Here is a 72,089-nt window from a genome sequence, read left to right on the forward strand (position 1 = left end):
CAACACGCTGCATTTGAGAAAACACATGCAAATAGGAAAAACACCAGAAAATTAAGAAAACATTTTCATAAGTTTTACAACACGTGTTGCAAAATTTCACAACACAACCAAATACAGAAATGCACTGCAAACGTTCACGTATTCGGTTGTGTTGTGAACGTTTGCAGTGCGTTTCTGTATTTAGTTGTGTCTGTTCCCCCGCCTGGCCCTCCCATGAAAAATTATCTAGACCCGCCCCTGAATGTAACACATTACTTTCTTAAAACGTAACTAAGTAACGCAATTAGTTACTTTTTAAGGGAGTAACGCAATATTGTAATGTATTACATTCCAAAGTAACTTTCCATAACACTGATTTGTATTATTATTACACATGCATTACTATTGTAATACAAATGTATTAAATATTTCATAATAAGTCATTTTAAATTTTAGTAAAATTAAAATCCTTTAATGCTTGTGACTTATTTTATTCACCTGCAATATTTAAAACCTCAAGCTTTTATTTTTAAACTTATTTTCATTTATATATTTTCATTTATTTTACGAGTCCTGTGAAATACAAGTTGCAATAAAAGACTTGTAGAAGAGAGATACAATTGCACAGTTCATTTTCGTTTTTTTTTCTCACGTTTGCTGTTTTAACACTATTGGTTAAGTTTAGGGTAGGTGATGTGTTATTTTCAAATGCGAACCTATTAGCACCTGTTCAGTGCCACCTTCTTTTAGTGCCACTCACTTAATTTTACTCTAAAAGAAGACTATTTAGTTATTAATTAAAACACACATTGCATTGTATGTTAATTTGATTTCAAACCTGTATATCAACACTTTGGAAAATGAGCATTGAAACCGTTTAGAATATTCTGAATCAATATCAAATAAGCTCAGAACACAAACCACCCAAATTGCACCATTATTCCATTTTCATGTTTGTCCACAAAACTAGCATATCCGAGGGCAGCTGACCGCTCCTGTCAAGTCTGTGTTCCCAGATTCATGTGAAAATTGTCCTAAATCTTTCATTTCATGGTTCAAACAAAGCAAACAAAGTAAAGAATTAAGGACTGAATGGATGGGCACAACCAAAAAAGGGGCAGTGGGGTGTGCGTAGGGGGGTGGAGTTCATTGATGTAGCCCGTCTTTGTCCTGATGTGTCCAGAAACCAGATAAGATGACTAACCTGTTTATCGCTCTGATTGAAATTACACAAGCAGACACCATCCCCCCTACCGAGCCCTAAATGAACAGGTCTAAAGGACAGGGAGAGCGGTTAAACGGTACTGAGGGGGAGCCCATTATCTGTGAATGGGGGTGATTAATGTGCGAAAATGAGACTTGGCGGGATGCAACGAGAGGCCAGGGCTGCCTCTGACCCTCATTCACACCCAGGCATTCACCCAAGTGCTCCGCAGGAGAGGAGGATTGCAACAAACACACACACACACAATGGTGTCTTTTCTACATCTGATTTCAGTCTTCTGTGTGTGTGTGTGTGTGTGTGTGTGTGTGTGTGTGTGTGTGTGTGTGTGTGTGTGTGTGTGTGTGTGTGTGTGTGTGTGTGTGTGTGTGTGTGTGTGTGTGTGTGTGTGTGTGTGTGTGCGTGTTCTGAGTGTATAGTTTGTGTGGTTGTGTTTATTGTCCTAGTTAATAACTATTGTCCTAGTTATTTTGATTTGACAAGCAGGAATACGTCTACAAATTCCATTTGCTGCCGGTTTATTATAATAACCAAATAACATTGTCTCCTAAAATTGTTGAGATATTTGCTGAAACTCTAGAGGAAACCTGTTAGGAGAAACATCTACGAAGCAGGAAAGGAAAAGTCTGTATTTTAAGATAACATGACATGTACTATAGTAACAACAGTAAATCATGGTTATTTACAAGTAACTCACCCGAAACTAAACACTAATTATATAGTAAGTACACGTGGTTAATTAATATTATTCAGTACTAATATGTGTAATTACACTGTAATAACATCACCTTAAAATAAAGTGTAACCGAAAAGACTTAAGGAAAAGTCTCCATCTGCTCTCCATTTCATTGTTGTGAAAGTGAGTTATAGAGGAGATCTTTTGTTGTGAGAGAAGAGAAGAGAAGAGAAGAGAAGAGAAGAGAAAGAGAAGAGAAGAAAAGATGGAAGGTCTGTTTAACATTGTGCTTCACTAACTAGCTCTGCTCCAACACACAAAAATAGCACAATGCCACCTATTGGCTGGTCTATTCAAGCAACCAATTCCAGAGGGATATGTACAAATAAAAAAACACCTGCTTGGTGAACAGCTGCACATCTTAAAAAAAAATCAAATGACAACATTTAGCCTTAAAGCTGTTCCTCTTAGCTGCGAGCTATTACCCATGCATTAGTTAGCATGCTAATGTGAACTGTATGGTGTAGCGTTTGTGGTACTTTCAGTACGTGTAGGTTAAGGGCAGTGGCGGGCTGCTCAGTAACTGGCTGTATAAATAGCGAAGAAGAGGTTAATCGGTGGCAGAGAGGAGCAGGAGGAAGCACTCGCTAGGTCAAAGGTCAAATGATGAGCCAACACAAAGCCATTACAAAGACGGCACTCAGCTGGGCTCTGTTTGTGTAGGCAGTGCCAGGGTCAAACACACATAGAGAGAGTGAGTCACTGACACGAACGTACACAAACACGCACGCAAGGATGCACGTCCTCTTCTTTCTTGAGTTATGAAGCGATGACCAATTGTTTTTGGATGTGGGCTGACCAAGAGCTGTTATGAAAACAGTATCAGTGTGCATGCATTTGCATAATAGCAGGTTCATGAGCCCTTGGTTTCTGCGGTAACTGAATATTGATTGACAGGGAGCCTGAAAGAGGAGCAAGTGTGGAGGAGGAAGCCCTTGACATGCTCGGCAACAACCTCCTTCGAGCTATGTGCAAATGATCACACAGGAGCTGCTATACCGACCCTTAAGTCCTGTTGGTTTTGACCGCATACGGACATTGTTTGACACGCAGAAAAACACAGCGTTCTGGTCCAAAGTAATTATTTAGTTAATAGTTTTGCCGAGAATCGAACATGCTTACGCCTCTAAGCTACTTCCTACTTTCGGCCTACGTTTAGTATGGCTTAAGAAGTGAGTTTGTTCTTTAAAAGAGTAAAAGTTACAGTGCAGCAAAGTTCTCCCACTCTCAACGTGACCTCTGATTGTTGACTCTGGAGAGATGACTGACTAATCGCTAAATAATCAACAGCGTTGTCAGATTGGTTTCCTACTGAGTCTGTGGCAACATGTCAGACACAACAGGCTAGCTGGAGTTCTTGGCACTGCTTCCAAAGGGCCATTTCCCCCATATCCAGAGGGCTTTGAAACAGCAAAACCATGAGTCTTTGGACTCAAGCCCACGTCTGTGCAAGCTAATCCGCTAAATAAGGGACCCCATGCCAGGGACGAGGGACCGAACATGGAGCCACATGACACTGTGGCACAATGCGCACGCACAGCACACACAGCTAGAGACAGAAAAAGAAATAATGGGCGCTTACACGGAATTAGGAAGCAATGTGGTAAATGGATATTGGGAAATGTTAGCGGGAGGATACTTAGCAGTAATTAAAAGGGCATGTCAAAAAAATTAATTTAGTTGCAGCGTACTATTTATATTGCTAGAACATTCATACAGGCCTACTTAATGCACATGGAAAAAGAACAATCTCTTTCATATAAGCATATTCTTTAGGAGTTAGGAATGAATATTACGGATTTAATATTGATGTTCCAAGGAGTGGGATTTTGGACCAGTGAGATGTATTGGTGTGCGGGGCTACAGCCAAGTCCTGGAAGTAAAAAACTATTCATTTTCAAATGATAACTTATAAATCTTAACATTATTTCGTAACATTATAAAATTTTCCGTTTTTAACGGTTGAATTCCTGGTGAAAACTACCCATGCTTCTGAAAGGAAATCTCCACCAATCAGGGAACCACAGTTTTCACCAGTAATTCAACTGTTAGAAATTAGTCTTTAAAAAAATATGTTGAAATTATGTCACTGGTGGCTTCAACAAAAGCATACCCCATCGATTAATGTCATCATCAGCGATTACATCTTTAAGATTTATAAGTTATCATTAAAAATCAATTCCCCTATGGAGAAAATTAATTGATTTTTACTTCCAGGACTGTAGCCCTGCCCACCTATACATCTCATTGGTCCAAAATCTCACTCCTTGGAACATCAATATAAGAACTCTTTCACGAGTTCACACTAACATATAGAATAAAATATGCATATTTAGCGTGCAGTCCGAGGAAAGAGCTCAGAATGTGGCCTGAACTCAGAGCACCCCTCCCCCCCATATGAGCGTCCTCTCACGCTGATTGGGTCATCTGAATGTGTTCCTCCCAAACTTTGTTAATAAAACATAATTTAGTTCCTGCCTACTGACATGAGGCACTAAATGTGATATCATTTTTTTTACAGTACAGTGTCAGGAAAAAAAATGCCCGAAGGTACATTTTTGCAAAAAGGAATTCAATTGCTTATAGCACGTTTCATGGCACCTTTGAAATAAAATGTCTAGTGAGTTGTGTTAAATAGCGTTACATTTTCTCTGAAACAGTTAAATGTGACTGTGGCAATGTATTATACATTGCTTATTGTATGTATCACAAGAGTTCGGAAATTAAACGTCTGGTGAGTGGTGCTTAAAGGTTGAAGCTCTATCGTGTTTGAAATTAGTGTAGCTAAACTCTGCCCTAAACCTAACCTATAACAAACCTAACATAAGCAAACATGAGATAAGTTCTGCATCGCAAGTGCAACACTGTACCAGGTGAGGTACTGAGCCGAAAAGTCGTCCCCACTTTATATTAAGTGGCTTCAACTACTATGTACTGACATCAAAAAAATAACTACAATTTACTTATTGTGTTCATGTTGTATTGCAAAACACTTTTGCTGTTGTTGAGGTGGGATACAGGGAAGGTTAGGGACAAGTTTGGTGGTATGGCCAGGTTTAAGGATGTGTTAAGGTCTAAGGGAAGGGTCAACAGTGTAATTATAGATGTAATTACAGAAATTAATTACAGCTAATTACATGCAGGCATTTTTTAAATATAAGTACAATGTAAAAACTTGTATGTACACAATAAGTGCATTGTGTCAAATTATTCATTTAAATGTTAGTACATAGTAGTTAAAGACACTTAAAGGGATAGTTCACCCAAAAAGGAAAATTAGCCCATGATTTACTCACCCTCAAGTCATCCGAGGTGTATATGACATTCTTCTTTCAGACGAATAAAATCTGAGTTATATTAAAATGTTCTGGCTAATCCAAGCATTAAAATAGCAGTAATAGTTGCTCTGTTTTTGAAGTCAATAAAAAATGTATCTGTCCGTCAAATAACGTGCTCCACACGGCTCTGGGGTGTTAATAAAGGCCTTCTGAAGTGAATCGATGCGTTTGTGTAAGAAAAATATCCATATTTAAAAATATATTTCATTTTTTTCTATGGCTCTCCATCAGCCGTCCCCCCGCCATCACTTCCGGCGAATAAGGTCAAAATACATGCAAAATACCGGCGCGATCATAGATATATACATAGATTTCTCATTAGTGCCTGCGCGGATCGGTCAAATGAGGCATCTACGTATATATATCTTTGATCGCGCCAGTATTTTGACCTTATTCGCCGGAAGTTATGGCGCTGGGAATACTAAATGATATTCGTCTGATAAGAGGTAAAAAAATAACAGAAATACTGTTCGGTTCGCAGAAACCGATCGTTTCGTGTCCTAAGACATCAATGTGTCGCCACGAGCCGCAAAGTTTAATAAGGATTCGTATGTCTGTGTTTTTACTCTCATTGCTCTCATACTCTAAAATATCCCCATTGACATGCATTATACGACTATCACACTGCAACGGTTGGAGTTAAAAATCTTCATTTGTGTTCAACTGAAGAAACAAAGACACCTACATCTTGGATGCCCTGGGGGTAAGCAGATAAACATAAAAATTTAGTTTTTGGGTGAACTATACCTTTACTATAAAGTGGAACCGAAAAGTCCTTATGTGACACAAACTCTTATATATTTATTTTATATTTTCTAAGATGAGAGGCGGGAGTACGCATAAACCAGGTGCTTGCAGTTTTTATTCCAGAATGACACTATTTCAAACTCTATAGCGTTTTCGTAATAATCACGTTACATAGGAGAGCATAAGGAAACAGACAAAAACACAACACACACGTCCAAATGTATTAAAGTGTTTTGAGGTCATGTGTTGTGCAAGGAACCATGCAAAAATAAAGTATTCTTTTGAAAATTTGCCCCTGTAATCACAGTGTAAAAGTTGTTTTGCAGTTTTGAAGAAATGTAGACAGTCATATGTTTCTAATAAGCACGGGCTGAAAAAATTACATGTATTTGCTTTTTTATTAGGGGACACTGGTAGAATTTGAGCTAATATGTATAACAGTTTTAAATTAATTAAGAAAAATAAAAAAAACAACACAAATGAAAACATTTCTCCCTGTCATTACACACAGAAGGAAAAACACACTCTCAACAAAGCCTCCATAGCAAAGATGTGGTAGTGTGTGTGGCTCTAATTGTGTGTGTAATTGCAGTGCACAAACCCATCACAGAGACACAGAGAGAGTGACACTCGGTTTTAAGAGACAGCTAAGTGCCTCGTCTGCTAAAAACGTTTTTAATGTGTGTGCATATGTGTTTTTGTGTATGTGAAAGTGCAACGTGCGTGTGTGTACGTATAAATGATGCACCTGTGCTTTTTCCCATTCAGCCACTGGCACTTTTCCACACAGAAGACCGTGGCTGTTTGAAAAAAATACATCTCGGATCTTCTCAATTGTCACATCTCATATAATTTTTCCTGGAGAACAACAGCTAAGACTGGAGAGTGTGTTTCGTCTGTAAAAAGGATGCAGCCCCTCTTGTTGTCTCTGGTTCCTCACCTCCTCCATAGCCTGTGGTATCTCCTCCTGGATAGCCATTCACAGTTGCTTAGCGTGGTGAAGCTAAATAAATGTAACAGAGACAGGGCAATTAGGAGCTCAATTCAAGCTCCATTAACTTTATCTGGAGCCGCAGCCTTAACTGGCTGCTCATTATGTTTTACTGGAGAGACACCATCGGGTCATTCTCCACCGTTATACTTACATCTCAAATCAGAGAGAAATTGTGAGGCTTCTTATAGCTCTATTACTTCAATAATGACATAGTACGATTGCTGTAATCTTGGTGTTACAGAGAAGACCTGCCGAGAACTGCATGTTGTACCAATGTGTAGGTGCAGGTAAGGTGTTTTATGTGTATCAAGGACAACAGTGCATTTTTTTTTTCTGCTGGTTCTAGAGGTGTCGGTGGTGTATAGCCATTTAGGAGACCAGAGAGGGTGAATAGGACTCTCGACTGTCCATCTTTGGGCAACCATCAAATGGCTCTCAAAGATCAGGGCACAACACCCCACTAGAGTGAAATTGGAATACACTCATATGATCAGTCCAACAGTGTTTAGCAGGTAACTGCCCACTTATTGCACACGGATAGAGGGGAAAGTAAAACAGAGTGTCAGCAACTCTTGAAAGTCCTTGAAAGTTGGTGAAGCACTCTGGGTGGGAGACAGCTAGACAATGACTGCTCTCATACTGGGCATGATGCTCTGTCAGGGTCAAGACTTTTGTGGAGGGCAAAATAACAACATTTGTTTGTTTATATGTGTGTGTGAGAGTGAGTGCTGGTAGACACAACAGGGTGTCAAAATTGTTTCACACAACAACTCTCGACAATCTCAGAATGCATCACTAATACGTTCGCTTTAAGTGGGCTGTTAATGGAAACCAACAAATGTCCGCCAAATAACCCATTAGATTTTACCATAAGAGCAGGACCGATTGAGTGACGTTTCTATTGATAAGACAAATGTTAAGTGATTCTGCACATCAAAATATTTTTACTGAGTGATGTCTACCTTTAATAAAGGTATGAGGAAACCGGATTTCAATCATGCTAAATTCGGATAACATTTGATCAGGTATTATATAACTAAACTGTGGGAAATCCAAATGTCATAGCAATTCTAAACTATTTTGGTAAATTGGTAGCTAATTTGTATAATCTCATTTGTACATTTTCGTGTTTACACCTAAATGGTGCTTAGGTTTAGGAGTTTACAGGGCTGCCAACTCTCACGCATTCAGCGTGAGACTCACGCAATTGACACTTTTCACATGCTCTCACACCACACATCCATTTTCTCACACAGGGAAAACTCATGAAGCAAAGAGGACACTGACACCAACAGACAAGACAGAGCAGGTTACTTTTGATATGAAATAAAGTTGCAGCTTTCAGACTCTGTCAGTTTTATTATGAAATTCAAACAATAAATGCCGTTTTGGTACTCTTAAAGGGATATTTCACCCAAAAACGAAATGTTTATGTTTATCTGCTTACCCCCAGGGCATCCAAGATTTAGGTGTCTTTGTTTCTTCAGTAGACCAACCGTTGCAGTGTGATAGTCGTATAATGCATGTCAATGGGGATATTTTAGAGTATGAGAGCAATGAGAGTACATAGACATACGAATCCTTATGCGGCTCGTGGCGACACATTGATGTCTTAAGACACGGTTTCTGTAAGAAACTGAACAGTACGTTATTTTTTTACCTCTTATCAGACGAATGTCATCTAGTATTCCCAGCGCCATAACTTCCAGCGAATAAGGTCAAAATATTGCAGCGGTCAAAGATATATTTATATATATACGTAGATGCCTCATTCAACCGATCCGTGCAGGCACTAATGAGGAATCTATGTATATATCTATGATCGAGCGGGTATTTTGCATGTATTTTGACCTTATTCGCCGGAAGTGATGGCGGGGGGATGGCTGATGTAGAGCCATAGAAAAAAATTAAATAAATGTTTAAATATGGATATTTTTCTTACACAAACTATCCCTTTAAATGTGACGTGACAGATCGCTGTAGCGCCTCAGTTCAACACGTGAACCGATCATCTCTTAGGGCCCTATTTTAATGATCTGAGCACATGGTCTGAAGCGCATGGCGCAGGTGCACTTAGGGCGTGTCTGAATCCACTTTTGCTAGTTCAACGACGGGAAAAAATGGTCGGCATGCCCAGCTCATAGTCCAAAAGGGTTGTACCTAGTCTCTTAAATAGTCATGGGTGTGTTTTGGACATAACGTGCAATAAACCAATTAGAGTCTCATCTCCCATTCCCTTTAAAAGCCAGTTGTGCTTGCACCATGGCGGATTCGCTATTTTCATGGCAGAATTTGCGAGGGGAAAGACTGAACGCTTCTCCAGAGAGGAATCCTTTTATTTTTAATATTTAAAAATGTTTGTATGCTGCTGCGCGTCCTTGTGTGTGTAATAAGCAGAGTGTATGCGCATTGTGCACCCGCCTATAGGCGTACGTAACTAACGCGGCCTTTAAATAACACAAAAAATACTGCGCTATTGACTTTAGACCAGGTTTTTTTTTGGTGAATGGTACAGTCATTTTCAGTTGCCTCAAAATGCGCCTGAACACACCTCGTTTTCCGACCAGCACACCCAGGCGAACAGATGGGCGCGAGTGCATTTGCTATTTAAACAATGTGGCCCTGGACGTGAAAATTATAACTGCGTCGGGCTGAAACTAGCAAAAAAACATTGCGGGTGTATGATAGGGCCCTTACTCTACTCTTTACTAGTTAATAGTAAACAAACACGATTGAACATTAGAAGGTATGTCGAAAGAGACAGTACAACTTACCAAAATGTATATGTATATACCGAAATGTAACATTAGATTTACCTCAGGAAAGCCATTTAATGACCATAGCATGTTAGTTGGCTAGAGAATTTTGCTAAATGTGCACTATATTACATATTTTTACTTTTTTCATTAAAATATTATAAAGTTATTATAATAAAAAAAAACATTATATGAGTTGTTAATTTTAACCTTTAATAATAACACCTGCCGACAGGGCTCTTCATAGCATTAGATGAGAGAAAAATTACCATGTAGCTACTGTACCTAAAATGTATCCAAATGAATCGATATTGAATCAAGATCAGAATAAAATCGCAAGCTTACGAATTAAAATCGTGAAATTTGTGTCAAGCAGTAATAAAAACAGATGCCTACCAGCCACTGTAACATGTACACATGTAAACACAAATCACACTGTACGAATTCATTCACATCGCCACCTCTTAAAATAGTAAAATGTTCTCATAAAATCAGATTAGAGCAATAAACTGGTAAATAAGGTATTATGGTGTAAATAATGCATATTCCAACAGGATGCTGTTTCTTTCGCAATAATAGTTTGCAAAGCTGAAGAAGGGGGGGCACTGTTCTGTGATCAGCATTTTGAGGTGACATTCGTTAAATGTCAGCACCGACTCCATTCAAGCTTCACATCCTAGGCTGCCCTCAGGGTTGCCTGCTGAAAAATGGCATCTGAGAAGAGTGGGACACAGAGAAAGAGAGGACAGAAGAGCATTATGCACGTTTTATGTGCGCTTATAATAGGAAGTTAAAGAGGAAGACTGAGAGTGACAGACAGCAAGAGAGTTTTACAAAAGGGAGGAGAGATAACTCTGCTGATCCACTGCAGCCATGGAGCTTGAGGGGGCAGGCGGTTGCTATGGAAATGCCACTGGCTTTGCCCAAGGGCGATAAGTCTGTATGAATCAGAGGAAGGTTAAGAAGGAAAATAAATGGGGGGGGTGAAAGATAGGATGCAGATGAATGGCCATCTATTGTAAACCGCGACAAAGTGAAGCTACGCAAAAGGACATCACAGATGAACTGAATCAAATATGTGAGGATTCACTGCTGGCAACTAAATATGTGTACGGCTCATGTTAATTGAGGGCATTATAAAAAAAATCTGAATGAGCAACAGAGGAAAAACGTGCAGTGAAGGATGAAGAGGCTTTTGTTTGGATTTTCAATCTGTCTTTCTTAGCCACATCAAATTTCCACCTATTAGTCACATAATCTTTTGTCTGTGTTCCAAGTGTGTGTTTGCATAAAACTGACTGAATATAGAAGGAATCACAAGGAAAAAAGCTATCTATAATAGTGTGACGATCGCAAAAGAAGTTGCTGGAATAAACGAGACTCAGTGATATTATACATTTGTTGGGTGTTTCTTTTGGACTTGTGAACTGAAAATAAACTCTCATAAAACACACTTTTCTGACTCTCACTAGTTTATTTAATTTGTTAACAATGTCTAATAATGAACATACATACATTGCAGGGGAATTGTGGCATTTTTCTGAATCAATATACAGTATGTAATTTCAATCACTTCTCATTTGACCACTCAATCCACCACGCTGATGGAAATTACCTTTACATTTTCTTGTGTGTGAATAAAATGCTTGACTCCTTAGTCTTGTTTAGGCTAATTTATTTCACAGTCAAATCATATTTTCACACTTCTTTGCATATTGTAATTTGGCTAAATTTGTTTGACTGGAAAATATATTTAATTATTTGGATCATCATAGTATTAAAAATGTAAATTTGTGACAAAATGCTTACTGTGTTTCCTCATATGTAAGTCAAACATTGTTAATGTTCATATTTTAAGATGTTTTTTGTTCTTTTTAAAAAATTAACAATAAAATATTTTTGTTTTTAACATGACCTTTGTCAGGCTCATGCATAGTCTTTTTTTTTGGGGGGGGGGGGGGGTGCTCTTATAATTAAAAAAGTAAAGTTACATATTGTTGATAATATTTTAATTAATTCCACTTTTTAACACTATAAGGCTGTCACCAATTAAATGAAAGGTGTTATTTTAGGGTCCAATTCTCACTATTAACTAACTATTAACTATGACTTTTGCCTCAATAAACTCCTAATTACTGCTTATTAATAATTAGTAAGGTAGATGTTATGTTCAGGTATTGAGTAGGAATTGGATGAGATGTAGAATACAGTCATGCAGAATAATATGTGCTTTATAAGTACTAATAAACAGCCAATATCCAAGTAATATGCATGCTAATAAGAAACTAGATAATAGTGAGAAATGAACCCTAAACTAATTTTACACTGCAATTGCAATTGCCTAAGTAATGTTATGAGATTAATACTCTAAATGTAACATTTTCAATGTAGAAATGTAAAAATGTTGGGGGAAAATGAAAGTGTACTATTATATATGAAACTAAAACCAACAGTATGTGGCGGCAAGTCATGGTAAGTGAATCATTGAATCATTCATTCAACTGATTCGTTCAAATCAGCTGATTCATTCATGAAAGAAGCAAATGTCCACTGAGCCTGCATCTCAATGTGCATACTATTCATCCTAAATAGTATGTGACATTAGTGATATTCAATACAATTTAGGGTGGATATAGGGTGGATAGTAAGCACATTGGGAAGCAGGGACTTTATGAATGGGTAATTGAATCATTGACTCAAAAAATTAAGAATCATTCACTGGTAGACGCAACTTTTCTGCATTGTTTGGAACTTTTTTTGTTGGCCAAATACAGCAAAAACTGTCACACTTGTGTCTAAAAATGTTTACTTCATATAATCAATTTATTGTTAACTGAATTCACGAGTTCACACGTACATCAAATTAAATGGAGTAAAGATTATGCGTATTTGGCGTGCTGTCCGGGGGAGGGCTCAGGGCAGGGAATTTGGCCCGAACCCAGAGTATCCCCCCCATGATGAAGATAGTCTAGAACTAGACTGTATTTTATTATGGATTGTGTTGACGTCTAATGAGTTTATTAAATCAAAGTGAGGAGATGGGGTGGTGGAGGGATGCTAAAATAAAAACGGTCAACGAAAGAAGGTAAATATGCTGTATATATACACACACCTCTTATCGTTGATGAAATCGATTGGCTTGATATGCTCCACATGTGTTTAATTAGGTTTAATTATCTGAGGATAATTATCTATTATGCATGCCAGGCCAGTAGTTGGCAATGACACTACGCGCCTATAGACTGAACACGTAATACGCATGCGCATTACGTCACCGTTTTCACAAATTCGCGAAAATGGCTGCAGTATAGGTCTTAAACCCGCCCTCTCCATGTAATTGAATGGGATGCGAGCCAAACTAAAAAAATCCAATTACACTTCAAATATTTTTTTTCCAAAGATGGAAAAGAAATGACGTAGTTCTCATCACGCAGACATTTTCCCAATAAGTTTGATTTTAGTATGTCAATTTATGCTATAAAAACAGGGTGTAACGTCATGATTGACAGCTGTGCTTGTGACCTTGGGACCCCAGAATCACTTCTGCTTAGACTCAGGCTTCGACGGACGCAATCGGCAGTGACCGGTACTAGGATATTTTGCCTTTATTTTTCTACAGTGGAAGGAAGAGGAGACGTGCTGTCCATCTTTTTTTACAGAAAGACCAAAACGCATAAAAAGCTTTCTGTTTTTAGTTGAAAACGGTGTCAAGTAAACGACCCCTCAGTCAGGCTGGCTGTATTGAAGTTTAGGGAAAAAAAAAAAAATGGTTACCTGGCTGTCACCAATGAAGGAACTAATGCTGCTCGCCTGCTCTGTAGAGTGCTGTGGTGGTTGTGACAAGGAACGTCAAAGAGTGGGAGAAGCTTGAGCGGGCTCACAGAATTAGTAAGAGTACGTGCTGGGCATTCGCTGAGAATAGATTGAGAATTGAAAATTGATGCCACGGGCCAAATTGAAATGAAAACTAAAATATAAAATAAAAAATGCCTTGCAAAAAAGGGTATTTATCTAGTCAGAGGCCAAATGGGCAGGTGCTTGAGCACCACTCGGGGTCTATCTGTGCACGTGCCTAACCTTTGAATAACAAAAACTTTGTTAGTTATTTTAAAAAAATTAAAAACCCTAGGACATATAAGTGCCTGTAGTTGAAGAAACAAACAGTGATGTAGGTAGGGAGGTCAGTGAATTATCAAGTGTGACACTGGACAAACGTTACAGAGTCTGCGCAGGCCGCAGCCACACATAGTAGCTACACGAGAATGCATGGCCAGGTGGTTCCTGACAGCTGAGCCAGGATGAAGAGCGAGGGGTGCAAGGAGATAAAACAGAGAGATGGATAGAACCTCAAACGATTCGCTCAGTAGATGAAAGTGTAATTTATTACCGGCTACTCAAGGGAGACAGAATATCCTTCTCCTGCACTTTTCCTGTCATCTCGTGTCTGTTGGAGTGAGGGATGGGAATATGTGAGAAAGAAGCAGTTTCTGGGGTTTTCTGAAAGTCTGATGAGCTCTGCTATGTGAAAGCATCGCAAATTCGCATGGAGGTTAAAGATCATGGGTGGCCCCCGTGAGAGCTGCTAAAGCATCTAAGAATGCATGCATCTATCAAAAAACTGCTGTAGATGGAGGATGTTTCATCTGATTCATGCAGTCTAAACTTAGTCTAAACCCTGACATAAGATTCCTGTTTGAAACCACACTTTAATTGTTTGAAATGTAATATTTACAGCAAGTTTTAGGTGGTTTCCTTTTGAAAACAAGAACAAACACTATACTACCTACAGTGACAGATTTCTTTTTACGTCCATGAAAAATGCCTCTGTTTTAGAACCAGATGGTGGATGCCGCTTACAAGCTCAAAAATATCCATCACGCCTCTTAAAGACCTTCCCTGTCGCGTCTGCTGATATCCGCAGGTATCTTGAGGTGTAACTGGCTTGGCCAACCGCAGTCCCATTAATCTTCAACGTCAGTTTAGCGGTAAACTTCCAGAAATGACCTCCGCAGTGGGAGAGCTCGTTTAGCCACGGTGTTTCCGTGGTAGCCATCAATAAACAGTGGAGAGTCCCACCAGACAAACCAGCGTTGATGAATGAGAGCCTGTGCTTAATTGCTGGGTAAATTAAAAGCTCACCATAGTGACAGCGTACTGTTGCACCGATATTTAAAAACTCATTAAGCGTGTGGATGTTTCGTTTAGTTTAGAGTCCAGGAGAGCATTTCTGTCAGAATGTGACAGAGGACTGTTGCAAGAAATAGCACTGATAAATGTCACATGAGAGATTTCTGAGGTGTTGATCAGGTTGCTTTTACTCCTGAAGTGCTAATTATCAAGCTAAAAATTTAAATACACATGCACCCAAAATTAAATTTTACGTCCACCTACCTCTCCTTTTTTTCGTAAGCACAATTTTTTCTTCCCAATTGCGAAGTACATCTGAGTGAAACTGCTTATTGAAAAAAACAAAAATGTGGGACTTTATTTTGTCAATCAGGAATTAATTGAATGGTCGTGGTTTGCCTTTGCTGTGATGTCATGTGAGTGACAGGTTGATCCCGCCCTCACGCCATTAAACACATCATCAGAGAAGAGAAGTGATATTTTGATTAAAGATTACAGGATGAATGATGTGCATGGATGAATCATTTATAATAAATACTGCAATATTTGATTAAAAAAAAAAAAAAATTGATTTCATGACTCAAGCGAAAACAGACTTCCATAGTCATTAAATCTATGCACTGGTCTTTGAATGCATCAGTTTAAATGAGGGGAGGGTTTACATACAAACATTAATTTTAGGCCAAGTTTCAGAAGTTCATTACTCGTCTAATTTGAGTCTAATTGGAGGCAGATCAGTTTCGAGTGACTGATCAACTCCCTTGTGTGCGAGAACCTCTCGCAAGAAAAATATCTGAACATTTAAATCCTTTCACGCTGATTTGCCTTCTCTGTGGGCTGTTTTTAGAAACTTGTAATTTTGTATGAAATGAAAACTACAACAAATTAAATTTTTGCGTACCCATTTGATGCAATAGCAAAAGAACAAAACGATAGCATTTCTATGACTTTACAAAAAGGAAAAAATATCGAGAGATTGATTACATTGGTCAGAAGACAGAAACATTTGCTGTCATTCCCCAGTCGTTGTATTAGAAACACTCACACAGCAATTCTTTTTAAAGAGATCGCTCAAAAAAACAAAATGTTATGGGCAAATCACTACAAATTTCACACTGACTACTGTTTATTTGCACATACTGTCTGCATGTTTTAGTGGCTGATTCACTAAAAGAATTATGCAAATGAAGAAACAATATAAATGTGCTTATGACGTTTTTTTTGTGTTTTTTTTTTTTCATTTAGGAGCTTGAACACCCCTGCATAACCAGTCTTCGAAACCCTCTACTTTTGTATCCCACAGAAAAAGGATTTGGAACGACATGATGTTAAGTAAATGTTTTTATCTGTGGGAGTGAACTGTACATGTAATATTTCAGGTATTTTGCTCTGTTTGATGCCTTGTAAAAGGTCAAGATTACTATTTACCTCAAACAAAACTACCGTTATATAGTCCACCTTCCCCTATTTTAAGTTTGGTGATCTCACCTGATTACCGATGTGATACCTGAAACCCTTAATATCGAAAATATGCCCTCTAACTGAACGGAAACTAGGGCACAAAATAAATCGGCGACCAAGATGAAGAAAAGCACCAACCCTTTCGACCACATCTCAACACAGACTCCCATGAGGTTTCACCAATTAAGATAGCTCCCTGAGTAGGGGAGAGGTCTCCTGACATGCTGTCATGTAGATGGAGAGACTGAGTCATTACGGAGAGACGGTGTTCCTGGCTACAGACAGTGAGGATAGTGGCTTTAATTGGCAGAGCGTTTGTTTGGGAGTCCTGTCTGCTCGGCTTTCTTAAGGTTAGGACTGCTGGGATTTGCTCTTTATGCAAATGCCTCCCCAAATACTCAGTTGCAGCCGAGACTTGAGAACTATGTCGACTCTTCCATGACTCTGACATACCAACACGGGTTCCTCATATCGGTTTGAGCCAATTCGAGACTCTTAAGAGATGAACGCAATGGGATGTTGTTTTATCGACCAATGACAAGTGAGGGTTGATGCTTTGGCATTGGCACAGATTCTCAGCAAAGACCACAAGAACCAGACAAGTACTCTGCACAGACCCCTATGGCCAGCTTCGACTCCCCACCATCATACGCTTGCATGGTGTATCCTAATTTTTAAGCAGAAGGAACTGGATGAAATATTCTGAATCCACAATCCGACTTGTGATGCAGCCAGGAATCAAAACCACACCAAGTTGCTTCTTTTGGCCAGAGAAGAAACTGGCCCCCCGACTGAGCCTGGTTTCTCCCAATGTTTTTTTTTTCTCCATTCTGTCACCGATGGGAGTTCGGGTTCCTTGCCGCTGTCACCAGGGGCATCACTAGGATGATTTTAGTCAAAATTTCCACCCAGCCCCCCTAAAAAAGTGTGATTAACCCCGTAATATGTACAGTAATTTGTGATCGCCTCATTCCCCTTTAAAAATATTGAACTGACGGTAGGCTGCGGCTCATCCCCGTATTCAATCCGTAACCACGTCAAATGTAGAGGACAACGTGTGTGCATTTATTGATAGATTGTTATGGCATCTGTGTAGTTTGTCATAAATGCAGTTTACATAATGTGACATAAATCAAGCCGATTTCTCATCCACTTTAATATCTGAGCATATTTATGTATTTATTTAATGAAATTCATGAGACTTTGTGATCTTTCCAACTCTTGCTATACTTCATACTTCAGTGCAATAAAATTAAAAAAATTGGTTATAATATTAATTGTATAATAAACACAAAAGCAAAACAAGCAAAAAGAACTATAAATGGGAGGGAAAATGTCAAATGAGCTAATGAGTGGTCCTCTGCAGCCATCTACGGGTTATAGTGGTAATTTCATGTAATTTTCATGTTAAAATGTGTTTGTTTTCTACCAGATGACAGAAATCCTCCACTAAACCATGTTATTGACACCAGGCCCAGAAAACGCTCGATCTCAGAATATGTCGACCCTTGACGTCATCGTATGCTGAAACGCCGCCTCAACAGTAGAAGAAGAACGCCTGCTTCTGTACCCCCGCCCACCGACTCGTGGAGCTAAATGGATCGCTCTACCGAGCAATAAACATGCCGACGAGAGTAATATATTGCACTGTGCCTGGTTGGGGAAGAACACAGTCCCTGCATAAGCTTGGCATAAGCATGATTCGGGATCAGACTCGGACATGTAGCCTATGGGCCAGTGCTCACAAAGGCCAACGTCCCGGGGCTATGTGTTTTCACTCTCTTGACTTGAAGGTGTGTGTGTGTGTGTGTGTGTGTCCAGTGTGAGCTGGACGATGACATCATGATTTTCAGAGCTGCTTTATAGTTGCATTGAACTCATTTTCATATTTGATGATCGAACAGAACTGAATAAACACTAAACTGACCTCAACTGAAAAATTACACGATTTTCTTTTTAGAGCTGCTTTACAGCAGAATTGAACTCTGTTTGTATCATTGAATCATTATTTTCCTGTTTATCCTGGTAACGCTTTTTTGAAACATTCTGTATTGTATAAAGCGCTATGTAAATAAAGGTGACTTGACTTGACTTTGGCATATCCATGGAGCCACTAAATGCACTGCACTAAAGACCGATAACATTTCTGAATTGACCTGTGTTTCGCCTTGAAGAATTATAAGGTATATTAAAGCAGAGGTGGCCTTAATCGTTTGACCGTCTCTCTTTCTTTTTTTCGCCTTCTTTTTCAAAGCCTCAATGTTCTGAACTCAAATAAAGACACAAATATATTGGATCCGCCGTCTCTGCAGGATCCCCGGATCAGCGCTATCTGAATTCAACGTCAACATTTGCTTTAGGTTCATATGAAAGACAGAGAGAGGAAATAAAGAGGGGAAATACTGTATTTCCTTTCATTTCAGCACTAGCATGTGCTCTCTAAGCAGCCATAGACTACCTCAGAGAAATATTTGCTTTAGAATTACCCACAAAAAGAAATGTCTAAGCCCTTTGAACAGACTGGTGCAAAATCTCTCTGATCAAACAAGGGAAAGCGCCAACATGTCAGCAGATGCAACACAGGAAACACTGAGAATGGCAACCGTTAGCTCCACTTACAAGCACAGTTTGGATCAATGGTTTTTGATACCGTGGTTTCCGTATACCTGACAGACGGTCACCTACTCTCATAGCCTCAGGGTCTGAGTGATATTCACGGAGAAATCCTAGGGGGAATTACACCGGTTATACAATACAGATACAAGCAAATAGGATGATGCCGAAAATGAATAATGTCTGACGTGCATGTCTGATACACACACACACACAGGGGTGATATGAGGAACGCTCTTTGAATAAACATTTCCAATGAGGACATTGTGTTATTGTTTGTCAAATCGTAGACATTAGCTTAAGGCTAGTGAGATTGGTAAAGGATGTTGAGAAAACTGACATGGATTGGTCAAAGGTTCACTAGTTCCTCATATCAACTCAAAACAGACCAGCACCCCAGGCAGACAGGACATTTTGCTTCATTGCAGGCTAAAAAAAAAAGGAAAGAGGAAAAAAACAACAACGAAGAAGTGTACAAAGGCAACATCTGGTTTCATATTCAAAGGCTGTAAAGGAAATGGTGGGACTTCTGTTTTGATTTATGGAATTATTTGAGAGCTCTCTCTCTCTCTTTCTACCACTCATCCTGTCCACATTCACATTGTCACAAATATGAGAACAAACCTCGTCACAGAGACAGAATCAGGCTTGTCTCAGATGATTGATGTTGGGGTATGAATCGTAAGGAAGACACAAAGAAAGGAGACAAACATCGAGAACAACATCACTGATATTCTATTTTTGCCAGTCTTGTCTTTTTTATCTCTCTGAACCATGCTGTTATTAACATCTGCTAAATGATCCTACCATTGCTAAACAAAAGTTTGCCAAAAATCACACTGGCTTGAGACTGTAACTAATCCAAGGCCTCATATACCATTTTCTTTAAAATATCAAGGCTACTCACCTTTGTAGCTACTATCGTTCATATATCCACATTATTTTTCAAATAAGCTATTTGCTGTGATTGTGCGAGACTTATGATTCAGTAGTTGCGATATATAAGTAACACGAATAACAAAGTGCAGTTAACGGTTTGCGTAACAAACCAGTGCGTATATGATCTTGTAAATTAAAATAATATGTAAAAAAATACCAGTTTGCAATATCAGGCATGCTGGAAGCAGCTGACACCGGAAGCCTTGCACTTATTTAAGTTAAAAATGACTGTGCCAACTCTAAGATTAAATGGTTATCAGTTTACAAAAAAATATCAATCAAATAATAATTGTTGCTTACTTTAAAAAAAAAATTATTCAGATAAAATCAGATAATGCAATACAACACTTGAACATTTTGTCAATTTAATTGTATTACTTTCAATCCCTTTAAACTGTAAAATGGAAGTTAACTTAATTATTTTGTGTTGGGACTACTTGAATAATTTGTATTGACAACTGAATCTGGACAGTTGATTTCTAGTTCCCAGCACACCTTGCACGGTACTGGAATGTTAAAATTTTATATACATTTATATAATTAAAATATATGTTTTATATTACATTATTACACATCTCTGTGGAATACTTGATTCTGATTGATCAATCGTGCCATCCAGTGGTATGTTATCCCCTGATAACACCCGGTAACTGTCACTGATGTCTGCACTTTACGCTTACTGAGAAAATGTTTTCCTCGTGCAAGTTTTGCATTTGGTGAGCTAATAAAATATTAAAACTAAAATCAATATTTTGTGTACAGTTATTTAATTATGTCATCCAGGTATCGCAGATGCATTTTGCGACCATTGTTTTTTACACAGCAATGGATTAAAAGATAACAAACAGGTACGATTTTAAAACAGTTTCATCTCAAATCAATATCTCTTATCCCCATAATTATTAAGTGGTATGACTGTTCCGTATCCCTTAAATGTCTGTCTAGTTTGAACTTGCTGCACTGCTTTCTTCGCAGAAGCTTTGCGTTTAGAGCTAATAAAATATTTTGATCGACATTTCATGTCTAATTATTTAGCTTCCTTATGTGGCAAGTAGCCATGTAATATGTGCGTTGTGTCAGTGTTACAAACTAGTGTGTAGGTCAAACTCACGAAGGAGAACTTGGAACAGGAAATGTAATAGATAATAAACTCAGGAACACTCAAACACACCAGTATACGGAAACGTCAACTGACAAAGAACTGAAGACGAAATACACTGGGCTAACAAGGTGATGGACTAGACACAGGTGAATGACATTACTAATTAACAAGACACAGCTGGGACAAATGAACTAATGAGGGTAACCATGGGAACACAGGAGTGGTGGGAAAATGAACATGTGACAGAATCAAAAACACAACTGAAGCCAGACAGACATGTAACAGTCAGGGTCCTGATCGTCTTTATTCTGCGATAACACCCATTATTTAAATTTATACTACGGGGCTGTTGAATGCTTCAATCTAAGGTGTGCAATTAGTTTCAGGGAAATGCACGGCTAAAGTAGTTCCTGGCAGGTCTTGACCGCATTACATTTCCATATCACTTTGCCAAATTATTTAAGTTATTTCAAAGGTCCTTGCAGCCTACAACAGCAAAAGAACCAAAACCCACAACGACACTGACCAATCAAATAAATATATTAAGCAATAGGATAAAAAAAACAACAAATTATTTCCATATTTTTTTGCTACAAAATTACGTTTATGTACGGAAAGCACATACGCTCTCTCTGCTCTCCCACTCAAACGCACACACATACAGTGTGGACACACACACGTGCATAAACGTGTTTTTTTTAGCGCAGCTCTAACGATCTACATGACCTACATTATCTACATTAAAATGTACATGACATTTCTCACTAGCGAGGTAATAACGGCACTGTTCTTACAGTTTCGTATTAGAAGACGCTGCTGCCGAACACTTTTGAAAGAGATTCAGACTGAGGTAACGCTCTCTCTCTCTCTAATAACTCTAGCATTAATAACTGCATTAGTCTGCTATCAGTGGCTTAAGCCTCTGTTACTAGTTCTAAAATGACCATTTGGAATTAGCAACAGAGGCTTGGGTTTAGATGCGTAAGAAATTAGTCCTGCACACAAGAGAGTTTTAAGGACAAAACCTGACAAATGTCTTGAAATAAATCATCTGAACAATGTTTTGAGGTTTGGTAACTGTAGTATAAGTGGAATAATTGACTCTGCTTCGTGTCATGACCGCATTACCACCTCAGGTGTGCATTTTTTTTCGATGGCCCGTCTTCAGTTATTCCTTACCTACGTTTAATGACGTTTAAAATGATTCAAATTCTTACACAAGAAGCAGAAATTTGGGCAGTGGAAATATGGTTCATTTTATTTGGATGGACTTTTGAACATGAAAGGCACAAATTAAACCATGATTTTATTACTCGGCGATACAGTTTACTCCTTCCAGCTCTGGGAAAATGATTCTTGCAGCTTGTCGTGACAGGTTATATTGAGAGTACATAAATAAATGGAGTAGTAATTAAATGAGCAACCACTGCTAGTATTTACAAGGTCACAAAAACCTCGCAGACAAATTGCTGGCGGGCAAGAACTCAAGTTTAAACGTCTTCTTTGGAAGATTCTGCAGGAAAAGCAAGCAAATAATCCGCTACAAAAATATTTGACCAACCATTTGTAACACAACACCGCGAGCGAGAATGCATTGTGTATTAAAAATGACAGAAAAAATTATGTTTTGCCCCCCATGCACTGTATCTCTTCCTAATATTTAATATGTGCTGCATCAGGACTCGGTCAGTCAGATCAGAGAGACGCAGAGGGAAAACGTGGGCAGGAAATTCCACAGCAGCACACAGAGTGGGGAACACAACTGTGGCCCTGTACCCCAAAACCCACCAGCGGCCAACTCAAACAGCAGCTCCCCATGAGGAAATGACTGGCCAAACAGAAAACAGCAATGAATCTGCATGGCATGTATGTCAGGATTTCTCCATGCTGTTTCAAGACCTGCAATCTTGTGTGGCTTTACCACCTCACTCCAATAGGGGTGGACTAATGAAGAGGTATGCACTGGCATCAGCCGTATTTTCACATCTGCGTACAGCAATTAAAATGCAGCTGATCCAGTAATTTATTGCATGATATAACACCTCGATGTGGTCACGTATAAGTAGGTTTTAGTCCATCTGTGTCTCGGTTCTGGTTTTATTCCATCTGAAAGTCTAAAGCAATTTTCTGAGACGCACATCAGGCCTAGACCTTGATTAAATTCTTTTGTTAACAGTGATTCTACTTTAAGAGCATCAGACTTAATCTGTGTCCAAAAAGCTCATAGTCTGCTCTTGATAATGGTGCTGACTTCCAAACGATCTGATAAGATCACACAACTGTGAAAACAAAAAAATCCCTTTCCAGATGGGGGCAAAGGAAATGATCCTAAAATCAATGCGGGCCTTCCTCTTGTTGGGGTTTGTTTGAGTGTATTTACTTGTTTTCTGCTGAGCATCTGGTGAATTATTCTAACCATATGTGATGTGGATACTTGGAACCAATGTGAAGCCCATACCTGTATCCTAAATATTGATTATTATTATTATTATTATAATTAATAAATGCCAATTAGCTTTCATCTAATATCTTTCAACAATATGAATTATTGTTGAATATTAAACAAATGTTTCTAATTACTGTTATCATTGATTAAAAGAATACATTTAGTTTCACAGGACTGACTTTGACTTTGCCACTGAAAGCAAAAGTTCAGTTCCTAATTATAATAATAATAATAAAAAGACAGAACAGAATAATAGATGATGTTCTGAAAACAATTTGATTTTGTTTGCTCAATTTGACCAAATGAACTATCAGACAAAACGTCTCGGGTTACAACTGTAACCCTTGTTCCCCGAGAAGGGAACGAGACACTGCGTCGTCGAGTGACAACACTCTGGGAACGCCCACAGCGTAGCGCATCTGAAGTATGAATGATATCAAGCCAATCTGATTGGTGCTGCGTCATGACGTAGTAGATGACGGCATACCCGGAAGATACAAAGGGACGCTGATACATACACACAACAGCTATTGCGATGAAGCGAGCGCTCTGCCCGTGATAGGTGTGGCGATGAGACGCAGTGTCTCGTTCCCTTCTCGGGGAACAAGGGTTACAGTCGTAACCCGAGACGTTCCCCTTCGAGGGAACCCGTCCTAGTGTGAAGCTGGAACCCTGGCACACTTAGGACGCGAGCACTCTAGCACCAGGCGTCACCGGGAGATGCAGACTGTAAAATCTTATGAAGGTGTGCGGGGTGGCCCACCAGGGTGGTTTATCCCGCAAACCTCTTGAAGCGAGACGCCAGAAAGGAGGGCCACCGAGGAGGCCATGCTCCTGGTGGAATGGGCCCTCACGGCCATAGGTGAAGGCAAATTGCGCACCTTTATAAGCCGCGGCTATAGCCTGGACAATCCAATTACTGATCGTCTGAGTAGATGCAGGCAGCCCCTTCTTGGGTGAGCCAAAGCACACAAACAACTGGTCTGACCTTCTCCACTGGGAAGACTTCTACAGATAAATTCTTAGGGCTCTGACAGGGCAGAGCAGGTGAAGTATCCCCTCTTCTACCGTCAGGTGGGGAGGAGGATGGAAAGCCTGAAGAACCAAAGACCGCGCCACCTGAGATGGCACCTTTGGTACATAGCCCGGTCTAGGGTGTAAAATGGCCTTAACTCCGCCAGGGGCAAACTCCAGGAAAGTCGGCGTGACAGCCAAGGCTTGGAGATCCACTACTCTCCTAAGAGAGGTAATAGCGAGGAGAAAGGCCACCTTAATGGTCAGGTTCTTCGGCTCAGCCCACTCCAGTGGCTCGAAGGGGCCTGAGCCAACCCTTCAAGTACCACCGCCAGGTCCAAGGTTGGGACTCTGGAGCGAGCCGCAGGCCTCATCCTCCGAGCCCCACGGAGGAACTTTACAACCAGATGGTGCTTCCCCAAGGGTCCATCACCTACAGGTGTGTGGAAAGCCCCAAGGGCAGCCACATACACCTTCAGGGTGGACGGGGTAAGACTGGCGGAGAAGCGATCTTGGAGGAACTCCAGCACTGAAGCCACTGGGCAGTTAACTGGGTCCACCTCACGCTCTCTACACCAAGTGGAAAACACATTCCAATTAAGGCTGTACAGTCTCCTGGTGGAAGGAGCCCTGGAGCTGAGTAGGGTCTCGACCACATCTGCAGACAGGCCAGCCTCTAGGTACCGAGCCCCCTCAGGGGCCAGACCCAGAGGTTCCATAACTCCGGTGATATATTGTGCCCCCTGCCTGCGAGAGGGATCTGCCATGGAGGGCCATCTAGCAGTGCTACGATGTCCGAGAACCATACTCGAGTGGGCCACCGGGGTGCTACTAAGAGAAGGCTGATGCCCTCCCGGCGACCCGCTCCAGAACTTCCGGGAGCAGAGCGATCAGGGGAAATGCGTACAGACACAGCCTCGGCCACGTCTGCATCATGGCGTCCAGCCCTAACGGAGCTGGATGCCTAAGAGAAAACCACAGTGGACAGTGGGACGTCTCTCGAGACGCAAATAGGTCCACTTCCACTGGGCCGAATCTCTCGCACATGGCCTCCACCACCTCTGGGTGGAGTCGCCACTCCCCGGGCCTCAGCCCCTGCCTTGAAAGGACGTCTGCTCCCTGGTTTTGGTCCCCGGAGACGTACATCGCTCTGAGAGACGACAGTTTCCCCTGGGACCACAGGAGGATCTGATGCGCCAGTCTGTAAAGAGGGCGTGACCTCAGACCCCCCTGAGGATTGAGATACGCGACAACTGAGGTGTTGTCCGAGCGTATCAGGACATGGTGGCCGCGGAGGTCCGGGAAAAAGCTCCTCAGTGCTTTTTAGACCGCCAGCATTTACAGGCAGTTGATGTGCCAGGAAGAATGCTGGGTCTCCCACAGACCTCTCGCAAAGCGGCCGTCCATGACCACGCCCCAGCCAGTGAGGGAGGCATCTGTTGAAACGGCTTTCTGGCAACATGATGCTCCTAGCACTGGCCCTTGGGACAGGAACCAAGGTTTCCTCCATATGACGAGGGAACGAAGGCATTTGCACATTACCCTGATCATACGGAACGGATTTCCCCTCGGGGAAAACCCCTTGGCTCTCAGCCACCACTGTAGGGGTCTCATGTGCAGCAGGCCAAAAGGTATAACGTTGGACGCTGCTGCCATGAGCCCCAGCAGTCTCTGAAACTGCTTCACAGTGAGGCTGCGGCCTAGCTTCACTCTGGAGACCATCGCCAGTACGGATTCCACGCGCGCGGGAGACATTTGTGCCTGCATCGTCGTGGAGTCCCATACAACCCCCAGGAACGTCGTCCTCTGGGAGGGCGTCAACACGCTCTTCTTCATGTTGAGTTTCAGCCCAGAGTACCTGATGTGGGCCAGAACGACATCTCGATGCCGAACTGCCATCTCACACGACTTGGCTAGAATAAGCCAGTCGTCGATGTAATTGAGTATACGGATGCCCTGGAGTCTCAACGGAGCCAGTGCTGCATCCATACACTTGGTGAAGGTGCGAAGGGAGAGTGCCAGGCCGAAGGGAAGAACCCAATATTGGTACGCTTCGCCCCCGAAAGCGAACCTCAGGAACTTCCTGTGACATGGAAGGATGGAAATATGGAAGTATGCGTCCTTCAGATCTATCGTGACGAACCAGTCCTCGAACTGGATCTGACTCACGATGGATGGAATTATGAGCATCTTGAACCTGAATCTCCTAAGAGAACGATTCAAGAGCCTGAGATCTATTATCGGACGCAACCCTCCATCCTTCTTGGGAACTATGAAGTACCGGCTGTAGAACCCGGACACCCTGTCTGCCAGAGAGACACGTTCTATGGCCTGCTTGGCTAACAGGGCTTGTACCTCCTGTTCCATAACCAAAACCTGCTCTGGGCCGACCACAGTCCGGACCACCCCGCTGAACTTCGGGGGAGATAATCTACTAAGGAAACCAGCCTCTCGAGGCTGGCCTCGGGTGTCAACTAAGCCTAGTTCCCGACCCCCTGAAGCGGCTGACCGGCAGGGAGCAGTCGAGAACAATTTTCGGTGGGCGGACGCATTCGCTGCCCAGTCGCAGGTCTTTGTAGAGGCGACTGAGGCGGCGTGTGTGCATGGGAAACCAGTGAGGCCCGAAGCGGGAACACAGCACTGATTTCCCGAGAGCTCCGGGGGGAAAACAACCTCGTCACTCCACCCCGGGGGGGACAGCTCTCAGCGGTCCGGCTGCAGCTAGGACCTCTTGGCGGGAGCCTTCTTCGCCTGAAGGACGGTCCTCAGATCGACCTTCGGCTCAGGAGGCTTAACACGAGAGCGCCGCCTCCTTTGCCAGGCTCCCTCGGGAGGGGCGCGGGAGGCAACACTATCTTTTTGCACCTGCCGGTGCAAGGAGCTAGTAGACGGCCGAGGCTGCCCCTTTAAGGCAGCCTTCCCCGAGGAGCTGGACAGACGAGGGAGGTATTGCTGGAAAGCCGCCGACTGCTTTTCAACTCCTGAAACCTCTCGACGACGGTGTTTACCGCGCTGCCGAAAAGGCCAGAAGGTGAAATCGGGGAATTCAGGAGAAAATGTTTTTCTCTCTCTTTCATCCCCGACAGATTCAACCAGAGATGTCTCTCCACACACACCAAACCAGCCATAGAGCGGCCGATAGCGCGGGCCGTCTCTCTGGTGATGCGGAGAGACAAGTCGGTGGCTTTCCTGAGTTCCGTGACATCGTCCGGAGACGGACCCTCACCCTCGTCGAGCTCCTTGAGGAGGTCGGCCTGGTAGGCCTGCAGTACCGCCATGGTGGGCAGCACCGGGGCCTTAAGGGATGAGGCGGCCTCGGGAGAAAGATAGCTTGCGAGAGCTTCCTCCACCCGAGGCAGCGTCCCATAACCCTGCTCAGCCGCCCCCAGCACATTAGCAAAATCGAGCGCTGGGGGGTTGGAGAGCCTGGCTGAGTAGGGTTTAACCCCGGACTTGCACAACTCATTGTAGGCCCCGGCGTGGAGGTTGAGACCTGCGCCTGAAGAACTGTTCATCCAGCTTACTGGGCGGCTGGATTTCAGGTTCTTCCTTTGACAGCACGGGTCAAAACCTCCACTAACTCCTCTTGAGCGGGTGAGTGAAGCGATGGCTCAGGCTCCACATCACCCGCCTCGATGCTCAACACATCTGACTCCTCAGAGCCAGACAGCTGAAGCATCGGGTCCTCCGCCCCGCGGGAAAAAGCCCCTTTGCGGGCTTCCACACGAGGCGGGAGAACATCGGAATCCTCAGACGAGGAAAGGGAAAGTGCCTCAGCAGTCCCATGTCCCGTTGAGAGATCCCTTTGCGAGCCCCACGATCTCCGACGACCAGATCCATGGGGCTCGCGGGCTTGGCCGGTCTCATCGAACACAGCCAGCTGCGAGCGCAACACCCTGAGCGGCAGCTTATCACACTCGCTACAGGGAGCCGCCCTAGCGTGCTGCACACCCAAGCATTGCACACATAATTGGTGTGTGTCCGAGCCCGCAAGGAATCGCGGACACGGGTACACACCTCTCTAAGTGTTGCTCGCTAGCCATCTTTTTAGTTTTTTAGTTTTTGACTGATATATAGGACAAACAACACCAAATAGACAGACAATATTTCACACAGAGCGCTCAGCTGAAGAGCAAAAAGCTGTTGTGTATATGCATCAGCGTCCCTTTGTATCTTCCGGGTATGCCGTCATCTACTACGTCATGAAGCAGCACCAATCAGATTGGCTTGATTTCATTCATACTTCAGATGCGCTACGCTGTGGGCGTTCCCAGAGTGTTGTCACTCGACGACACAGTGCGAGTTCCCTCGAAGGGGAACTCACAAACATTTCACCCAATTGTTAAAGTTTAGTCCTTATTTTCTGACTTTCTTGATGACTCTCCTTTGTTAGATCACAAAAGGAGATATTTTGAAGACTGTGCTGGTTGCTCTTTTGATTGTGGATTTTGCATAAACCATAAAAGTATCATTAAAATTGACCATAAACAGGGTTATAAACTTCACAATTTAAATAGCTATTTACTGAAAATCATTACATACACTTTGCCCTTTCACAAGAAATGGTATGTGGTATCTGATTTGTGAACTAATCAATTTTGAGACAGATCTTTTAAAAAAGTTGATTCATTTTACAAAACTGGTTTAAATAATTTGTTTATGAAACAAACCAATCTGTTTCTCAAGTTTAACTCATTGACTCAATGATCCACAGCAGTTAACAAGCCACTGGAGGGGACATTAGTAATAAAATACATATTTTTTTCAGTCAAAGCTATCGTAATACTTTTAGAAGTCTTGGAAAATAGTGCACAAATCATATGACCTACCTCTATGATATTTCCATAGTGTTTATTTGATTCACTCTTTTTCAAGCTTAAAAGCTTCTGTCTCCATTGATTCTAATTTGATGGAAAAGAGCAGAATATCTCCTTTTGAGTTTAATATGAAAGAAAAGTCATGCATGTTAGGAATGACACATGCATAAGAAAATCTCTTTAGACCAACATTACATTTAATGGCAATACAAAACTTGTAATTTTCAGAAGAAATACAGCTCAAACAGTTTTTTCACAAAACAAAACAAAAAGGAAACCAAGCAGACACATGATCTATTGTAAAAGATACATCCTTTGACTACTTAGGGTCCTAGTGTATATTAAGACCTGCATTTTTTGAATGCCATCACATAGTGTATTGCGAATGAGGATTTTCTCAAAAGCTGCTATTCTTTACACATTACAACAACATTATCACATGGGGTTGAACTATGCAGGGACAGAGAAGAAAACCGCATAGCTCTTGAAAATGTCAGTCATGGCTATTATTCTCTATTGAGTGTTGAGATTTACATGACAACAAAAGGTAACATAATACCAGTTGGCAGAAGCTAGTCCCTCATTAGAGCGTCTCTCTCCCTGACTCACCAGAGCCTGATTCACAGCTCAAATCTCAACACAAAAATGAGCTTTAAACATCCATAAACCCACATGCCCATGAACACCACAGCATTATGATGCGTATATAAACAATTGAAGATAATCACACTATGCAAATGTGATATTCCCCATGGGGATGATACAAGTCCTCTGTAAAACCACCTGAGACAAAAGGGTTCTGGCAATACCTCAGATAACCAAGCAATACTGTAAAACGTCGCACATTTTTCCAGTAACACATGTGCTTTCCAAGAAGGGCAACAGACTGGGGTCACTTCAGGTCAATTCAATTGAATGCAGGATTCAAAATCAGAAAATATGAACTTGAAGTTACTACTAAAATAGCATATACCCAAGTTATTTTGCAACAATTTAGCATTTACTTATGAGTCCTCGCTTATGAAAATGATACACGGATAAAAGCCATATTTTAGAATGGTTTGGATATAAACTGTGTAGGCTGCACAAAACAATGCTGAAGTGTGTGGAAATGTTGCGCCGTGCATTGGCTTGGACTCTCTCTCTCATGTCGGAAATATCCGAGGATGAGAAGTAATAAATTTTTATCACCGGCACTCAGCAAATACTTGACCTGAACATCCAAATATTGGTTCAGTTGGTTTTACAATCAGTCACTCATCTATATCTGCCGTGTTTCATTTGGCATTTAATGGTACAAATAAAAAAAACAACCTAATTCAGTCAAATGCTTATGATAGGAATAATATCTCGAGTCCACAGGGATTATATGGAGGAATAATAACTAATTCAGACTAGTGAGAAACTGAATTGCGTCCTTAAATAGTCTCCTTGAATCAAGCCGTCTGAGGTGGAGATGTGCACCCTCTTCACGGGTAGAAAACAGGGGAGAAGAGAGTAAGCTGGCGACTAATGAGTCCGGACAGGCCGGTAACTCTCAGGAGAGTTGGGTTTCTCTGCTGCTATTGGGCTCTTTCAAATCATTCTACATTATCCTCCCACCTGAATAAACGTTCAGCGAAAACGTCTTTCCAGCTCACTGTCAGGGAAGGGTTCAATCAGCCTCCCATCAAACTATTACTGATCACAGTTCTCAGCAAAAGAGTGGCAGATTCTGTAGTACTGCAAATACGCAGGAAACGTCAAACGTAGCACGTGCACAGGACTCTTTTAGTGGATATTACCATTTAAAAACTGATTTGTTTGCATTATCATGACAACATTAATTATGTTCACAGAAATCAAAGCACGGTGATACTTATGTTACAGCTTCAAGAAAAAGAAAAACTCACAGAACTTCAGATTTTTTTTTACAAAAATTGCATAATGATACAATAGCATGTTACAGGGATAGTATAGTATCCTTAACTCTTTCCCCGCCAAGCACAACATTTTCCGGGTTTCCGTCTTTTCATATACGGTAGGGGGCGCTATGACACATCTTCTGAAAGAGTACTGAATCTCCTGATCAAAACACAGGCGAAGAAGACACAGAAACAAGCGATATCATATGTAATCATATGCATATGTAAAATAACGTGATCATCAAAATTAAACAGTATATGTATAATGTTACTGTTTGAAATGTCGACCCAGGACATATCTATACAACGACCCCTATACAACTGTGAAGCTTTGAGAGTGTTGATGGAATCGATCTATTCCATTTGTGTTTTGATCATCGTTCTGAATCCGATCCAGATGTAGTCTTTGTCAAAAACATGATTCTCAGCTTTTTGCTCAAAATGTTGCTTTTTGTATGAAACATACCCATATTCAAGTGTTGATAAAAAAAAAAGATTACATGAATAATAAAATATTCTGGGGGCCTTGACATTTTTGTGAAAATTATCAAAAACACTGGCGGTGGCTGGCTTTTTAAATGGCGGGGAAAGAGTTAAAAGGACAACTTTGCACCTTATTTGCCCCTAAAAGGTGCATTTCAATACCTTAAAGTGCCAATATTGTTATATTTTAATGGTTACTAATTTTGTTTTGGTTGTCTCCTGCAATAGGTTTAAATGCATCCAAGTTCAACAAAAATTACATTTTCTACATTTTCTACATTGCACATCACCTCATTTGTCTGAAAGCGGTTTGTTTGAAGATTCAGTCTCTCTAAATCCCTCCTTTCTGTGAGCCTACTCTGCTCTGATTGGTCAGATGGCCCAGTCTGCTGTGATTGCTGTTTACAGCACGTGTCGGTTAAACAATTAGCTTATTAACATAACTGAATTTCAAATTCCTCAGCACTTGATACACAGTGATATGAACATTATCCTAAAAATTCTGTCAGTATTTCCATATCAATTCCAGTGCGAGTCCTCATCCTTTTGTAGTGCATGCAATGTGAATTTGCAGCACTGAAAACTGCGTTTTTTCGACATGACAACAAAAAACTGAACTCGTCCAGGCCTCAGCTACAACTACAGTGTTTGAGGGCGGGTCAAAGTAGACGTTGTGCGCAGTCAATGAAAACCATAGGCTGGCATTATGCAAATGTGTTACATTGTTACGTAACAGGAAGTGAGGCTAATTGCTGACGACTCGTTTAAGTCAGTTCAGAATCGGTTCTTCCTTTTGAGAGACAATAACTAAATTCATCATGCACTTTGATCTTTAAAACTTTGCAGACCTTTTACATTCACAAACAGCTATTACAAATGAAAGGTAATATTCAAAAAAGCATAGGGGAATGGGCACTTTAAAGAAGTAGTATGTATACTTTAACCTCAGGGGGCCCTTTTTGTGCCCGACTAATTTTAATACTATTAACAAAAAGTAGTTAAAAACCATATACGTAACCATATATATATATACAGTGGGGAGAACAAGTTTTTGATACACTGCCGATTTTGCAGGTTTGCCTACTTACAAAGCATACAGAGGTCTGTAATTTTTATCATAGGTACACTTCAACTGTGAGAGACTGAAGATTAAAATCCTACAGCACACGCAAGGTCCCCCTGCTCAAGCCAGTGCATGTCCAGGCCCGTCTGAAGTTTGCCAATGACCATCTGGATGATCCAGAGGAGGAATGGGAGAAGGTCATGTGGTCTGATGAGACAAAAATAGAGCTTTTTGGTCTAAACTCCACTCGCCGTGTTTGGAGGAAGAAGAAGGATGAGTACAACCCCAAGAACACCATCCCAACCGTGAAGCATGGAGGTGGAAACATCATTCTTTGGGGATGCTTTTCTGCAAAGGGGACAGGACGACTGCACAGTATTGAGGGGAGGATGGATGGGGCCATGTATCGGGAGATCTTGGCCAACAACCTCCTTCCCTCACTGAGAGCATTGAAGATGGGTTGTGGCTGGGTCTTCCAGCATGACAAAAACCCGAAACACAAAGCCAGGGCAACTAGGAGTGGCTCCGTAAGAAGCATCTCAAGGTCCTGGAGTGGCCTGGCCAGTCTCCAGACCTGAACCCAATAGAAAATGCTGGGAGCTGAAAGTCCATATTGCCCAGCGACAGCACGGAAACCTGAAGGATCTGGAGAAGGTATGTATGGAGGAGTGGGCCAAAATCCCTGCTGCAGTGTGTGCAAACCTGGTCAAGAACTACAGGAAACGTATGATCTCTGTAATTGCAAACAAAGGTTTCTGTACCAAATATTACGTTCTGCTTTTATGATGTGTCAAATACTTATGTCATGCAATAAAATGCTAATTAACTACTTAAAAATCATACAATATGATTTTCGGGATTTTTGTTTTAGATTCCGTCACTCACAGTTGAAGAGTACCCATGATAAAAATTACAGACTTACAGACTTTGTAGTGGGCAAACCTGCAAAATCGGCAGTGTATCAAATACTTGTTCTCCCCACTGTATAATAAAATAACAGTGTCCATACCTGTTCTCACATGTACGCTTGTCTAAATAGCAAATACGACCTCTTCTTCAGAGGCTTAAATGGGCAAAGAGCTGCATATTTAAACACCCAAACAGAACGCACACACACGCACACGCACGCGCACAGACACAGACACACACACACACACACACACACACACACACACACACACACTGTAGTTTGTTGTACTTGTGGAACCTGTCAGCAGTTACAGATCTTGCTCTGAGCACTTCACCACTAATTGCCTCTGGTGCTAAATTTAGAGAGCGAGCGAGTGAGTGAGTGAGCAAGAGAGAGAGGGAATATGCAGTAAGATGGAAAGGAAGGAAGCTCGAGACAGGCAGAGAGAAGGCTAGAGATAGATAGAGTGAGATCTGGAGCTCCTTTGATCAGAAATACAGATTGTAGTAAGAAAGCACCCTCTCCTCCTCCTCTCGAGCTGGCAGGCAGTACGGCTCACTCACCAGCCCCTCTCACACACTCTCTCTCTCTTTCTTTCCCACCCTTTCTCACTCTTTCCGAGTCTCTAGAGAGTACCAGAACTATTCCATATGTCAGGCCTGTCAATCAGAGCAGAGCAGGGGATCCCACACTGCAATCCATCACCTATTCATGCGCCAAAGTCCGCGATTTATTTTGTCGCCATGGGTGGTTTTAAACCTCCCCTGGACATTCTGCCATGGTATCCAAATAATCTGAAAAATTAATGATGTTAATTGCTCTGTTTAATGATGTTGGATTGGCAGTATGTCAGAGCAATCAAAATCTACCCCAGCAATAGTGCAAGAGCAGCATATGGCTTGTTTCGGTGTGTATTTGATTTTTTGATGTTGTTGTTCCTGCTAAAAATCTGCCAATCATTTTGTATCATAACAGAAGGAAAATATTGTTATTTATGGGAACAAATTGAATGACCTTTTGTCGACTGCTTGATTAACATCCTACGCATGTGCATATGTTGTTCATGGTGAACATATTAATTGTGCGGGGAGGTGCATAGCTATAAATAAATAAAATATTATTTTACCATTGAGTATTTATGTCTATTGCATGCTGAAAATAACTGAAAAAAAAAAAAAAAAAAAAAAAACGTCTGCTATGACGACATCACTGAAATTGTTTACTAAAACACCTCCCATACCTCAATACCTCATTGTCAGGTCTTTGTATGCTCTGTTAGAATATTTTAAAAATTAAAAATGCAGCCAAAATGTTGTCAGCATTTTTACAACCATTTTAAAGATGCAAGAAAAAACCACAGGGAGTTAAAATCATTCATGCGGTTCAATAAAGCAAACATATCATAGGAAATTTTCTCTTTTAACACTTCAAAGAACAAGAAGGACGTGACAATTAGCAGTCATCTCCTCATCAGCTGTCAGAGGAGAAATTCAGCGCTCCACACACAACCCAGTTGAGAAGTCCAACACTTCAAAGCCTACTGAGGTGTTCAAATACTGCCTGTTTCTCTCTTTCTCATTCTCTCAGACATACTCTGTTTTTTTCTGTTACATCACAGAATTTCATCTCAAATAATGACAACAAAGATTTATGGTGTTAATAATATTTATACAAATCTAGGCTCTTAAACTATTATCAGCCTTCCATTGAAAAGGTTTGAGTTTTGGCAGTAAAACTTCTGCTATTATATGAAAGCATAAAAAAAGTTACTAAATTATTCACTAAAGATGTCAGAATCTTATTTCTGAATTCTGCTTTTCAGTGTTACACACTGTCAGAGTCCATTTAATGTTACATTCCTCCTCTCTTTAAAGGTCGACAGTTTACTCCCGTTAAGGGTACATTGAGAACGGTTGTAAAAAATAAATAAATTTTCCTGTACAGCACAAATACTGACAATAATAGATGCTTTTATCTGTCTACTAACAAAATGTCTGAGTGGTTGTAATGAAGTGCACGATGATAGAGAAATACTAGAACAATCTTTAATAATAACTATTCAGAATTACTCAGGAACACAAACATAAACAAACTATCAAAGAACTAAACTGAACAGTGAGTATATATGCAGTGGATAATCAGGAACTAAATAAGATACAGCTGATGATAATCACAGAAACAGGGACATAATCAGAAACCAAGGAAACATAAACTAAACAGAGCAGAGAAACAAGAACTAAAGAAAACTGAACAGTATATCAAAATAAGAGTCCATAACGGTAACCCAAAATCAATGTTGCAAAATTTAATTCATACACTTAAAAATAAAGGTACAGTGCGCATAAGTCGCCAGCTTTCTGCAGAGTCAATAGCAACAGACCTCCAAACTTCGTGTGGCCTTCAGATTAGCAGTGTCCAATGAGTGGGGTTTCCATGGCCTAGCAACTGCATCCAAGCCTTACATCACCAAGTGCAATGCAAAGCGTTGGATGCAGTGGTGTAAATCACGCCGCCACTGGACTCTAGAGCAGTGGAGACATGTTCTCTGGAGTGACGAATCACGCTTCTCTGTCTGCCAATCCGATGGACGAGTCTGGGTTTGGTGGTTGCCAGGAGAACGGTACTTGCCTGACTGCATTGTGCCAAGCGTAAAGTTTGGTGGAGGGGGGGTTGTGGTGTGCGGTTGTTTTTCAGGTGTTGGGCTTGGCCCCTTAACTTAAAGGGAACTCTTAAAGGGTTAGTTCGCCCAAAAATGAAAATTAGCCCATGCATTAACTCACCGTCAAGTCATCCTAGGTGTATATGGCATTCTTCTTTCAGACGAATAATCAGAAATCAGAGTTATAATAAAAAAAGTCCTGGCTAATCCAAGCATTATAATGGAAGTGAATTGTTGTCTCGTTTATGAAGTCCATAAAAGTGCATCTATCCATCATATAACTGCTCCACACAGTTAAAAAGGCTTTCTGAAGCGAAGTGGAGCATTTGTGTAAGAAAAATATCCATATTTAAAACTTTATAGACTGATGATGGATAGATGCCCTTTTATGGACTTCATAAACAAGACAACACTTCACTGCCATTAAAATGCTTGGATTAGCCAGGACTTTTTTCCAATAACTTCGATTTCCGATTATCCGTCTGAAAGATGATGTCATTTACAACTAGGATGACTTGAGGGTGAGTAAATCATGGGCTAATTTTCATTTTTGGGTGAACTATCCCTTTAATGTTTCAGGATACCAAGACATTTTGGACAATTTCATGCTCCCAACTTTGTGGGAACAGTTTGGGGATGGCCCCTTCCTGTTCAAACATGACAGCGCACCTGTCACAAAATAGTCCACTGGAGGCAAGGTTTCAGAACCCAAGTACAGTTTTATTTCCAAGATCCCAAAACATGAAACGACTTGACTTTGACTTTGACTTTGACTTTGACTTTGACACTATAACATAAACTTACCAACGGCAGGTTACAACATCAATACTACACAAAGACCTATACAAACATGAGGGCTTAAATACACTGAGACTAATGACAAGACAAGGGACACCTGTGAACAATGATGAGACAAAGAACCAATGACTTGACACAAGACATGAGGCAATGGGAATCACATGATAAGACCAGGAAGTGCATGGCAGTGAACAAAGCAAACTAAAAAATAAGACAGTGAACATGATAACCTAAAAACATGAAACATGAACATGAAACAACACCAAAACACCCTGTGACAGCACCAGTGCACAAAGCAAGATCCATAAAGACATGGGTGAGCGAGTTTGGTGTGAAGGAACTTGACTGGCCTGCACAGAGTCCTGACCTCAACCCGATAGATAACCTTTGGGGTGAATTAGAGCGGTGACTGTGAGCCAGGCCTTCTCGTCCAACATCAGTGCCTGATCTCACAAATGCACTTCTAGAAGAATGGTCAAAAATTCCCATAAACACACTCCTAAACCTTGTGGAAAGCCTTCCCAGAAGAGTTGAAGCTGTCATAGCTGCAAAGGGTGGGCCAACTCCATATTAAACCCTACGGATTAAGAATGGGATGTCAATGTGCATGTTAAGGCAGGCGTCCCAAAACTTTTGGCAATTATAGTGTATCTTACAGCCTACATTCACCATCAGTGCAGTCTACCCGCTGACCTTGTTTTAAGATTTTTTTAGCAACCTTTTGATGATTTTCTTAGCGACCTAGCATGCTAACAGCTACCATGTAAAAAAAAAAAAATAATAATTATTTGAAGAAAGAAAAATGCTGACAACAGGCACAGTTTGTTTTTATGAGCAGACAGGAGTAGGATATTCACATTAAAAGAGGAAAATTAAAACAAGTAAGAAAATGAAAAACTTACCGCCCCTCAAAATTTTTGCAGAAATGTACACTGTGGCTTTTAAATGTAGATTCAAGATTCAAGATTCAAGAGTTTTATTTGTCACATACACAGTTATATACACAATATACAACTGGCAGTGAAATGTAAACAGGTCCGCTCCATGGACAGTGCAAATAACAGTTACAAGAAATTAAAATAGAAATAGAATAAAATTAGAATAAAAAGTATTAACATAAGTAGAATTATAAATAAATCAAGTAAAAGATAAAAATAGGAAATAAGATAAAAATAAAAATATAAAAATTAAAATATAAAAATATAAAAAAATAAGTGGATATGATAAGTGAGCAACTGTAGACTTAGAAATAAGTGGTTAACATAAATATATATATATGTATATATAAAGAAGTATAATGTGCAAGGTTTATTACAGGTTGTTACGCAGTAACAATAGGAAAGTAAAGTGCAGTGCAATGGCAGTATGTGGATGTTAATGTTTAAACTGGATGTTTATGCGTGTGCGGGGTGAAGTGAAGTCACGTGACTGAGTTCAGGAGTCTGATGGCCTGGGGGAAGAAACTCCTCCTGAGTCTTTCAGTCTTTGCCATCAGGCTACGGAAGCGCTTACCAGATGGCAGCAGGGTGAAGTGAGAGTTTGCAGGGTGATTAATGTCTCTGATGATTTTAGTAGCTCTACCTCTGCAGCGTTTGGTGTAGATGTCCTGCAGAGACGGGAGAGCTGAGCCTGAGATGCGCTCGGATAAGCGCACCACTCTTTGCAGGGCTTTGGAATCGTGACTGGTGCTGTTCCCGTACCACGCTGTGATGCACTGAGTCAGGACACTTTCTATCGCCCCTCGATAGAAAGTTTTCAGGATGGCTGGTGAAACCCTGAATTTCCTCAGCTGGCGCAGGTGGTACAGTCTTTGCCTGGCTTTTTTCACCTGTGTCTGGATGTGTGTAGTCCAGGTCAGATCCTCGGAGATGTTCACACCCAGGTATTTGAAGCTGCTCACTCTCTCTACCGGTGTACCGCTGATCATGAGAGGGGAGTATGACCGATGCTGTCTCTTCCTGAAGTCCACAATCAGTTCTTTGGTCTTGTTAACATTCAGAGAGAGACAGTTGTCCTGGCACCATGATGTCAGTTGCTCCACTTCGTCCAAGTATGCCGTCTCATTGTTGTTGGAGATGAGACCCAGGACAACAGTATCATCAGCAAACTTGATGATAGAGGTGGAGCTATGTGTGGACAAACAGTCATGGGTGTAGAGAGAGTAGAGCAGGGGACTCAGCACACAGCCCTGTGGAGCTCCAACACTCAGGGTGATGGAGGTGGAGGTGAACTGGCCTACTCTCACCGCCTGGGGTCTGCCAGTGAGGAAATCTTCAATCCAGAGGCAGAGAGAAGAATTCAGGCCTAGATCCAGGAGTTTGTGTGTTAGCTTAATGGGAACTATGGTGTTAAAGGCTGAGCTATAGTCAATAAATAGCAGCCTGACATAGTTCCCACTTTTGCTGTCGATGTGAGTGAGGCAGGAGTGAAGGACGTGAGAGATGGCATCTTCAGTCGATCTATTGGGACGATAGGCAAACTGAAGAGGGTCCAAAGTGTCAGGAATGGAGGAGCAAATGTTGTTTTTAATGAGTCTCTCAAAGACCTTCATGACTAAAGATGTGAGAGCCACTGGACGATAGTCATTTAGGCAAGAGGGTTTACTGATCGTAGGTACAGGGATGATGGAGGATCGTTTGAAGGAGGTGGGGACAACAGATGTAGCAAGGGACTCGTTAAATATGGATGTAAAGAGCCCTGCGAGCTGATCAGCACAGGACCGCAGAACACGACCTGAAATACCATCCGGCCCAGCAGCTTTCCTGACATCCACACGTTTGAGTGCCCTCCGAACCTCGTCCTCCGAGACAGAGATCACGTGACCGTTGCTGCTCTGAGGGACTCTCTCTGACGCGTCACTCGCCGGAGTCGCGCTGCCGCGATTACCATCAAAGCGAGCGTAGAAAGAGTTTAACTCGTTCACCAGCAACGGATCAGCTCTCACCTCTGCAGAGGATTTAGTTCCAAAAGCACAGATGGACCTCAGTCCCTGCCACATCCGCCGGGAGTCGTTGAGTTGGAAATGAGATTCCACTCGGTCTTTATAGCGGAGTTTTGCGGCTTTAACGGCGCGCCGGAGGGCGTAACATGAAGCTTTGTACTCCCTCATATCCCCCGTTTGGAGACCGGCATTGTACGCGATAGTGCGCGTGTTAACTGCAGTGCGGATTGAACTGTCCACCCACGGTTTCTGATTAGGGAAGGACGTTATAGTTATTGTTTGTGTGGCTTGCTCTGTCAGTGTGTTGATAAAGCAGAGCGCCACTTCTGTGAACTCGCTGACGTCTTCAGAACTCGCGCGGAACATGTCCCAGTCGACGTCATCAAGAGCTGCCTGTAGCGTGATCTCTGAATGGGATGACCAGCGTTTGACTTCCCTCCTCACCGGGGGCCCTTGAACGAGCCTTTGTTTATATTCCGGTGTGAGGAAAATGGCGGCATGGTCCGATTTGCCAAAAGCTGGCTGTGAACGAGCTTTGTAGGCGTTCTTAAACGGAGAGTAGCAATGATCCAGTGTGTTTGCTCCTCGTGTGGGACAGGAGACATGCTGGTGAAAGTTTGGCAATACTTTCTTTAGGTTAGCTTTGTTAAAATCACCCGCGACGATGAAAGCAGCGTCGGGGTGTTTGTTTATGAAGCCGCTGGTCACATCATGGAGGGTAGATAGAGCCAGCCCCGTGTCTGCCTGTGGTGGAATATAAACGGCAGTGGCGATGACCGAGGAAAACTCCCTCGGCAGGTAGAAAGGCCGGCACATGAGAGTTAAATGTTCCAAGTGAGGCGAGCAGGATCGCGAAAGAATGGAGATGTTCCTAGGATCGCACCATTTCTTGTTTATCATGAAACACACTCCACCGCCTTTAGATTTCCCGGCCTCGGCTGTTCTGTCCATCCGAAAAACAGAGAAGTTCTCGGACGGCGTCACGGCTGTATCCGGGACCGCTGGCGTGAGCCATGTTTCGGACAGACAATAGATGTTGCAGTCTCTCATGTCCCGTTGAAAACTTATCCTGGCTCTAAGATCGTTTGTTTTTATGAGTTTGTTTTTATGAGCAGACAGGAGTAGGATATTCACATTAAAAGAGGAAAATTAAAACAAGTAAGAAAATGAAAATGAAAAACTTACCGCCCCTCAAAATTTTTGCAGAAATGTACACTGTGGCTTTTAAATGTAGAGAGGATGTTAACATGAATGTGTACGCGAATGATGACAGTTCTTATTGCATGAGGGAAATATTCACAGTGTTACAGCTGTACAGCTGTCCGTTCTTGTCTATGTGACGGTTGTGTTTTATTTTGCCTGCCTGCCTTGGATTATCTTCAGTGTAGATTATTAAAGACTTTTGAACCTGATTCCTTCATCTTCATGTGTTTGTATACAGCCAAGTTGTGGCAAACTGGTTCTTACTCAGAAAAAATATCCAAACCGTATGTCTTTCAGTTATTGCACATGGAATACCATAATAAAATATTCTGACAATAAACACTATATTACAAGAAAACAAGTAAAAAAATAAAATAAAAAAAAGCCCACCATGATCCAGCCTTGAGCTATACAATCAATCACAGCAAACGCAAAGTCACACAGAGGAAGCTGAGGACGGGACAGAACTGCCTCATACGGCTGTGGTTGATCTGGTCAGAACACATGCATGATTTACAAAATTAACAAAAATCATTGAAACACTGATACCGTACATCAGGACAATGATTCACAATCTGTCAGCTGTCAGAGATTTGTTTAGTTCTGTAAGGGCTGTAATTTGTATAATGCAAACACAGAAAATTTGACAGCTGAATTAAATGAAATGTGCAAGTGTTTTATAATATATAGAGGTGGTTACTGGATCTACATACAGGCAGACCTGAGAACAGCCACGTGCTGGACATCATATAGGTACAGAAGAGAAGCTCTGTGAAACTGTATTCACACTTTTTTATATTTCTTTTCACTGATCTGTATAAGAAAGACATACAGTACATACACCGATCAGGCATAACATTATTGCCAGGGTCAAGGGCGGCCAAGGCTCATTGATGCACGTGGGGAGCGAAGACTGACCTGTGTGGTCCGATCAAACTGACAAGCTAGCTCAGATTGCTCATGAAGTTAATGCTGGTTCTGATAGAAAGGTGTCAGAATACACAGTGCATCACAGATGGTTGCATATGGGGCTGCATAGCTGGCAGACCAGTCAGGGTGCCCATGCTGACCCCTGTCCAGTGTGCATGTGAGCTTTTTCTTTTACATTACGTGGATGGCCGGGTGCGTGTGCGTTGCTTACCTGGGGAACATATGGCACCAGGATGTACTTTGGGAAGAAGGCAAGACGGCTGGGAAGCCTTGGGTCCTGCCATCCATGTGGATGGACATGTACCACCTACCTAAGCATTGTTGCAGACCATACATCCTTTCATGGTAACGGTATTCCCTGGTGGCTGTGGCCTCTTTCAGAAGGATAATGCACCGTGCCATAAGGCAAAACTGGTTCAGGAATGGTTTGAGAAGCACGAGTTTGAGGTGTTGACTTGGCCTCTAAATTCCCCAGACCTCAATACAATCGAGCATCTGTGGGATGTGCTGAACAAACAAGTCCGATACATAGAGGCCCCACCTCGCAACTTACAGGACTTAAAGGATCTGCTGCTAACATCTTGGTGCCAGATACCACAGCACACCTTCAGGAGTCTAGTGGAGTCCATGCCTTGACAGGTAGGGGCTGTTTGACAGGTCATAATGTTATGCCTGATCGGTGTATATAAACAATATGGTGTATATAAACAACCATACATATTACATGTGTTCGTCCGCATGCATTCACACACTGTTCTTGCATGTCTCTCACACACACACACCTTTTATAAAATAGAAATACCCAACTCCATGACTATATAATAATTAATTACAATGTTCCTTTGACATTGACATACAATTAAAAGGCCTTTTCCTTTCTACTAATTAGACTTTGTTTCTGGTGAAGTGATTGGTCCCAAGGTCTTTTCGACCCCTAATTAAACACAGAGAAAAGTAATAACAGCAAAAAGGTCAGAAAAGCTCTGTTGAAACAATTAACAACTCAATGACTCATTTCAAAGGTAATCTGTACAAACTCATATGGACTACATATCACAAGAAAAATAAATCTTAATTACATATGTCAATGTGCAAAAAAATGTGCATTCTCATTATGATTCACTGTGACTGTTACAATACCACAGTTACAATTTTAGTATTAAAATCCTAATTCCTTCAGAACAGCCTGATAAAAAGAAAAAAAAAAGTTAAAGCTTAAATGCAAAGCTTATTCCTGGATGTGAACTAAAGCAGGGGTCATAAGGTCTCAAAGCAATAGCAGTGAGATTATTCACCGTATACCCCAGAGTTATATTAGTCCATACATACCATTCTCATCTCGTGCGTGCCATAACACGCACCCTCCACTAGCCTAGCTTAGCACAAAGACTCCATGAAAAAAATGAAAAGTTGCGATTTTCTAGACCGATATAGCTATACTATACTCTCATTCCTGCGTGATAAGAAAATCGAAAATCACAACTTTTCATTTTCCGTCGGTCTTAGTACACAATGTAACTATACACATCACAACATTTAAACGGAAAATGTTGGCGTTATTTTGTCACTTATGAGCGATAGGCTAGCTGGAGCCGTTTACCTCCAGTCTTTGTGCTAAGCTAGGCTAGCGGTTGATGCGTCAGTCAGATTTATGGACGCACGGAGATGAGAATGGTATGTGTAGACTTATCTAACTCTGGGGGATACGGCGAATAAGTTAAAGTCCCAAAAAGTCGTTGTGTTTAAATATTCCTAATATCGGGCCATCATGTGGATTTCTAATAGGTTTGAGCTTAAATGGATAGTTCACCCAAAAAATGTAAGCTCTGTCATCATTTACTCATTTACAAGTTGTTCCAAACATATATGAATTTCTTTTTTCTGCTGAGAAGGTATTTTGAAGAATATGGGTAACCAAACGGTTGATTGGCCCCATTGACTTCCATAGTATTTTTTTTCCATATTATGCAATAGTGTCTGCACTATTTCTCTCCAGAAGTTCTGACAGATAAAAATGTTCTTAATTCGCATGTATGCATATTGTGCTAATGGAAAAAATGTGCGTCACACACACTATACGCATACCCTAGCCTAGTGTATGTGTAAAAACCAGAGTATACTTTGGCCTTCAGAATTAAACAGGTTGTTTTTTGCTGCTGTGTCTTTAAAGGGGACATATCATGAAAATCTGACTTTTTCCCAAGAGGGTAATCCAGCACCCGGAAAGCGTACCTTCCATAGGAGCAGCCATTGCTAACCAAGCCATCCCCTGCTGTTAGCATCCCGTTGACTCCCATTCATTTTGGCGTCACTTTGACAGCGAATAACTTTCCATCTGAGGCGTTTAAAGACTCCATTTGTCCATTGTTTATTTCTAAAGAAACACGACAATGTATAAAAGGCTCCATTACCACTATCAACCCGTACAAGCCGATTTTGTAAAAAATAGGCTAACAATTGCGTCATAACCACGCGACTCTGTCGCATAGTAGATAAATTACCGTATAGACAGGAGGAGAAGCTCTCAGGAAATCTTTTACTTTCTATGAGACAATCGGGGGGACGCGGAGGCATAAAGTCCGATAAAGTCAAGGGAGAAGCATGTGGAGAAGACCATAGAGAGCCAAAGGCAACGGGACAAAATATTTCAACAACGTGATTCAGATTTCACTTTGCTCAACTACTAGAAGACTTACAACTGTCAGACAGGTTGCTCACGTCACATCTACGTCGTCAAGCTCAGTCTGAGGCTGCGCAGTACGCTCAGCCATCAGGAAGTGAGCGCTTCTAATTTACTTCACTTTTCCCTGTCGAAGCTTATGGGGTTGCTGTGTCCATTTCTTTTACTGTCTATGCTTTTTCCATGTTTAAATGCTATAATCGGGTCCCTGGTGCATCTACCAACCCAGAACACATGAAAAAGGACAACCCAGTAACTTTGTTTTGTTAAGCCTTTCTCTGCAAGCACGTGAAAAAACGAGCCACTAAGATTTCTCTCCCTTTCTGACGTAGGGAGGGGATCTTATTATAATATTACCGCCCTTAATCTGCCCGTTTCCACCCACGGCGCCGCTATTTTGTTTTCGCAAGCTGCAATGGTTAACAAGACCCTTTTGTGTATTTGAAAGTTTAAACACAACAAAAAATACGAAAGTTACTCACAAGACTTGACGTCTGACAGCCAGTTGTCTGTGTGCGTGTGCTTCAGATAAGTGGTTTCAAAAAACGATCCATTCGAAGTTAAGCTTTAAAACGCGTGGAAATAATAAACTTTAATGATGAAAGAAGAACTATGCTATCCTTGAGCATGATCGCAATATAGATGATAATCAAAACCAAGCAGATGTCTTGTTTGATGTCTTGAGAATCCGATTGAGGCTGGAACTATGTGGCGGCACGCAGCAGCTCATTTGCATTTAAAGGCACATGCATGAAAACAGCCTGTTCTTGAATGTAGTCAGAAATGGGTATACAACGTGGATTTATAAATGATCTGTTTCAAGCTTAAACTTCACAGACAAATTCTAGGGACACCTGAGACTTAAATTACATCTTGTTAAAATGGGCATAATAGGTCCCTTTTAAAAAAAATCCCTTTGCATGTGAAATAAGCAACATCTAAAGAATTAGGGTTTGGCTGGTTAGCTTTAGCCGTTAGCACACTGTTGGCAGATAAGCACAACGTTGAGGTAAGTTGTCTGGGTTTACAGTGTCTGATCAGTAAAACCAGACAGAAGCAGTCTGTTTGTGAGCTCTGAGCTCAGCTTGAGAGCTCTACCTCTTCCCTATCAGCATCTCTCTTACTGCTCTGACTTTACATGAAACCCTCTGGGGAACTGTGGGAAAAAGGCTCTCCCTCTCTTGTTTTGTTACTCTACTCTCTGGTCATACCACATCGCTCCCTCAGGATATAAAATCTCCCCTCTCCTATGTCTCTCCCTATAACATGTCCCGCTACCTGTTCCCAAACACACACAATGTGCAATAAAACCGCAAATTGTTCTGTTTCATGATGCCAATTATTGACCCAAGGTGGAGTTTGACACTCAGAACTTATACTATATGTCTTGTGTAGAGCCTTTATGCAGCCCAAAACCATCATTAGCAAGAGTTATTTTAGAAATGTTAATAAATATAGTTAATTTGCAACCAATATCTTCCATGTCCTTCTCTTCTATTCATTCCTCTGGCACTGTAAATGTCTTGACTTTTATTCTGTCTTTCTGACGCAAGCCTCTACGGAGCCTCTCGTTTATCTCTCCCTCCATCCTCTCTGCCTTCACAAAAGATCTTTTATTTCTCCATTGTGTTCTTTCGCTCGGCACATGGTACATGATTGCACGGGTAGGTGGCAATCCATCCACCCCAGAGAGGACGCTAAATTCTCTTCGGACCTTCCTTGCTGACAAAATGGCCCAATACTGTCTCATGCCTCCACGGATTTGGCCTCATTCATAAAACGAGCTCTGTACTTAACGGCTCACGCTTTATCACTACAGGTCGGTTGTACTGAGAAACAACACATAAGCAATTAAAATGAGGGTGGCCTTCTCTACCTGTCTCCGTGATGCTGCAGACCACCACCAGAACACACAAGGCTAAACTTGAACATTTCCAAACACTATTTGCAGTTGTGGATCCCTCTGGGTTTGTGCTTCACTCACAGGTTCACTACCAAAATGCTCTTTTCTCTTTCTCTTTCACACTCTCTCTCCTTTTTCTCTGAGGGATTAGGAATCCACAGCTGCAAGTGACACATTTTTCGCCCCTTTCCTTTTTTTGTTCAGCTCCATCGCTATTGAAATGTACTTCTGCTAGTGCATGGCTCTGTGGATTCACATTGTGTGTGGTGTTTTTTTCCAACACTCAGAAAGAAACCTCAAATGATTACCCAAATAGCAAGGTGACATTGATACAATGTGGAGTTTTGATCCAAACCATCATTTTAGTTGGCATTTCAATGTTTAAAGTATGTTTGATCAGCATTGAAATTTTGATGAAAGCCGACAGCACACATGGGCGGAGACAGTGATATTGAACTGACATTGATTTGTTGTTGTTGACCACAAGATCATGAAAGTATGACTGCTTCCGAAATTGGATACTCTCTTGAGTAGGTACTTATTTTGAATAAGTAATTACTTTGTGACTGCTAAAAAGTGTGTTCTAGTATGAGCCCAGCTAACAAAAAGTTAGAACGTTTTGTTAACATTCCCTTTAAGTAATGGAAACATTCCCTGTTCGCTGGGAGTCTGTGTAGTATGAATGTAATCTGGACATTTGCCATGTTGCCCTTATCATGTGACCTACCAGCATCAGTTGCTTCACTTCCATTCACAAAACCTCTCCAGTGGTCTCATGGGATAGTAAAGTGTCCATCGTAGTAAAGTGTCCATCATCTATTTTCAAATCAAATCAAAAATATTGTGTAAACGTACCCTTAAGAAACACCCATTTTGGTTCTGCATGTGCACTTCTCAGTAGTCTAATTGATGCTTTCTTATTAGAAAGAAAACACAGGTGCATCCTATATAGAAGTCTTGTTTGTTGAACCATGTTGTGACTGACTGTAATTAGATACATGCAGGGCTTGACATTAACACCCGCCAACCCGTCAAATGTGGGTGGATTTCAGCGGTGGCGTCAGTGTAACGCAGTCACTCCTACTAGCCACTTTGGCGGGTTGAATTGTATATATAATGTATATTTTTTTCAACTGTAGTCTTTTAAAAAGGCATGAAATTAAAAACTAAGTGCAATGTAGTGTTGTCAAAAATATAGATTTTTCAATACATCTGAAACACTTCCAATACTCATTTTCCGCAGAATAGAAACACGATACCAGCTGTGCTTTCTCACTCTCTCATCTCTCCGACAGCTCATCCCGCCTCCCCTCACTCGCTTCATTTGCTCCGGATGAATATTGTTGGTGTTACAGGTCTTGAATTTCAGCATGGGATTGCGTGTATTGCGCAAGATTTTGTGCTCACACCCAAAGTGAGTGCAAATAAAGCCGCTGTGGCAAGCAGCGAGGCGAGGGACCGTGAGAGCGGGCCGGTGGCGAGCTATTGATGTCCGGTTCGCGACGAATCGTTCTTTTGAACCGGTTCTTTTTAGTAAACCGGTCGAACCAGTTCACCAAATCAGACTGAATTGTTCTAAACGATTCGCGTCTCGAGTCAGCGCTGATCCATAAGTTACTAAAGTTACTAACTTTCTGACATGAGTGACAGTCCCTCTGACTAGAAATAAACTGATATCCTGAAGTATATGCTACTCTAGTAACTCCAACAGTTCACTGAACTGAGACATGTGCTGAGAGAACTGATGAGAACTCATGAGCAGCTGATACTGAGCATGCGCGTGTACTACGGAACGTACAGCAGTTCTCGAGTTAACAGTTCTCGAATCTGAACAAACCGTTTCTTTCGGACACGTTCGATACTGAGAACCGATGAGCTGAGCATGCGTTTACATACAACTGGATCATCAGTACATAATCGAGAACCGTTTCTTTCGGACACATTCGATGAGAAGCGATGAGCTGAGCATGCGTGTACAACCGGATCATCAGTACAGAATCGAGAACCGTTTCTGTCGGACACATTCGATACTGAGAACCGATGAGCTGATAATGCGTGTCATTTGTTCAGAGGAACGAATTACAGGTTTCATGTGTATAAAATTAATCATGTTTGAAACATGTTGAAACATGCTGTCTTATCATGTATTATTTTAAAGTTTGGAAACACAATGCATGGATTGTAAAACGGTCAAACTAAACATGTATTTGTTTTCAGAACCGATGAGCACCGATGAGCTGAGAGACTGAGCAAAGTGAGCATGCATGGCACCGTCTGAACCAAACTGTTTTTCTCTGACAATTGATGCTGTGCTGATAATATGAGCGCGGTTGAACCGAGGACTTGTGTAAATTTATGTTATGTCAATGTAAGTTTTTTTAATCCCTGTAAATATCCACGTTTGCACCACAGTGACTGTATTGAGTGCTTTTGCAAAACGTAAATGTAAGAACTTATCCAAGACGATGATGACGATACTTATTATTATTATTATTATACTAAGTTATGATTACAAATTAAATTATATGAATGTGTTTTAATGTATTTTCATCCGCCGGGATGATAGAAATGACGTCATTACGTGATGACGTAAAAGAACCGGTGAACCGATTTTTTGAACCGGATCATTGAAACGAACTGTCCGAAAGAACCGGTTCGCGGAAAATAACTGAACTTCCCATCACTAGTGGCGAGCAATAATGAGTGCCAGCTGCGCGCCACACCGGTCTCGTCTCACGGCAGAGTGACGGGAGCATAAAAGGAGGAGCGACAACAGTGCAAGACGAGAGAGGACCAGGCCTGGAATTTAAGTTGTGTTTTTTTTTATGTTTTGTTGTGTGTGTGCGGCAGTCGTCCGTGAGAGGCTGCGGCTTTTACTTTCATTTTTTTTATTTATTTGATTAAAGTCTTTTAAATGTTTGCCGGTTCCCGCCTCCTTCTTCCCTTACAAACTCTGTCACATTGGTGCCGAAACCCGGGAGGAAGGAGGGATATGCTGTCGAAGAGCCCTCGCTGCTGAGGGATCGCGGTGCTGAGGAGGTCGGGCAGCGCGGATGGATGAAGACCGCGAGGGGCTGCCCGAGGCGGTGGTGCTGGAGTGAGTGAAGATCAGGTGGGACGGAGAGCTCGCTGCCATGCCCCTGGGTCGAGGTGGGGTGGCTGCTGTCCGAGAGGGAGCGGAGGAGTCGCCGGTGCTTGCCCTGAGCTGGAGCCTGCTGCCATCCGCCATTTAGGGGAGGAACAGGGAGCGCGGGACTCGCTGCCGGCTCCCTCAGTAGGAGCCACCGCCGGCTGCCAGGGGGCGGAGGAGGTTCGAGCCGTCCACCAAGTGCCCAGTGCCATCGCATGGCACCACGATGAAGAGCCTCTCGGCTGAATGAGGACCGAGCGGCAGTGTGTCTGGGAAACGGATCAGATTTTTTTTTTCTCCCTCTGTTTTTCTCCTCTCTCCCCTCTCTCGTTCTCTCGCCTCTCTGTCCTTACCCCTAGGTACTGCGGCCGCCGTGATAAGTCTCGGGAGTGCCCCCCGACCTGCGAAGGGCGTTGGGGGTATGTGGCAAGCAGCGAAGCGAGGGACCATGAGAGCAGGCCGGTGGTGAGTGATAATGAGCGCCAGCTGCGCACCACACCGGTCTCGTCTCACGGCGGAGTGACGGGAGCATAAAAGGAGGAGCGACGACGGTGCGAGACGAAAGAGGACCAGGCCTGGAATTTAAGTTGTGTTTTGTTTATGTTTTGTTGTGTGTGTGCGGCAGTCCTCCGTGAGGGGCTGGCTTTTTTTCTTTCATTTTGTTTATTTATTTGATTAAAGTCTTTTAAATGTCTTTTCCCGCCTCCTTCTTCCCTTATCTACAAACTCTGCTTCAGCCGCCTCTCAATGCCTCGTACAAAATTGAGTCATTTTTCTCTGCTTATTATTGCTGCTTATAACTGCGCTTAAACAGTCAAATACACACAAAATAATGTCAAAATGCCAGTCTTGGCGAGTACTCCCATAAACTCACTCAGTTTGAGGAAGAAAACGCATCTGTAACTGTATAATGGATCTGTGTTTCAGGTCTTAAAGTGACAGCAGCCCTAATATACCGGCTGCCAAATTAGGAGATAATGTTAAACATATCTAACATATCCGTTTTCCCCATGGTAACAATGTCAAAATTGTGGCCAGTGAAAATGTTGAGTGGCTAGTAAAACCACTAGCCACAGTGGCTGGTGTGCAAAATCATGTCAAGCCATGTCATTCATTTAAAAGGTTAAAATGTTTGAATAAACCATACATTTATTTACAAAGTGCATCTTGCTTTAGTAATGTTCATTAGGAATTGTAAACAACATTTCTTGAAGTGCAAGAGACATGAACATTAATCATCCATAACTCAAATCTTGCAAAGCACCTTTCGTTCTTTCCTTTAGTGAAGGCAGATGAGGATGAGGTGTCCCATACTTAGAATTTGTGCACTGCATTTCACCCATCCAAGTGCACACACACAGCAGAGAGTAATGAACACACACCTGGAGCAGTGAAACATTAAAGAAACGAGAAGCACCCTCTTGAAACACATTCACAAAAACAACATCTTTTGTTTATGCGAACGAGACTAACATGGCTATTTTGTGATGTTTAAAGAGATCAGGGTCTCCTCTCCTCGTCATCTCACTAACACGCCAGTGGGCGGGGCCAAAGTTGCAATGAGGAAGTAGGCGTTGATTTTCTTCTGCAGAGGTGGTCTTTAGCTGCACTATTACGATAGTCACATTCCACAATCGTTCGCTGGGCAATAGAAAGTTTATTTTATAAACAAAAAGTTTAATACAAATTTTAATGATTTAATTTTAAAAATCTTTTTTTTTTTTTTTAACAATAAAAGCTGTTTTTGGACTAACAAGGAAGTTTTCAGTTCTGAAACTTACAAAATATTCTTATAGTATGATGACCTTTTATATGTCAAAAGCGCAAGGAAAATTTGATTTCTCAGTTCATGACCCCTTTAATTTCAATGTGGATTCAACAGACATGTATCATGGATTTTATTTATTTTTTCTCACATGACCGACACTGTGCAAACAGGGCCACAGTAGCCATACTTTACATTTACAGACTATTTGGGCTAAAAAGTTGTATCCAACACCTTGCACTATTTTCGCCAGTCTGTGGTGATGTACTGGAGGAAGACAGTCTGACCTTGGGAGGCTTACTATGAGCACACAGGGGGAGCGATTCTTTGATATGCACAATCAAAGACCTCCCACGTCCGCTGCTGTGAGGAAGGTTACTTTTGTAGTTGTTGTTGTTTTCTATAATACTCTGTACAAAGGCAGTTGACCATGACTTTCATACCAGCTTTCTGTTTGTGAAGGTCAGCAAGGAGGTTTTAATTACCTGGTAAAGGAAAAGTGAAACTCAACAGGGGTTTCGCTCAGAGGAAACGGGTGAAAACATCAAACATGCAACCTGTCCGCAAAGCACGCACTGTCTGTAAATGAACAACGGCTCATTCCACCTTTGTGTGAAAATTCAAATAGCCTCACTTTCATGTTCACGTAACCTCGTTCTAAGTGGTCACTTTAGGTGCATTTTTTCTAATACTAGGCATGACCCCTGCTTTGACCCCCAGAACAGCCTAAATTCTTAGTAAGGTTCTAGAAACATTCCTTACAGATTCTGGCCTACAGATTTTTACATGATAGCATCATTCAGTAACTGCAAGCTACATGATCATACTCTGAATCTATACTGTTTTCTCACATTCCAAGAGGTTTATAAACTTAAAGTACACCAAACATGATGACGCCCTTGTGAGGGACTTCCATTCTAAATAAGACAGCTATTTTTTGTATTGTATAAAAACTATTGTATACTGTGTGAGAAACAGATTGTGTGATATTATAAAGAAATGCTTTTCTTTTGGTAATACATGAACAACATCTTCAGTGTAAATATTGATAATAATATAAAAATTAGTATTAATAATATATTTGGTGTTATAATATAATACAAATATAATATTAGTTTTTCTTCTTTCCATTAAAAGCTAGTGATGTCAACAGAATAAAATGTTTCAATTAATCTCATTATTTCTGGCCAGCCTCCAGAAAGCAGAAAAAAGTAATATTATCATATTGGTGAATGCAAATGTTTTAAAAAAAAGGATGTTAACATTTCAATATCTTAAGCGCACACATTCATTTCGAGTAGTCTAATAATAGGTTGATAAAGGCCTTCCGAATTTAATTGATGGGTTTTTGTAAGAAAAATACCCATATTTAACGCTTTTTTGGTCTTCAAATTTTGGGCTGCCATTCACTGCCATTATAAAGCTTGGGAGAGCCAGGATATTTTTAATATAACTCTGATTGTATTCGTCTGAAAGAAGAAAGTCATACACCTAGGATGGCTTGAACTATCCCTTTAAGGGATGTCGAATATGGTCATTCAGAATAAGGCATTAATATGTGCTTTATAAGTACTAATAAACAGCCAATATCCTAGTAATGTGCATTAATAAGCAACTAGTTAATAATGAGAATTGGACCATAAACATAAGTGTTATCAAAAGGTTGTTTTTTTTTCCTCTTAAATATTTTGCAGACTATAACCTATTGTCTCTGTATTTTCTCTCTCTGGCTATGCACTTTATTTTGCAACCTGGAAGTAAGCTATTTTCTGTGGATGTGTGAGACTTATTGATTCATTAGTCACTATAAGTAAGTAACTAGAAGAATATCACTGCATTAAATGTTAAAACTATTTGCGCTACACACCAGTGCCTTTATAATTCCAATAAATTAAAATAATATGGTAAGAAATAATTTACAATATCTAGCAGCAAAACAAGCTGTTTTGTACTGCTCAAAATAACCGGAAACCAGACATATTCAATTTACTAATGCCCGCACCCACTCTTAAGTGAAAAATAAGGTGGATAAGTTAATGCATATGGTCAGCAACAATTCTCAGGGAGACTGTGGCATTCAAACAATCTTAGTTGGAATAAAAAAGGCCTAGTGTGTGCTTTCAAATATTCCTGACACTTTTAAACCATCACCACCAACCTGGGGTGTGTTTCCCAGACAACGACGTAACTCACTGCTTAACTAGTACGATGCATCGTTGAAGAAATCAACTAGCTAGTCACGACTGTTTCCCGAAACCGTATTGTCGCATATTTGTCGTTCAACCACGTTGGTTAATGATGTCACGCAGGTGGTGGAGTAATAACTGCTTTTAATGAATCGGATTAAGTTTGAATTAATGCTAGATTTTTTTTTGCTATAAATTATGAACATGTCATCTGAGGACATATTCAAAATTGCATTTCCAGATTCAATCATTGGCTCGTCCTTACGTACTAGAACACGTACGCACATGCGCACTCTTCAAAAACAGTGCTTTAAATCTCTTGACGAACTAAAAGACATAAATTACATTTGTATGTATTCTAAATAAAGTATATAGATTGTACTGAATATCAGCTTGCTTATTTTGCTCAAGATAAGGATTTATTAAGTCCACATATTATGCAACAAGAAACAATGCTTCTAACCACAGGTCGAGAGCTGTCTTTCCAACCACGCAACTTTGCGATGCTGTTTGCGAACGTTCGTTGGAACTATGGTTTCAGGATACACCGTCTCGTTGAACTATGTTGATAACGACGGAACTTGCGACCATAGTTGGCTAACAACGTTTCCGGGAAACGCACCCAAGATTGGTGCCCAGTGTAGCTTCAATTTCCTGCTCTTAGCTGACCGAGTGGAACCTGGTGTAGATTTCTGTGGCTGTGGCCCATTCAATTCAAGATTTGATGCTTTGCATGTTCACTGTTCAGAGATGAGCATGACACAGTTGTAACGTGTGATTATTTCATTAAACCGCTGCGTTTCTGTTAGCTTAAACAGTCTGCCCATTCACCTCTGACCCCTCTCATTAACAAACCGTTTTCACCCACAAAACTGCAGCATTGCATGTTTTTTGTTTTTCGCACCATAACTCTAGAGACGGTTGTGTGCAAAAATCCCAGGAGATCAGCAGTTTCTCAGATACTCAAATCTCCCCGTCTGGCACCTACAATACAGTCATTCCACAGCCCCCATTTAGATGTTTGGTTTGAACAAAATCTGAACCTCTATGTCCGAAAGCTGGCATGCAGTGAACAGAGGTAAAGCATGTTCAAAAGCAAATGTCTATTAAGACGCACATGGTTGATCTTTGATGGTAACATAAATATATTTGCTGCCTTCATATCCCACAATCTTATTCATGTTTGGTTGCTGGTTGAAAAATTTTTTAAACGACAATTAAAAAAAAAAAAATGTATATCTCCATGCATTTCTATCAAGATTTTAGTCTAAATGTATACAATTTATTTGTATTGATTGTTTTAGATCATTAGGATGATGTCATTGTGTCATTGGCAGCAATATAGGTTTAGGTTTCAGATGCATCCCTTGTCTAGATTTTATACATTGAGCTACTGTCTGTGATTGGCTGACAATTTAATTGGCTGACAATTTAAGAAAATGTTCAGACTTAATAAAGTTGTACATTGTTAGAAAAGATTTTGATCAATTTCCAATTGTGATCAAACATATAAATTGGATCAGTGAGTGTGTGGCAAAAATAATATTTTTCAACACTTTCCCAATGACATCATCTGCCAAAAACACAGATTCGCTCAGAGAAAAGCAAAGGCTGAAGTCACTGTTCATGGGGAACTGCGCTCGCTGCCTGTCAGCGATGCCTACATACAAAAGGAAACCTTCACACACTCACACAAATGTATTAGATAAGAAAGTCAATGAATTCTCAAATTCTACTGTGTAACAGTGATCGGTAATCTTTAAAGGGATAGTTCCACCAAAACTAAACATTCTGCCTTCATTTACTGACTCCTTTATGACTGTGCTGGTTGCTCTTTTCCAGCAAATGCATATTGCAAGAAGCACCATATGAATGCAAAAGCACCATAAAAGTATCATAAAAGTGGTCCACATGGCTTGTGCGTTTACAGTGCGCTCAGGACCACACGGGCCAGCCTTCACTCCCCACGTGCATCAGTGAGCCATGACCCTGTCGCCGGTTCACCACTGTTCCTTCCTTGGACCACGTTTGATAGATACTGACCACTGCAGACTGGGAACACCCCACAAGAGCCACAAGTTGTCTAGCCATCACAATTTGGCCCTTGTCAAACTCGCTCAAATCCTTACGCTTGCCCATTTTTCCTGCTTCTAACACATCAACTTTGAGGGCAAAATGTTCACTTGCTGCCTAATATATCCCACCCACTAACAGGTGCCGTGATGAAGACACAATCAGTGATATTCACTTCACCTGGTTCCTATCCCAGCCAAGGATATGGGGGAACTCTGGCGTCAGGCCAAATTCCAAGCTCTGAGCCCTCCCTTGGGACAACCGGCCAAATACGCATACTCTTTACTCTATCAGATTATTTGTAAGTGTTAACTCGTGAAGTATGGCTTTTCTTATGTAGTAAACTTGCTCGTTAATTCACCTAGTAACAAAACCTGATTTCACTAAGTACAACATGTTCCTGGATCGACATCTTTGTTGATCCTGGGACAAAATTCCAATCAACCAGTCAGATTTGAGTTTAGGCTTACAACAAGGTTTAGGTGCTTCTACATCGGTGTTATTCACCTATCATTTCCCATGTGATTTTAGGGACAAGTTGTGGGGAGGTTTAGTTTTAGGGGTAGGGATATGGTTAGGATTTTTCAGATAGGAATGTTGTTCCAGAATCAAGAAAATATGTGGACCCAGGAACGCATCTAACTCTGGACATGCCACTTAGTACAATGTTGCACTTGCGATATGGAGCGCTCGAGGACGAGTTCCGTGAAACACGATTTATGACACTCAATAAAAGAGCTCAAAGACTTGTAGAAGCTAAAATGGCATAGTTGTTTCAGCAAATGCCCTTTTTTTCCTCACCATTTTTGTTTACACTATCAGTTTGGTTTAATGTAGGTGGTACGTTATTTTCAAACACGATAGAACATTAACTTTTTAGTGCCATGTCACTGGAGATTTCCCAATTGCCACGATACGTGCAGCATAACAGCCAATGTGAAATTTTTTTGTCACATTCATGTTCATTTGTTTGAGAGAAAACTAAATGCTCTCTGAACATTTCACATTTAACGTGTCGCCAAATGTGCAAGAATGCAGCATAATATCATTTTGCAGAAATGTTGTCACAGTTATGTTTTTTTTTTTTTCAATGAGGCTGAGTTGTAAATTGTGGCTCTGGACCACAAAACCAGTCATAAGGGACAATTTTTTTTTAAAATTGAGATTTTTACATCATGAATAAATAAGCTTTCCATTGATGTATTGTTTGTTAGGATAGGAGAGGATTTGGCCGAGATACAACTATTTGAAAATCTGGAATCTGAGGGTGCAAAAAAATCTAAATATTGAGAATATCGCCAAATCGAAAATAATTTTTTTTTTATATTTTTAGGGTAGAAAATTTACAAAATATCTTCATGGAACATGATCTTTACTTAATATCCTAATGATTTTTGGCATAAAAGAAAGATTTGATAATTTTGACCCATACAATGTATTGCTGGCTATGGCCACAAATATACCCGTGAGACTTATGACTGGTTTTGTGGTCTAGGATCACAACTGTGGTTTGATCCTAAGCTATCATATAACTGAAGATCGGGAATTGGTCACATACTACATTTGTAATAATGTTATGGTGCTTTTTCAACCATTTTGAAGCTGGAAAACCCATTAAATGTCACTGCATGGAGAAGAGGGGATAGCACAGTTTTCTTAATTTCTCATTTTGCATTCCAAGGATGAAAGAAAGTCATAAGGTTTGAAACAACATGAGGGCGAGTAAAAACTTTCAGCCAGTTAGTTAGCCAGTCTCTGTTTCTCTCTGGAGCAGGTGTGGGTATTCTTTATGAGTTTAATTTCTGATTTCTCTTCCCCTTCAAATGACTTCCAGCCTTGCATCAGACAGATCTATCGACAGGAGAATGCTGAATATACACTCACAGCAAGTCAGAATGATTTGCAAGAGTCTTTGGTGAGCATGAACAGCCTCGTCTGTTTAAAGAGGGTCTCGACTAGACTTGAGACATGAGGGGGAGGGGTTACAGTGACAGACAACTGCAAAACTGCTACAACAATAACATGCAAACTCGAGCCAAACAGACAGGCCTGTGCGGCAGGATGATTTTTTAAACACATAAACATATACACTTGCTCTGCGTGTTCATGAATTCAGAGGCTTACTGGGTTGTGCAAGAACATTCTGTATTCATGAGACAGAGGAAGTGAATGCAGATAAGGGTGCTGGGGGAGTATTTCTCCTTACAGGATTGTTCTTTGTCTCAGCGCCCCCTACTGGCAGCTGCGGTATTTCCCTTCTCAAAGTCTTCAGACACCTCTGATTTAGATTAGACGTTTCTCTATCTTCTCTCTCACAAAAGCGGTGCACAATGCAAAATGTACAGCATTTGGAACGAGGAACAACGTGTCTTTGGGTTCAGCAGAAGTTCAGAAGAGACGTGCGGCGGCAAATGCTAAACTCACAAATTCTGATCTGATCTCATCACAAGAGTCATGCAGATCCCAGTGACTGCGACAAAGTATTTTGATGAATTCATTGTGCTTTTCTGATAGAATCCACCAAGAAAGCAATTAGAGGTTAAACTGCGCTGGGATGATCTGGGACGGCGCTCCAGCACCTTCGATACATAAACAAACTAAATATTCCATTCCATTTGCCTTTATGCACCAACCAGTCCATTGTTTTTTTTCTCCAGTACACACTTTCTGGCTCCATTTAGCCAATGTACTCCCTCAAAAAAAAGTTATACTATTAAGCATTATGCTTAATAATCCATAGCGGACCCTGGTAGAGGTGACATATTGACCTAGCAGCACAGTTCTAAAGAGAAGTGAGGAGACAAGTACTCTCCAAGTCACTCTCTGGACCTAAAATAAAAAAACTAAGTATACAACGAATTGTTTCTGAAGTTCATCCACTGATGTACAGAGCCAATTTTGCATTGTTGTAAAGGTCACCGATATGGCTTATTTCTTTGACCCTACATCTATTCATTTATTTAAAAATGCGGTTACACTTTGTTTTTGAACGTTCATTTTAGACATTCTACTAACTATATGTAAGTAACTTTGCAACATGTCAACTAACTTTCATTAGAGCACTAGTAGACTGTTAGGTTAGGGTTAAGTTTTAGGGTTCAGGCGAGCAGAATAAGTTGATATGTAGTTGCAAAGTTACTTATAGTCAGTAGAATGTCTGCTGGGGAGCATCAAATTAAAGTGTTAGCAGATATTGGACAGTCTAGTTGCTGACATGTAGTTGAAAAGTTATTTATCATCAGTAGAATGCCTAAATTGGACCATTGAAATAAAGTGTTGCCAAAATTGCATAAAAAATTCATACATACAGTATAGTGATTTGAATACATTCGTTGAATACATACCACATGGCGTTACTCCCCAAAAACCTAACAATATTTATAAATATATCATTAATAATAATTCAGAATATATTGTTAAAAGAATACAATTATTGTTGTACATTGTTAAATGACCTTAAAATAATGATTAATGAAGATGTGTAGCCTACACTTATCTTCATTGTGTGTATGGAAAACGTACTTTTAACATGATGGGGGGGGGTTCTCTTAAAGATGCTATAATCGTTTTCAAAACTAACATAAATACAAATTTCTGAGAACTTTCAAACTAGATCATTCCTTTAAAAAACACATTTCGGACAGGCTTCTATATGTCATTGACCCAAAGGCGAGTGGGTTTTGAACCTGAGATCCCTCTTGTCATACAAAGTTTCAAAACAAAGTTTCAGTTGTATGTGTATATATAATAATCATTTATTTTATAAAAATGTTTCCTTATAAATATAATATCACAGCATGGTGTCAACATTGGTAGTTATGATTTTTTTGTTTTTATCTTGCCTAGGGCACCAGAACCACCAGCACAATCCTATTTAACCCGTGAAAGTGATGATATAACCTCTGAAATAACCATTATAAATATTTCATAATTTTTTGGCAAATCAGAAAATTATTATATGAGGGAAAAAAAGGCTTGAATGTAGAAAAACACTTAAAGCGAGAATCATTCCAGAGGGGAATCAGAACTTTTTTTTCCCTTTTTGACACAGGAGAGAAAACATAAGCGTTGCTGCAAAGCTTTACAAAATCACACGCACACTCAAAAAACACATGAAGAAGCTGTATCCGTACCCCCGCTATTCCTCCTCCAAAGTTGGTGTGGGAGAGAGAGAGGACTGAGGAGGGCTGAATAGAGGCTCGGTTACAGACCTGTGGGCCAGAGTGAGTGCAGAGCATTGATCCAGAGCTGGAGAGGCCCAACACAATAGATGGATTACAAATGCCAGGACTGGAGCCCCTCCCCTACACACCGATGTGCCCGAACAATAGGAAAGACACGCACATACACACACACACACACACACAGGCAAATTAGAGCGAGAGAAGCACACAGAGAAAGCAGCATATTGACAAGGAGAGAGAGGAAGAGAGCGAGCAACAAACTGACTGTTCAGGTCAGATTCGAAAACACACATTCCTGTTTATGTCTCCCCTGGTTCAGAGAGCTATTCATTAGTCCTTTCTGTAAATCAATCTACTGCTTTTTAAAACAGTGTCAATTTAAGCGTGACGCCTGTCAGCTTGACGTCGCTCTGTGGATATTTAACTTGAAGCCCAATTAATCATCATGATTAATTCCTGCACAAACCAGCTGCAACTGTTCAGTAAAGCAACTTCTCCCCCTCACACTGCAGAGAGCACAGGAGGAGAGAGAGACTACACCAAGACTCTTTTGTAATTACTGCTCCCTGGAGAGGGAGGAAAGAGAGGGAGGAAGAGAGAGAGAGAGAGAGAGAGAGAGAGAGAGAGAGAGAGAGAGAGAGAGAGAGAGAGAGAGAGAGAGAGAGAGAGAGAGAGAGAGAGAGAGAGAGAGATTTAAGATTTAAACTGTGTCAAACCAATAGTCATGTGTCTGTGTTTTCTCATATTTTCTCTCTACTGTGAGTGTCTATCTGAGGGAGACGATCTATTTGTCTCTATGTGGTCACCGTGATTTTGCCAAGCAAGACATATTTTGTTGATCTTGGAACAACAATCCTGTCCGAAAATGTAGTCCTAACCTTGTACCTACCCATAAGTTATCCCTAAAATCAGAGGGAAATGATAGGTGAATAACACTGATGTAGAAGCACCCTGGTTGAAAGTCTAAACTTGACATAAGCTGTAAACTTGTTCCCTCAAATCTGATTGGTTGACTGGAATGCTGTTCCAGGATCAGCAAAGATATTGATACAGGAACATGTTGTACTTGGTGAAATCACTGCATGTGCGTGAGTGTGACAACTACAAGTGATTAACATGAAACAATAAAAACAGATGGACGACAAATGTGCTTTTGAAATAATAAAAAGGCCAACAATTCATTAAAAAAAAGTCTAAATTTGGACAAGGATCAACCAACATGGTGCATGTAATGGAATAAGTGTATGTCAGTTAATCCATCCAAGATGGTAGTGATTTGCACGTTATTTCTGTCTGATACAATTTTGACCTAGTACGAGGGGTTTGTTTGTCTTTTATTTAACTTCTAATTTACATTCATATTCCTAGTGGTAGACACAGAACGTGTGATGTACTAAATTCATCTTCCAACACTGGGAAAAATAGACAGTATTATTTTGGGGGAGGGTCTAAACTTCCTTATAAAAGCATGAACTACCTCAAATAATATATATTTTTTTTAAATGGGGAGTCTTAAAATATACACTGCCATTTAAAAGTTTAGGGTTTAGGGTTGGTAAGATTTTGCTTTTGAAATCTCTTATGCATACCGAGGCTGCTTAAACAAAAGTTTACAAAAAAATGTGTTTTCTATTTTAATATATTTAAAAATATATATAAATATATATATTCCTGTGATGACAAAGCTGATTTTTTTTTAGTATCACAGTGTCACATGATCCATCAGAAATCATTTTTAATATACTGAATTGATGCCCAAGAAACATTTCTTATTATTAGCAATGTTAAAGCTATGTAACTTTTCCGTCCGGTAGAGGTCGCCTGTTCAAAACAAAGGCGTAGTTTGATGAAGCCACGTTTGAGCGCAGAATCTTGGGACTTGTGGTCTTTACCTCAAAGCTGGAGGAAAAGAGTCAGGATAGGTCTCGGGCAGAAATCATGTTCATGGATGCGATTATTAACATTACTGTAGTCTGAAGCAGAGCAGGACAGAGTGTAGTGGGGCTGAGGAACCGCTGAAGCGATTGAAGAGCGGGACTGTTAATTTGGCATAGTCGCCGGTGGGACTTTTATTATGACATGGTCGCCAGCGCCACTTCCTCTTTTCCAGTCATGAGTATGAGGTAACGCAACTCTGTTTATCATATTAGATATTTCTGAGTGTGTTGAAAAGGAAGTTATGACGTTCTCTCGGCGGCTGCTATGACACTTGTTCACACTGCAGTGAGAGCACAGCGTTTCTGCTAAATAAAACCGGAAACCGAGGGTAACGCAGATATGACGCAATCCACAGGCAACTCCCTCACACGCATAGCTCACACGTTCCGGTTCCTTGGTTAAAATAGCAATTTCTCACGATTTACAAATAGTTGGAAACATTTGGGATATTCGTACTCAACTGAACAAAATATATAACACTGGCCTAGTGGTTTTTGGATATTTTACTGCAAAAATCTTACATAGTTCACCTTTCAAAACAGTTGCACTGCTTAATATTTCGGTGGAAACCGTGATAAATATCGATTCTTTGGTGAATAGAAAGTTCTAAAGAACAGTATTTATTTGAAATAGAAATTCATTCTAAATGTCTTTTACTATGACTTCGATAGTAATTTGCATACTTGAATTTAATTTGTTTATTAAATGACTGATTGATATGTATAATACCATGCAAAAAAAAAATAATAATAAATTGCTAAATAGCTCCTGAATAGAAATCGTATTCCCATAACCAGTAGTCTTCTAGAGCTTCTAGAGTTTTGTTAAGATCATCATTTTACAGAATATTAACAAACTATTAACACTGTAATTTTTTATCACTTCATTATACATTATAGATTTTCATATTACAAATATATCACAAAAATTTGAGTCGAGTTGCATGAGATGGACCATGACAGATTGCACCTTTGAAATGTCCTATAGAAATGAATTTAATAAAAATAGACCCCCTTGAAAGTCATTTAATTCGTTCACTGTATATATCAGAACTGTATCAGATATTATGCGCATATGTCCAAATGTGCTAGCCTGGCTCCGCCCTCCTACGTACTTCCACTCAATTTTAATTTTCCTTCAGTACTCCATCTGGGACTGCGGTATATTCTTAGGTTTTCTCCGAACAAATTTTTACCGGTCCAATCAGTGAACAGAGGAATTGGCTGAGAACGATGATGTTGATGTCGTGCGCTAGTTTGAGTTGTAGTTCAGTAATGGCGGCGCAGAAAAGATGCGAGTTTCGCTTGGGGCCGGCAGGTATTGCCATCATTTACAGGGGCTAGTCAAGTGATTTTATTGCCGTCCGTCTCCCACCACCCGCGTAAAAATCCCCGGCCGAATTACCTACTGTTTTAGAGAAACACCAAGGTCGTGTGGTAATTGAATTGCTGTCCGAATCCACATCTCTGAGTTTTCAAGAATATAACACTTCAAAATTCACTGTTTATATCCTTTTTGACCACTGCAGAGCACCGTGCGGTTGCGCTTCGCTGTAATTTGGATGCATTTCTAGACTTGTATTTCTTTAAATGCTGGCAAGTATTTACAAGAGCAATATATTTCATCACCGCTCAAAACATAAAAAGAAGAAAATCACGTAAACATTTGAATTGGGCCGTTATTCACGGCAGCATTTATTCTTATCATACCAAGCATATGACATTTTATTTACAGCATACAATCATGTTACGGACCACGTGAGCAACGCGTTCCCGATCACAAAACTCTCCCTTTCACTGTGAGTAAATCACAATCCGAATGCACGAGTTTTCGGTTTTATCATTGAGGTGGCGTGCACAATCTGCACAGTTATTTTTACGGACTTCCATGTGAGAAACAGAGGCGAATGGCACATGACATACGTCACGACCAAAAGTTAGCGATTGGTTATGGCAGATCCAGAGTGCAGATCCAAGCAGATCCAATAGTTTTAAACTTCAGAGTACCCGCCTTAGATTCTCATCTCAGTACTGAGGAATTCAAGAATGATGACCCATCTGATCTACAGTATACTCTGATCACATTTACACTTCTTAAGTGTCCATCTTGTTATAAGATTTCAACCAGTGCAGTCATCCCATCATCACAGTGCCAGAGAGAGAGAGAGAGAGAGAGAGAGAAGAGAGAGAGAGCAAGAGAGAGAGAGAGCAAGAGAGAGAGAGACTGCTAATACACTCAGTACAGAGTCAGCAGACGTTGTAAACTGCATGAATGAAGAGTGTGTTATTCCATCATTTGATGGATGACGTCTTGTATAGGGTGTGGATAGACTACATGTGTAAAAGATGCAGAAAACAATACCCAATCGATCATGCAGTCACTCGCATCTTAAACCCAAACTGTGAAGCAGGCTGAGCTGCAGCACACGCATTTTATCAAAAGCACCAGGTCATCATTGTGCCATAACTTATTTCCAGGGTGTTCTTTCTGCCTTAGTGCATCACTGTCAGATTTACTGGATCTCCATTACTTCTCCCACTCCACTCTCACTAAGATGTCCATGTGACACAGGACCAAGCAGTGCCAAGCAGTTCCTCAACCTTTTAACCATCTGGGACCCCTTGATGCTTGAGAATATCTGATAAATGTCTCTGAATGTCTCTCGGATTTGCTATTAAGACATTCCGTTTATGCTTGCTATAGCCTTGAGTATATTTCTGCTCTTCTGTTTCCATAATGATAGACAATCCAGACTTCGAAAGTAGAGGTGATAGCAGAATAAATTTAATAAAATTGCAGCGATTACAGCTAGGTTGAATAAGACAAGAAGCACAGTAATGTACAATATTTAAAAAAAAAAATAGTTATAGGCTATAGAAGGAAAATTGTCAGGTATACCTTTTTGAATGGATTTGATTAAATCAGACAGGCTGTAAAATATCAGAAGCTAAGAAAACACAAAACTATAAGGCAACTGGCAACAGGATGTTTCTTGTGCTTACTTTACTTATGGAAAAATGTGTTGTATCAACTTAACAATTAAAGTTGATCTGTGCTTCCAGCGAACATAATAAAATAAGTTCCATAAACTCAAAAGTAATCAACCTATATACTATATACTACCTATATCATTTAAAAAGTTAAAGTTAAGTCAAGTTAAAATGACTATCGATATTGCACATTATCGATATAAAACGTTCTAGTTTTGGGAGACTTTTTCTGCTAAATTATTTACGTATGCTTAAAGTCACTATGTTCATCATTATTAATAGGCTATTATTAATTTAAATAAATGTGTCCTTATAATCTTTAAATCAAAATAACTTCCCCTCTCTCGTGCAGGGAAATCTCTTCTCTGTGGCGCGTTTACTGCTGCGAGGGCGGGATCATCCTGTAACTCACACGACATAACAAAATAGCAAACCACAACCATCCAATCAACTCCCAACAGACAAACTTAAATCCTAAATTTTTACTTGTTTGAGAAGCCATTTCACTAAGATATACATCATAATTAGAAAGAAGAGGTTATCAGAACTTCCATTTCATGTCGACTTTAAGATTTAGTTACCTTTATGCAGCAAAAGGGAAAATGGGTGATCAAACTCAAGCTCATTGGCCTGTTAGTTTGACCCTCCTCTGGGGTGACCAATTGCAAATTGCTCTGTTGCAGGACAGTATATGTGATTTTGCGCGACAATGCGGGACACGTGTGCGAGATAAATTTAGTACTATCATACTATGTAAATATTGATTTACATTAGTTGGAAAGCCTGTTTGCATCACGTTGGATGATAACGTTTTAAATCACCAATAAGCTTTGTTAAAGGCACAATATGTAAGATTTTTGGATTAAAATATCCAAAAACCACTATAACAATGTTTTACATTTTGTTGACTTGTGTACTTACATTATCCCAAATGTTTCCAAGAATGTTTAAAGGTCCCATGGCATGAAATTTTCATTTTATGAGGTATTTCAACATTAATATGAGTTCCCCTAGCCTGAATATTGTCCCCAAGTTGATATAAATGTTAATGTTGAGTTCTGGCTGTCTTTCTCTGCCTTTGAGAAAATGACAGGCCAGACTAGCCAATCCTGAAGTCTCCTGGTTTGACGTCCAAGCAGGAATGGTTACTTCCCTTTCCTCCACCCAGAGAATCTGGCACGCCCATGCAAGCGCTCGAGTCAGATCATTGCTTGTGAACGAGTGAATGCTGGCAGTTTCTCAGTGTTTGGATGTACAAATGAAAACAGAAGTCTTTTTTAGTTCCTTCTGATCTGTGATCAGTGATTTCTTATGTGTAGCTAATTATTTATTATTCGTGCACACACTGCGGCTTCTCTCTCTCCCGACAGAACGGTGTTTTCGTGTTTTCTATCTTGTGAGTAAGTGTTTTTGTACGTCCTCGTCGCGTCTATCTGTTCTTAAATGTGCATACAGTCGGGAGTTTCTACTCAACATCGGCAGAGCCACATCTTTAGAGATAAACCTCACGCACGCCGAAGCTCGGCCTTCAACATCCCCGACCCCGAGTAATGCATCAGGCCCACAGCGGAGGCACCAAAGGCGGCGTGAGATTAAGCAGAAGGGGGGTAAGCGGCTAGCCAGCTTTCCCCACAGTAAACTGGATTACATTCGATTACTGCTGTTGTGTCTTTGTTTGCGCTGTGTAAGTTACTCAATGCGCGTCACTGACGCTTTTCATATGATTGGAACATATCTAGAAATAATGCTTTAATCAAGCTTACTAACTCGTTCATCTCGCTGTAATGGTACATTGCATGTGTTACAAAGTTGGTAATAATGATGAAGACGGACTCGGCGTGACTGGGACTCGTGTTTATTCAGAACTCTCAGATACAAACACAATAAACTCGCGCTGACAGACAGCGCTCTCACAACTCAGTAGTTACTATAAATAACTTTGTTAGCAATCGCTCCGTCTCCGTGATGTCCGGTTCGTGAACGAATCATTCTTTTGAATCGGTTCTTTTTAGTGAACCGAACCAGTTCACCAAATCGGACTGAATCGTTCTAAACGGTTCGCGTCTCGAGTCAGCGCTGATCCATAATTTACTAAAGTTAATAACTTTCTGACATCAGTGACAGCCCCTCAGACTAGAAATAAACTAATAACCTGAAGTATATTCTAGTAACTACAACAGTTCACCCTGAACTGAGACATGCTGAGAGAACTGATGAGAAGTGAACTCGGGTCCATCCGTCTCTCTGGCAGCAGCTCGTGCGTCGTAGACCTCATTAAACCACGCCCCCTCCAATCATTTCAAATGCAAAGATATCAGCCAATCACAACAGTGGGCGTTTTTACTGAAGTCTCACAGCAGACACGCCTCTTGAAACAGGGCAGTCAGCCACAGGGCAAACAGCAGTATAGACAAAATGCCTTTTATTTCTAAATTATGACATTTTATGATGTAAAAATCATACTAACAATATAAGTACACCTCAGGAAACACTATAAAATAATAGAAAAATGCCATGCCATGGGACCTTTAAATCCAGAGAAATAAGCAATTTTAACCAGAACACGGACTGTGCGTCATCTATCAACGACATCATACCCGCGTTACCCTTGATATTCCTCGATTTTATTTTGTAGAAACCATGGAAACACCAAAGACGCTTTGATATATATTATGTGTTTTATTAGACAGGCGAGACGTTTGGAGACGTTTGGAGACGTTCATAGACAGAAAAAGAATCATTGTTATATAACTCAACACAGTTAGTCTTATTGTTTAAATCTTGTTTTCTTGATTTACAGTGAGTACCATGTTTTGCCATGCCTAATATCGATCTAGCTTACTGCAGTGTGCATTAAGTGTCTCATAGTAGCCGCCGAGCGAATGTAGCATTATAACATAACTTTCAACACACTCAAATGTTTCTAATATGATAAAACAGTGCTGTGTTACCCCACATACACATGACTGGAAGAAGCGGAAGAGGTCGTCTGTGGCATAACAAAAGCGCTTGTCTCTCATTAGCAACAGTGTTAATTTTGACAGCAAATTTTGATTTAGTTTTAGTCATAGTCTTTTGACTAAAATGCCATTTAGTTTTAGTCATATTTTAGTCACCTGAATTGTTTTTAGTCGACTAGATATCATAAGATTTTAGATTTAGTCTCCTAAACTCTAATGAGTTTAGTTAAATTGTAATACATTAAGCATTTAAGCATTACATAACCGACTGTCACTTGAACTGACATTTTGACATCATTTTGTTTTTGACATTAAAAATACATGAAGGAGAGCTCAATTCACTTTTTTGTCTGTTTTTTAAAAACAGCTCTATAGTTTTTATAGTTTTTATAACTTTGTATTTCTGTTTTAGTCAGTAAGCCATATCAGGTTAAGCTAAAGCTTCAAATAAGTTTGTTTATTTATTTATTTTAATTTCAGTTAACATTTATTTAATTTCAAGTAATTAAGTTTTTTTATGGTTTTAGTTAACTATTAATACCCTGATACTTTATTGAATATGTATCAAATACTAGTCTTTCCTCCTGACTATAAATGAAATGGGAATGAAATTAAATACAGTTTATTGTGTAACCAAAAACGAATATTTAATTAGATTAGATTAGATTAGATTCAACTTTATTGTCATTACACAAGTACAAGTACAAGGCAACGAAATGCAGTTTAGGTCTAACCAGAAGTGCAATAGCAGCAAGTGCAGGATATACAATGGATGCGTAAGTGCAGGACATGGATATGTACTGAATATGTATAAATATGTATAAATAGAGAGACGTTAATACTATAAACAGAACTGAATTTACAGGTGAATATGTACAGTGAATAAATATACAGATGGCTATTACTATAAACAGAATTTACAGGTGAATATGTACTATGAATACAATATACAGATGGCTATTACTATAAACAGAATTTTACAGATAGAGGTATACAATAATATGTTAGGCTAATATGAGGAATAGCAGTGGATTAGGGTAGTGCAATAATTATGGACAGAGCTATCCGGAAAAAAAAGTGTAAAGTGCAGTGGAAAGTGGTTGCATATTACATTTAGAAGTACAGTGCAAAAATGCAAATGTAAACATTGGTACTATAAATACAGTCAGCAGTGCAAATGAGCATAATCCAGTTAAGATATGGCAGTGCAAGATGCATATGTAAACTGTTGTTACTGTGATAAACAGTCGGTAGTGCAAATAACAAAGTGAAGGAAGATGTGAGGTAGGAGAGTTATCAGTTTATGAGGGAAGTGGATCAACGGGGGTTTGAGTTCAGTAAAGAGACAGCTCTGGGGAAAAAACTGTTCTTTAGTCTGCTGGTCCTGGTCCGGTGGATCCTGAAACGCCTGCCGGAGGGCAGGAGAGAAAACAGTCTGTGGGCTGGGTGAGAGGAGTCCTTGAGGATGCTGTGAGCTCGATGCAGACAGCGTTTCCTCTGGATGTGTTCGATGGCAGGCAGTGGAGTCCCTGTGATGCGCTGGGCAGTTTTCACCACCCGCTGCAGTGCCTTGCGCTCCGCAACAGAGCAGCTCCCATACCACACTGCCACACAGTTGGTCAGGATGCTTTCTATTGCGCAGCGATAGAAGTGTACCAGGATAGCTGAGGAGAGCTGATTCTTCCTCAGTGTCCTCAGGAAGAAGAGGCGCTGGTGAGCCTTCTTGACCAGGCTGGAGGTGTTGGTCGTCCACGACATGTCCGCCGAGATGTGGGTCCCCAGGAACTTGAAACTGGAGACACGCTCAACAGCCATTCCATTGATGTGGATGGTGTCGTGTGTGCCTCTTGACTCTTTCCTGAAGTCCACGATGAGCTCCTTCGTTTTGGTGGTGTTGAGGAGCAGGTTATTATCAGCGCACCATGTGGCCAGGTGCTGGATCTCTTCCCTGTAGGCAGTCTCATCGTTGTTGCTGATGAGCCCGATCACCGTAGTGTCGTCCGCAAACTTGACGATAGAATTAGATCCATACACAGGCTTGCAGTCGGCGGTGAAGAGGGAGTAGAGAAACGGGCTTAGCACACAGCCCTGTGGTACACCAGTGTTGAGTGTGATGGATGTGGAGCAGGTGAATCCTGAACGAACATTCTGGGGTCTGTCAGTTAGGAAGTCCAAAATCCAGTTACACATTGAAGTGTTGATGCCCAGGTCTCCAAGTTTGGCTATTAACTTGGATGGGATGACAGTGTTGAATGCGGAGCTGAAGTCAACAAACAGCATGCGTGCATACGTGTTCTTATGGTCCAGATGGGTGAGCACAGAGTGCAGTGCCATGGAAACGGCATCCTCTGTGCTCCTATTGCTGCGGTAGGCAAACTGGTGTGAGTCCAATGTGGATGGTAGAGAGTCTTTTAGGTGTTCCAGGACCAGCCGCTCAAAGCACTTCATGACGATGGGTGTGAGTGCTACAGGGCGGTAGTCATTAGGGCACCTCGGGTTAGAGTGTTTTGGCACTGGCACAATGGAAGTGCGTTTAAAGCATGAAGGTACAGCTGCTTGGGCAAGAGACAGGTTGAAAATGTCTGTAAAAACCCCAGCGAGCTGCTCCGCACATGCCCTGAGCACACGTCCAGGGATGTTGTCTGGTCCAGCAGCCTTGTGCGCGCTGATCTGGCTCAGTGCCTTGCAGACATCTGTGGAGGAGAGTGTGATTGGTGGGTGGTCAGCTGAGGGTTTGAGCTTGGTGGCAGTTTCTCTGTTGTCTCTTTCAAAACGAGCATAAAAGTAATTTAGCTCGTTCAGGAAGTTGACATCCGTGGCTGCGGGGGTGGAGTGGGTGGGTTTGTAGTCACTGATAGCCTGAATGCCCTGCCACATGCGTCGAGGGTCAGAGTTGGAAAAGTGACCCTCTATCTTTAGCTTGTAGCAGTGCTTGGCCTTTTTGATGCCCCTCTTCAGGTTTGCCCTGGACGTACTGTAGGCTTGTGCATCTCCTGATCTGAAGGCAGCGTTGCGTGACTTCAGCAGGAGTCGCACTTCCCTGTTCATCCAAGGCTTCTGATTAGGGTATGTGGTGATCTGTTTCTGGGTTGTAACACTGTCAATGGTGGTATTGATATGATCCAATACAGAGGAAGTGAATGAGTCAATGTCCGTGTGAGCGCCACTGGTGGCTTGAGAAGCAAACATACTCCAGTCTGTGTTTAGAAACCTTTCCTGGAGTGTGGAGTCTGCCCCCGCAGGCCACACCTTGATGGTCTTTACTGATGGCTTCACACGGTTGATGAGGGGAGAATATTTGGGTGATAGAAACAAAGAGAGGTGGTCTGACTGTCCCAGGTGGGGGAGGGGTGTCGCAACGTAAGCTCCAGCCATGTTTGTATATACATGGTCTAAGGTTTTGTTTCCTCTGGTGTGGCAGGAAACATGCTGGTGAAACTTGGGTAGCACTGACTTTAGGTTTGAATGATTAAAGTCTTTGCGTGACTTTTAATGATAAACAAGCTCCAAATACACCGGGACTCTTATTTTGAAATGTCTGCGACTCTGTTGCAGTTGCAGCTGCTCATTCAAGTTCAGATGAGATAAAATATGCATTGTTACAACCGTCTAAAACATATTACTATATAAACATCGTAAAGTAAACATTGTCGTTATTCATCAGCATTAGTTCATGAACAATTGACTGGCATAAATGTGCGGTAATGTTCATTGATTGTGAGCCGCTCTGGAGCGCTCTGGGGATGCGGGGGTGAGCCTGTAGAAGCGCAACAGCTCCGTGTTTTCCAGCGGTTAGATCAGTTCAAATCAAATGTGTTACACAGGATATCAGTTCTGACTGGATCTCTTCCCAAATCGCCCCTCCCTAACATTTTCGTCTCGTTTTTATTTGTTGACGAAAATGACTGTTGATTTTCGTCATAGTTTCTGTTATCCAACACTAGTTTTTATTTAGTTATCGTCTCGTTTTCGTCAGTGAAAAAAGGTTGTTGACGAAAATTATGACGATAATTATTCGTCAACGAAATGAACACTGATTAGCAATCACTCCAGCGGCATCATTCCGCTCCAACAGCTTTCAGCCCCACCCTGCTTCAT

Source organism: Gobio gobio (genome assembly GCF_949357685.1).
Source record: "Gobio gobio genome assembly, chromosome: 7".
NCBI classification, from domain to species: domain Eukaryota; kingdom Metazoa; phylum Chordata; class Actinopteri; order Cypriniformes; family Gobionidae; genus Gobio; species Gobio gobio.